Raw genomic sequence first — 71,136 nt, 5'->3', positions numbered from 1 at the left:
AGTTTGAGCACGAGATGCAGACTCGTTTTCTTTCTCCAGATCTCTGCGCTTGGAGCTCTGGAACTGGTTCCCGTAGAAAACACGCTTCTTGGCTCTGTAGTTAGCGGACTATCTCCTCTTATTGCCAATGACCAGAAGACAAAAGCTACAGAGAACAGCGGACACGCCAATTTCCAACTTTTTCTGTACTTCCTTTGACGCGGATTTGCATTTTTTGTTCGTGCTGACACCGTACCAGTACAGCAGTGCTGACCTGCTGACTGCAGAGCTGAGTAGATGTACGGGTCGGTACGGGGTACACCTACAAGCCAACACACACAACACACACAAAGAGCTGGCGCTCTTGGCACCCTCCGCGATCCACGCAGTGAACCGGAACGAAGATTGATCGCGCTTGCGAACTGCATTCAAAGTGGAGATCAGCTGATTTTTTACAAATTCGCAGTGGGAGTTGGTTTGAATTTTTAAAATTTCCCAACCGTCGTGTTGTTTACCGCATAAAAAATTACACCAGCGGAAAGTTCATCACTTCAGGAGGAAAATGAGCCGGATATGGCCTCATTCTGACAACTTTCGTTTTTTGCTCCTTTTTTTTGGACCCAAAAGGGGATCTGCTTAATAATGTAATGAATACCATCAATCTGCGGACAGAACTGTTTCGTCCTTTGTGGGCTCATCAGCGCAACACAGAGAAAATGAGGCCGAGCATAATAGCAATGAACGATACAATTCCAAAGCCAGATTTATACCCGGCCCGAACGTACCTTGCTAACTGTTAGAGCGCTCGAAATGCCACGGCTGTGAGCTCTGCATAACGTAAACAACAAAGGCATTACCCCACGCGAGATTGCTCAACTGCTACAAGAGCAGGAGCGAAATATTCAATCCGCAGACAGAACTGTTTCGTCCTTTGTAACGATGGTAAGGTTGGAGCTTGGAAGCTCAGGGCCCTACGCTATGTTTTTTTTGCCTAGCTCATCATGCATGTTAATATAACTGATAGAAATGGTTTTTCTCTCCATTAATTGGCTACATCATTGTATTGCAAAAATGTTTCAATCAGTTTGAATATGAGTTAGGCAAAGTAACTGCAGAATTTATTGGGGATTGTTATTTTCTCTCACTTCATCTACTTTTGGGTTGCTCCTTCTTTTCCTTTTTTATCTCCATATATTCGGATTTTCTGACCTTTTTGTAGTAATACATTGACCTGTTGAGCCTATGACATAAAATATATTCCATGCAATACGATATAATACAATAAGACAAATAATGTTCTTGTCTTTATAATATAGCTATGAATAGGATGAAGGCCGCAGACATCACGCAACTACGTTACTTGTTCGACATGTATTTATTGTTTTCTGTATTTACTTCATCCTATTCATAGCTGTATTAAAATTATTATCTCCACGTAGATTATTTGTCTTTATTATAATTATTATTATTGCATCATCATCTCGTGGCCAGCAATGCCAATATTGAATGAGAGAGGGGTGATAGCCAACCACGGCCAAAATCAACAAAAGAAAAGTACTAGATATACATGTATAAGGCCACACCAAGTTATTTCATTGTTTCTCGTCACCTGAAAATCTCAAAAGGAAGGCGGGCGGGCGGAAAAAAACAAAATAGGGTTTGAAAAACAAAAACTGAAGTCCAAAACGGTGCACTGTCATGCACTGTCTTGACTTGTACCGGAACTGTGTGTAGCAAAGAAGACGACCAGGTCGTGTGGTGGTGTGGTACTTGAGCTACCGGTATGCGTACATACACGGTGCAAAAGTCGTCCTTCGGTTCGTGCACTAGCACTGCACTCCAGATTTGACGCCGCGCGTACTTTTACAACGCCTTTTTATGCGTGTTCACCGGGACGCGAGATTTTTTTTTGGTCCAATCCTCAAGAAAGGTACGCGCGCGGTGACGAGAAACAATGAAAAAACTTGGTGTGGCCTAATACAGAAGAAAGAAAGAAGAAAACTCAAGAGATACGAATTACACAGTAGCCCAGAACAAGTGAATACCTAGCGAAGTAAAGTAGCAAAAGTGGAAAGTCTTTGGCAAGTCTTGAGGTCACGTGACAGCAACGACCTATATCTATATACCTAAAAATAGAGGGACTTCAGAAGAGTGGCTGTGCGAGAGATAGGGAAGCAGAGAGAGTTTCGGGTAGCTGAGGACTGATATTTATATATTTATATCGCAGATTGAGTATATTTATATTTATATTTATTGCAGCATCTCAAGACTCGGTGGAAACACCGGCCAATGCTAAGAGAGTGGGTGATTGCCAACCACGGATGAAACCAGTTTAAAGGGAAACTGAACGCCAAAAATAAGTATGGCTTATCCGAAGGAGAATGGGGCACTGATTCCGATGAGCTATGTCTCGAGCCGATCAGAGAAGAGGAACTGTGTCAAATTTCATAAATAACACCTCCCATATTTGGAAATTGGCCTTGATGACGTGCGTACTGCTTAGCTGTCACCATGCTGTGCATGTTCAGCAGCGTAATTGAATGGAAGAAAACATTTACTTTGGTGTTTTGCAGCTCTGTTTCGTTCCCTGACGGTAACCAAATCTAGATGTAGGAATCTGTTGAGCAGGAGAGGGACACATGTCTTCCCGAAGGCTGTCCAGGCTGCAGTGGTGATGAAGAAGACACGATCATCACCCCGAGATCGATCGTAGCGAATTGGAAAACTCATGGTGAATTTGCTTCCACTCCAAGGCAATGTCGAGGTATGAAGGGTGCTTGTACTGCCTTCCAAAGTGAAGAGGAGATGAACATGGCTTTGCATAGCTGTTGTTCTATGCCAACTTACCTACTCTTGCTGGTACCGTAGTGGCATATTGCAAATTTCGTGGACGAACAACTCTAGTCACTAGTGGCTAGTGAGCAACACTAACAGGTGAGATTTTTCAATTCGACAAAAATTGTTTTTGTTTGAGAACTGACAGTGGCAGTCATTAGACTCAGTAGGTGTCTTTGCTGCTTCTTTCCCTTCATTGGTAGGGTTGTGCTTGAATAGTACAAGTGCTTGAAGTAAAATAAAATAAATAGAACATGTGGAACATAAATCTAATCAAGCATCAGTACATGTATTGCGAATTTCAACTTCAAAGCACATGAAATCGCAATGATCACGAAGTTTTTGTAATCAGGAGTACACCCTGTGTTCAACGAACACATACACACATGCTGTATTGCGCACACACATGTACACATGTGCGTGCAGCCCCACCCCATCCCACAGACACACGCATGCAGCGCGCACATCCATACACATGTGCGTATACCCCCCCCCCCACACACACATTCCTACCCATACACATGTGCGTCCCCCCCACACACACGTGTGCACATACAGATACACAAACTCACACGCACGGACACACACACACAAGATACGTGTAAGCGTACATGGTCTTCCTGGTGCAGATGCTGAGCCAGCACAATGGAAAATACCTCCATCAAGATGCTTGATCAAGTGTTGTGATAATGGCACTGTTTGTTTGTTTTTACAAAGAAGTGTGGGAAAGATTACAATGCATTATAATTCATAATTGTTCTTTGCCTTGTACTGTGCAGACCAGAATGCTTCGCTATCAACTCCTGGCTTTCCATCGGCATGGTGTTCAGCTGCAGCGGCATCTGGTCCGGGGAGTTCAAGTTGCTGGATGGCTGCACTGACACAGGATGGGTTTGCTTTGGCAATGCGATACGGCAGTCATCCCACATCACGAGCTACATGTTTATGTAATTTATATTGTCGCTCGTCCAGCAACGTCAAGGCTCTGCATGTAAACACAGGAGAACACCATAATACTACTCAGGGGATAATCATTTTGGATATCAATTTCGTGACAATTATTAGATTCACACAATATTCACAACGTATGCAACACGATGCTGTCTATTGACACTACTTCAAACTGAAGTGCTCACTACTCCTCTCCCGTTTTCATCTCCCTCTACCTTATGAATACTCTGCATTACTGGTTTCGTCTCTACCCTTTCCATTGCTGCCAGCGCCCAGTTTTTTTCAATGCACAGCACCACCTTGACAGTCATTTTTGTGATTTGATGTACACATACTTTGAAGTTCAAATTCGAATTACATGATCAGATTTTTGTTCCACATTTTCTATTTATTTTTACTTCAAGCACAACCCTACCGATGAAGGGAAAGAAGCAGCAGAGAGACACCTACTGAGTCTAATGACTGCCACTGTCAGTTCTCAAACAAAAATTTTTTTTGTCGAATTGAAAAATCTCACCTGTTAGTGTTGCTCACTAGCCACTAGTGACTAGAGTTGTTCGTCCACGAAATTTGCAATATGCCACTACGGTACCAGCAAGAGTAGGTAAGTTGGCATAGAACAACAGCTATGCAAAGCCATGTTCATCTCCTCTTCACTTTGGAAGGCAGTACAAGCACCCTTCATACCTCGACATTGCCTTGGAGTGGAAGCAAATTCACCATGAGTTTTCCAATTCGCTACGATCGATCTCGGGCTGATGATCGTGTCTTCTTCATCACCACTGGAGCCTGGACAGCGTTCGGGAAGACATGTGTCCCTCTCCTGCTCAACAGATTCCTACATCTAGATTTGGTTACCGTCAGGGAACGAAACAGAGCTGCAAAACACCAAAGTAAATGTTTTCTTCCATTCAATTACACTGCTGAACATGCACAGCATGGTGACAGCTAAGCAGTACGCACGTCATCAAGGCCAATTTCCAAATATGGGAGGTGTTATTTATGAAATTTGACACAGTTCCTCTTCTCTGATCGGCTCGAGACATAACTCATCGGAATCAGTGCCCAATTCTCCTTCGGATAAGCCATACTTATTTGTGGCGTTCAGTTTCCCTTTAACTGGGATAAAACATGAGTTGGGGCAATACCAAGACGAATTTTATGAATTAGTTTACATGTCTTGATAGTGTGCTTGTGCTTAACTGTTGCTGACTTGCGAATGCATGGTTGACTGTGGAGCACACTACATAACTTTACCGTCTCCTGTAACACGCCTCCTGTCTGACGGCAAAAGAGGCTGCGGATTTAGTTTTTCGGCACGTTATCAGCAATGACTACTGATCTTCAGCAATGTAGGTCTCCTATAATATGCATTCCGTCTATGCTTTTGTAATGCTAACATAATGCTCGAGATAGCACTCGCTACAGAACTTCAGAAACTTGGCCTGACTATCACTCACAATAAGACTGATGTAATGTTCATCGTGCCCATGCGATCGCTGGTTTCTCCCACAATTTCATCGTACTGTAGTACGGCATGCTATACGACATCCTTCTTCCGTACAACACCGTATTGATGTCTGGCGCTGTCGCCTTCATCTCTGGTGCGGGTGTAATCTAGTGACTTCGTACATGAGTTATAATAGACCAATCCCTTTTGTCTGGGTTCGTGAAAAGGGCCAGGCGTGCAAGTCAGCTCGTGTGAAGTGCATGGTTTTGTATTTAGTTGGGAGGTGGCAGCTTATGGAACAGAGTGCACCACTGGAGCTGGGCAACTGAGAGCGTCTAGCACACTCTCACACCCACCTCAGCCGTAGTGCACACACCGCGTCTGAGACCGTGTTTGTTTTCGCTAGCTTTTAATACTCTACCTCTCTCTATGTTGCGGCACAGGAGCTCCCTTGTTCATGTGACGCCTATCAGGTTGATCTCCTATTTGAACATGCGCATATGTGTGTATGATGTGCCCTAGCTCATTTAGAATTATTATTATGTTATACACGTAGATCATGTCCATGATGCCTTTCCTCTGCGCAGGTCGACCGCACTATTGTTTTCAAGATTCACGTAATTATTACTTCTGCATAATGCATTACATACTATGATCATGCTGGCTCCATCCCTTATCTCCTAAGCTACCACCCCCGCCCCCCCCCCTCCCCCCCTCCCCGGTGCGTCTTCCCAGTGTTGACTCCAAGACCCACGGTCGGACGAGCTGCCCAGGCCTCACCACCACTGCCATTTCCGTGCTGCCTTCTCGATACATACGTATGTACACTGTATATCATGTGCACATTCACATGTCTGAAGGTTTGTGGTTTTTCAATAAAAAATAAATAAACAAATGTAATAGCTGGCCTACTGTAACAATTATGACTTTGCTGGCCAAATAGCTGAGCCTGCAGTCAACTCACCAATCATCTCGTGTCTTCAATGTTACTTTTATTTTACTTTAACAATTTCGCAACCTCTCTCTCCCTCCCCCACCTTTCTCTCTCTCTCTCTCTCTATCTCTTTCTCTCTCTCTCTCTCTCTCGCTCTCTCTCTCTCTCTCTCTCTCTTGCTTTCTTTCTCTAGCTCTCTCGCGCTCTCGGTCTCGCTCGCTCGCTCTCTCTCTCTCTCTCTCTCTCTCTCTCTCTCTCTCTCTCTCTCTCTCTCTCTCTCTCTCTCTCTCTCTCTCTCTCTCTCTCTCTCTCTCTCTCTCTCTCTCTCTCTCTCTCTCTCTCTCTCTCTCTCTCTCTCTCTCTCTCTCTCTCTCTCTCTCTCTCTCTCTCTCTCTCTCTCTCTCTCTCTCTCTCTCTCTCTCTCTCTCTCTCTCTCTCTCTCTCTCTCTCTCTCTCTCTCTCTCTCTCTCTCTCTATCTCTCTCTCTCTCTCTCTCTCTCTCTCTCTCTCTGTCTCTCTCTTTCTCTCTCTCTCTCTCTCTCTCTCTCTCTCTCTCTCTCTCTCTCTCTCTCTCTCTCTCTCTCTCTCTCTCTCTCTCTCTCTCTCGCTCTCTCTCTCGAGCTTGACTTCATCTCGTTTTGCAAGGCGGGAGAGAAGCCAGTTCGCGTTCAGCCCAGACGAAAGTTGGTTACGACTGATCTCCTGTCAGCGGCCTCAGACTGGAAACTTCTTGTCGACTCAGTTAGTGCAAAGATTTCTTTCCCTAGCTGTGTTGCACTTACCACCCTAAGACCAGATATAGTTCTGTACTCTACGAGTCGTAGGATTGTATTCTGGATGGAGTTGACAGTTTGTGCTGAGGACATATTCAGTGTCAGTAACTCGCGGAAGGACAGGCGGTATGCGGATCTGGCCGATCAATGCCGAACAAACGGGTGGCAGGTCGTTTCTTTTTCGGTTGAGGTAGGTGTGCGTGGTTTCATCCCGGACTCTCTTCGGAGGGCTCTGAAAGCGCTTGGATTTTCTAATCGAAGAATAAAATTTATTTGTAATTTGTGCAGTAAGACGTCTCTGCGAAGCAGCTACATCATCTGGTTGCGGCGTCAACAAAAACACTGGTCGGAAGATCCACTTTTCTGAGGTGCTGTATGTGGGGCTCCGTTTATTGAGGTGCGTTGAAATTTATTCTCTTTATCTTATTATTTCTTTTCTATAATTTCCCCATATGAGTTCCTATCAGTTGCTGTGAACACCTTGAGTGGAGAGCGCTTGCTCGAGCGTTGAACCGGGTTCTTAATCCACCATACCCAGTTCGCAAGGCAGGGCGGGGTTGTGAGCAGGCTTTCATTTCATCTTTTCTTATTATTTCTTATTATTTCTGCTTTTCATCTCATTACAAAAATTCTGCGCTTTTTCTCCATCTGCGCATAAAATCTAGACTGACAACCTGCTTGTTAAATCATGCACCTGCTTTCAGGCGTAAAAACCCTGTTGTAGAGGTCTCAGTCCTCATTTGTTAGACTTACCTGTCTTTATAAATGTAACTTACTCTCTCTCTCTCTCTCTCTCTCTCTCTCTCTCTCTCGTGCGCGCGCGCGCGCTCTCCCTCCCCCACCCACTCTTGGTGTGTCTAGGTGGCCATGAAGTCGAGACCCTAGGTCGGCGGAGCTCCCTAAACCTCACCACCAGTGCCACAATTCAGGTTGTGTGTATGCGTTTGTGTGTTTGTATTTGCGTTTCTGGCGTCTGGTATGCCTGGCGCCGTCCCGTATGCATATGTCACGCAGTGTAAAAAAAGAGTTTGCAGTGCGTAGCATAGATTTAGAACGAGCATATGGAGCACCGTACGAGATATGCTGAGAGTACGGGGACTAGGATAAAAGCACCGTTAGCATGCAGAGCAGTGTCATTATGGAGATTTAGTGGAGTAAGAAAAGGCCCCTGATTTGGCTGCTGGATGCTAGCCCAGTGGGTGCCAATCTCCTGCCTTCGCGGAGTGCTGGCGGAGCGGAGTAGAGTAATATTGCGTTCAAGAAAACAATTTCGGCAACGGATATACCGGTAAGTGACTAGATAACTAAAACTGCTGTTTTTTGCGTATTTGTTTTAAGAGACTCTGTCGCATTGTGCGTCGATTACTAGTTAGCGGTATGGTTTAGGTCGCTGTTTTACAATGGTCGCGTGTAGAGCTAAAAGGTCTAAGAAGGTATTGCATTATTGGTATCGTTCGAATGTTAAGAGCTGTGCTTGTAATGCTCCGGGAATGTAAGAATCAATTAGGTTGCAGTGTTTTAATGGGAGCGGCTGTTTCATAAATAGAATGAAATAATTAACAGAGGATTATGCAGAAGAGGGAAATGAAAATGGGTTAACCTCTGAGCAGACGGCGTCGGCAGTAGCACCTACACAGACATTGCAGTGCCGCCGAATACTGCTATAGGGCTTTCAACTCCTGCAAGCAACGCAGGGAGTTCTCCGAAGCCACTTCCATGCGAGAAAGCCCTCGAGATTCAAAGGTGTTTTTTGTCAACAGAGCGCTTGTCGCTTTGGAAAATCCTCGTCTGTAAAAGGTGCCAGAAGAAGATTGTCTAGGGTGAAGTGCGTCTTGTACGTCTTTCTTCGTTCTTGCAAGGCGGATTTTCGTAATACTCCCACTCCATTTACGCAGTTTCCTGCGAATTCAGTAGGCATCTGTTATTCTGAAGAATTACTCTTGCGGTTGAAATAGTACCGCATGACGGAGGTCGAAATATGTTTAGACCAGGCACATTGCAATGGAATTTCAGTCGACAATTTCTCGACCGCCTTTTGGATGGTGATTCTCCCCATAGCTTTGTTCAAGAAATTTAAGGAACTTTTGTCAAAATGTGTTCCTCTAGCACTTTCCTGCGAATTCAGTTGGCATCTGTTACTCCTAGGAACTACTCTTGCGGTTGAAATAGTACGGCATGACGGACGACAAAAGTATGTTAAAAATGCCCGTAGAACTCGAAACGGCTCGAAACGGCTCCACCCGGAGTTTCACAAGCTCCCCCGCGATATTCAAAGGTCTTTTTTGTCAACAGAGCACTTGTCACGTTGGAACATCCTCGTCTGTAAAACATGCCTGAAAAAGATGGTCTAGAGGAAAGTGCTGCTCGATAAGAACGGGCCAGAATCCACTTCCTGGCGAGGAAACAGACTCTTTCATGTTTGTCAACAGAGCACTTGTCGACTGGCAACACTAATGAAAACTCGATTCGCTGGAGAAACTATCCGCTGCCCGAATGTGACGAATCTTGGGTCTCATACACCTTGGAGTGCAAAGGCTGCCTGATGAAGATTGTCTAGGGGGAAGTGCTGCTAAGCTCTCTTCATGGGATCAAAACTCGAGGGTGAGGGGGCCGCCTCGGCCACACGCGATGAACATCTCCTTTTGCTTTTTCTCCTGTTGCTTCGACGGACCCTGTAAAGGCTGCCTGATGAAGATTGTCTAGGGGGAAGTGCTGCTTAGCTGCCGGCAGCTCTCTTCATGGGATCAAAACTCGAGGGTGAACTTGAGGGTGAGGGGGCCGCCCCGGCCACACGCGATGAACATCTCCTTTTGCTTTGACGGACCGGTTTTGTTGAAGTAAAAAAGTAGTATTCTCACGAGGACCTGGGAGTCGTAGCAGCTGCTTTGGCGTTGGAAGCAAAGAGGGAAAATAGGTGCCACGATGAAATCAAACCCAATAGACGTGACATTTGTTACAGCACAACTGGGGTTCGGGGCTGCGTGGAATGTCTTTCTTCGTTCTTGCAAGGCGGATTTCCGTAATAATCTCCATTAGATGTCCGTACGCAATTTTTTTGCGAATTCAGTAACCTAGCGTTTCCTTCTCTGGGCGGCTCTTCTTGCGCCCCCTGATGCAGCGCCTGCCGAGAAGGCAGCATTCGGTGTTGTGGGAGCTGCTTCTGCATAACCCACAGCCCTTGGTGAGACCTAGGCATCATTCCGAGGAATTACTGTTGCGGTTGAAATAGGGAAGCATCCCGGACGACGAAATAATAGTACGTTCGGATCTGTCACAGTCCAATGGAATTTCTGTCGACGATTTCTCAATCTTGGGTATTGAGGCAACCTTTTTGGGCACAGTGAACACTGAAAAGGCCTCCCACCGGTGTGGGTACGATTGTGCCTTTTTAGGTTATCTGACCCTGAAGCCATTAGAGGGTCACAAGGCTAGGGTCAAGAGAGCAGTGCGGACGAAATGCAGCTCTAGTTATCCCACTCGTTATGTACCTAAGACTTCAGTAGCAATCCTACGCAATCCAAGGTACCAATGCGTTTGCGTCGTCCCTTTTCCCGAATTTTCTCCTTGTGCTGTGCCCGGCACGGACACCACAGTTATCTAACCTTAAATTCGGCACCAGCTGAGGAAGCAGCGAAAATGGGTGCCACAATGAAATCAAACCCAATAGACACGGCATCTGCTCCGCATTTCTCAATCTTGGGTATTGAGGCAGCGGTACTTGCTGCCTGGTATTTCTGCTGCAAGGAAAATGGGTGTCAAAACGGTTCGTAGTGTCAGAGACCGGGAACGGTGGATTTACTTGATAATGAACAATATCCTGTAGTGCAGTGGTAGGCTTGCTGCTGGTTTGGGCTCCATCTGGCTTTAGCTGTTGTGATGATGCCGCCCGGGATGTACTGCCTTTCTTGTTCATTCCTTTAGGCATTGTTCCAGCCCACGATCAGGCAACTATCCACGCCAATGTTTGCACCAGGCGATGATGCCTAGATTTTACGAATACGTGATGTACGGTATGCACTCTTCGTCGTGGGTGGTGAGGAACAATTTATTGAAGTGGAATCTGCAACAACACGGGGAGAACTAACTCACCATTAAACAAGACGTGAACTTAGCATCTGCTCCGTATTCCTTCATATTGGGTATTTAGGAGATTCAAAGGTCTTTTTTGCCAACAGAGTGCTTGTCGCTTTGGATCACTGGCGGAAAAACAGCTCCTGCCATGCTGGAAACAAGGAAAATGGGTGTCACAACGGTTCGTAGTGCCCGGGGCCTGAAACGTTGGATTTACTTGATAATGAACAATATCCTGTATTACGACCCGACCGTACACAGCAACAATCACGTAGGCCCGAAAAAGACTACTGAGAGCAGGTCTCAGAGCACGATTGGGATGGCCCAACAATAGTCGGCGCAGCAGCTTCAAATAGCACGTGTCACGGGGGATGCCACACATAGTACCAGCACATGGCCACTAGCGAACTGGACTGACTGGTCTTTTCATATGCTATGTCTGCATCCTGCTCACCACATGATCGTCGTGTCCCTTGAGTACTTTTTTGGGTCGCAGGTCTGCACGCCGCCAATTGTACTCTATCCGGTACTTGATGAAGAAGGCCTGAGAGATGCTTTGCTTGCTATTAGAGGTGGTGACGTTGAGCCCATATGTGACGGTATGACTGACCGCGGAAGGTGAATACGTTCGTGCTTACGCAGATTTGCTTTACAAACCTTGCACGCGAAAGGCTTCTCCCCGGTGTGAATACGTTTGTGTACTAGCAGATCGCTTGAATGAGAGAAGTACTTGCTGCATACATCACACTTGAAGATAGAGAGGGGGGGGGGGAAAGAGAGAGAGAGAGAGAGAGAGAGAGAGAGAGAGAGAGAGAGAGAGCGCGAAAGGCAGAAAAAGCAAACAATAGCAGTAAATGAGGGTCCTGTCTGAAGGGAAACGACGGTTGTAAAACAAAATGATGAGAATTACTTGGAAAGTGAGGTGCATGTACATGTAATACCCAAGCATGTGCTCAGAAGTGAACAGTGACACTGAATCAATTTATTTATTTCACCTTCTCGTGGCCCAGGGAATACAGGCCAATATGAAGGAGGGAGGCGCGTGGAGCGGGCCAAAAAAGCATGCCCGTCACAGGGAGGAAAGGCAGAACGCCAGTGCGTCACACCAGGACAAGGAGAGGGGGTAAACCCAGAGTTTGATAGCGTAAAAACTACCGGTACTGCACCATCAGAAGGTGTGTTTGGGTGCATTCAGCACAGCTACTTATCTGAACAGAACTCAGCAATGACTCAGAAAGAAGTCGAAAGAACCATACTCCACAGACAATTAACGTAGGCATGCTGACGGCCCCTAGGAACATTACGCCAAAGTAGGAACTCACCGGGGGCTATCCTATTACACCAGACAAAGATCATGCGAGAAGAGGCCTTCTTCTAACGACAGATTGTATGCAGGTAGGCCACATCCAGCGCAGAGTCAGAATTGTGCAGGCTCTGGGAGTGTTTAAACGTCCTTGAATTGAGTGGCTGGACGCCCTGGAAACTCGGGGCAAGATTGCTTAAGTTGGTAAGTGCCCCCCTCACATGGAGCAAATCCCCCCCCCCCAGCAATCACACAGGCATTCACTGGGTCACAGGTGACCCTGCTTACTGCACCATTTTGCTGAGTGGCGACATTCCGTAAGGCTAGCAATAGCCTGAGCAGACCAGACGGGAGAGAGTCCGCTAGATGTTTGGGAAACGCCGCTATTACTGATACTTGAACTAACATCACTGCTTGGTGATGACATTGCACTCGTGGATTTGCTGATGCCAGAAGAAGCAGATGATACACTGGATATGGCAATAGACAGTTCACTTGGCTCACAGGAACCCGCAGCGGCTGGCTTGCTGCTGGCTGGTGCTTCTGCTGGACTACCACTGCACTGTGACTGCAGGGCGTTAGTTAGGAAAACGGGTGTCACAACGGTTCGTAGTGCCGGGGACCTGGAACGGTGGATTTACTTGATAATGAACAGTATCCTGTATTACGACCCGACTGTCCACGGCAACAAACAAGTAGGCCCGAAAAGGCCTACTGAGAGCAGGTCTCAGAGCACCATTCTGATGTCCCAACAGTAGTCGGCGCAGCAGCTTCAAGTAGCCTGAGTCACGGGGGATGCCACACATAGTACCAGCACGTGGCCACTAGGGAGGGCACCATTCTCCGAGTAGCCCACTCCACGGACATAACGTACAAAGAGACATGATTCCAGATACAAGTTCTGTGCGTTATAGTGAGTGGAAGGGCTTCACGACTCTCTGGTGAAAATAAAGTAAGTGGGTAGCCATCAGGGAGTCGAAAATATATTACTACTCCCTGTCTGACATAATTATTATATAATGACTCCCTGGCTGATATAATTATTATATAATGACTCCCTGGCTGCCATAATTATTCTATAATGACTCCCTGGATGACATAATTATTATAATTATAATGATAACAGTGTACAGCAGTGACAAGAGAAATTCAACCCAATGAGTATAGCAGAGCTGTCTGTATTCACTGTAGAGCCTAGTGTTGGTTGTGGTGAGTGAAGGAGGCGCCCAGCGCCCTGCACCCAGCTTCATCTCCTCCAGCTTGTCGAAATAGCCATTCGACACAGTCAAGTCGGTTGATGCACCCTGGTAGGATGCATGAGTGAGGCCCTGGAAGCCGACCGGATCTACTCGATTCTCACCATGCTCAGGCGTAGGAGTGAACAAGGGCTTCTTGTACGGCAAACACAGGAAGTCGATCAGAAATTCCAGCAGGAGACTGCCAACAGCTCGTCTTTTTTTGCCGCAGCATCAACCAGCTCGCTCGGTTCACCTGGGACTCTGGCAGCTCGACAGAGCCAAGGAGCGGGGTTATTACACGTAGTTGGGTGCTCTGCTTCGCCACGGGTCTGCCTTCGAGACAGCAGAGCAGGCGCGGCACTAGAGCAAGCTGCTCCGCGCGCGTGATGCGCACCAGAGCCATGACAATAGACTCGATGAGCTCCTTCATGGTTTCCATCAGCTTATAGTTGACTTGACTGGCGAAGACGGACACGTTATCCTTCTCAGCCATTTCCTTGCTGTTGCGATCGCAATCTGTGTGAAGGCAATACATTTTACCCTTTGTGAGTTTTGCCATTTGAATGTCGCCTGGCGTAACATTGCCAATTCCGGTGTGAACACTGAGCTTGGCACGCTCGTCCTGAAACTTGCCAATTGGCACTTGCATTGCATCGACAGAGCCTTGCACGTCACCTTTCAATATGACACAATGTTCAGGCGTTCCCGCACCGGGATGAGAAAGTCCGCAGTCGCACAGGCATTCACTGGGTCTCAGGTGACCCTGCTTACTGCACCACCATGCTGAGTGGCGACATTCCGCAAGGCTAGCAATAGCCTGAGCAGACCAGACGGGATAGTGTCCGCTAGAAGTACTGGACATTGCCTACAAACCCAATAGACGCGGCATCTGCTCCGCATTTCTCAATCTTGGGTATTGAGGATATTCAAAGGTCTTTTTTGCCAACAGAGTGTTTGTCGCTAACCTGTGCGGGGAAAGTTCCGAAGAATAGTCTATCACATGAGTACGGGTTGAGTAGCGCCGAGTATTTCCCTGAGTACCACAGGTACGGGTTGAGTAGCGCCGAGTATTTCCCTGAGTACCACAGGTACGGGTTGAGTAGCGCCGAGTATTTCCCTGAGTACCACAGGTACGGTTGAATAGATGAGAGATACGGTATACGCCGACTACGCATGGTAGAATGTATACCGTGAGTAAGAATAACATGAAAGATGAAAGAAGCTTCCAGTGTACCATAAGAAGGTCACCAAACTTGTGACTCGTAGCATGAGGAAGTAGCCTTTTGCTGTCTTGGGGAGTCTCTGTAGGCAAAAGCTTTAGGGTACGCGCTTGCTGCACATCACTCCTGCGTCCATCAGGCACTATTTCAGCCGATTGATCATTTTTTGTTGCTTGTGGTTAGTTTTATGTACGATCTTCATTTCTCGTCTTTACCCTCTTGTAGATCGTCGCTTGTGGAAACTGCCTGAATTTCGGAACCTCGGACCGGGAGCACGAAATTGTAAGTACAAGACTTACCATACAAAATACTGTATTTCAGTTGATAGAGCTGCATTTTCACTTCCATGCAGACAACCTACACTAGTAGGCTAATATTTCGAACAAAACGCCAGTGAGAGTCTGCCACCTCTACAAGCATGGCATCTATCAGTCGAGTTGAGCGATATATTCTTCCTTTTCAAAGGACTCTCCGCGCATAGTTGGGACAATACCTCATGATTGCGAACGTGGAAAAACCATTGGATATAACCTGTACGTTGATAACCGCTTGAAGGAAGCTCCACATACCTCGCTCTTGTAAGGCCTCTCCCCACAGCGAATGCGTTCATGCTTACGTATAATTTGATGTCCTGAACGTTGATTTACAAACTTTCCTGGCGAAAGGCTTCTCCCCGGTGTGAATACGTTTCTGTACTAGCAGATCGCTTGAATGAGAGAAGTATTTGCTGCATACATCACACTTGAACGGAGGTCGATGTGCAACTCTCTGATTTCTTCCGGACTCCAACGCATATCAGCATCATTAGAGTAACCTGATATAACTTCTGTCCAAAGTTCTTTCTGCTGATCGCTATTCTGAGTACCGCTGTTGAAGGAAACAATTGTGAAAAATCGTACTGCTGTTGTTCCTTTTTAAAGCGCTCTAAGCGCATAGTTGGGACAATACCTCATTCTTGCGCCCGTGGAAGAACAATTGAATATAACCTGTAGAGTTGATAACCGCTTTAAGGTGGCTCCACATACTTCGCACCTGTAAGGCCTCTCCCCAATGTGAATATGTTCTTGCTTACGCAGATTTGATGTTGTCCTGAACAAATCAGAGAGTTGCACATCGACCTCCGTTCAAGTGTGATGTATGCAGCAAATACTTCTCGCATTCAAGCGATCTGCTTCACAATCTCTCCAGAACGACTATGTGTATCTTGGTTCTGTTAACTACTGCATGTATAAGGTGCGATAGGTGCGTCTCCGTGGAGGTCGATATGAAACTCTCTGATTTGTTCTGGACTCCACCGCATGTCAGCATCATTAGAGTAACCTGATATAACCTCTGTCCAAAGTTCTTTCTGCTGATCGCTATTCTGAGTACCGCTGTTGAAGGAAATAATTATATGTAAACAAAAGTATAGCTTTTGTTCCTTTTCAAAGGACTCTAAGCGCATAGTTGGGACAATACCTCATTCTTGCGCACGTGAAAGAACCGTTGGATATTAGAGTTGATAACCGCTTTGAGGAGGATCCACATACCTTGCACTTGTAGGGCCTCTCCCCAGTGTGAATATGTTCATGCTTACGCAGATTTGTGAGACTTTGCTAGGCCTATAGGGATGACTACTAACACTAGTACATGTACTAACCTCACCATCCAACACAGGGAAACACCAGCTGAATATTGTTCATAATCAGGTACATCACCCGTTCCAGGTCCTTGGCATTACGAAACGCTGTGACACCTGTCTGCTGTAGTCGAATCGGTTTAGGAAAAGTGCTGTGAAAAATTGGAGAAAAATGAGCATGGGCAGATGAGCACCCTGGCTCATCGTCTCCAATCCCTTTTTTCCCATCCTGCAATCTGGCACCGGGCATACTTGATTGTTGCCGTGGACGGTCGTGTAATAAAACATGATAATTATTGTTCATAATCAGGTACATCCACCTTTCCAGATCCTTGGCACTACGAACCGCTGTGACACCTGTCTGCTGTAGTCGAATCGTGAGGAAAAGGCTGTGAAAATTCGGAAGAGTGAGCAAGGGCAGATGAGCACCCTTGCTCATCTTCTCCAATTCCCTTCTTTTCCCATCCTGCAATCTGCCACCTCTACAAGCATGGCATCTATCAGTCGAGTTCAGCGGTATATTCTTCCTTTTCAAAGGACTCTCCGCGCATAGTTGGGACAATACCTCATGATTGCGAACGTGGAAAAACCATTGGATATAACCTGTACGTTGATAACCGCTTGAAGGAAGCTCCACATACCTCGCTCTTGTAAGGCCTCTCCCCACAGCGAATGCGTTCATGCTTACGTATAATTTGATGTCCTGAACGTTGATTTACAAACTTTCCACGCGAAAGGCTTCTCCCCGGTGTGAATACGTTTCTATACTAGCAGATCGCTTGAATGAGAGAAGTATTTGCTGCATACATCACACTTGAACGGAGGTCGATGTGCAACTCTCTGATTTGTTCTGGACTCCAACGCATATCAGCATCATTAGAGTAACCTGATATAACTTCTGTCCAAAGTTCTTTCTGCTGATCGCTATTCTGAGTACCGCTGTTGAAGGAAACAATTGTGAAAAATCGTACTACTGTTGTTCCTTTTCAAAGCGCTCTAAGCGCATAGTTGGGACAATACCTCATTCTTGCGCCCGTGGAAGAACAATTGAATATAACCTGTAGAGTTGATAACCGCTTTAAGGTGGCTCCACATACTTCGCACCTGTAAGGCCTCTCCCCAGTGTGAATATGTTCATGCTTAGGCAGATTTGATGTTGTCCTGAACGTTGCTTTACAAACTTAAATAACATGGAAGATGAAAGAAGCTTGGGACAGGTCACCTTTGCCAAACACCTTGCGGTCATTCAGCAGCATCCCATTGACTTTGTCAATAGCTTGTTGGGCAGCTTCATCAGTCTTAAAATGACAAAGCAGTGTCCCTTGGACTGGCCCTTAACGTCAGTAGCTACCTTGCATGACATAATTACTCCAAAAACATTAAATGTGTCAAACAGAGCCTTGTTATCAATGCCCTTGTCCTAATTCTTGATGAAGATGTTACCAAATCGAGATCACACAGACCAGAGCACTTGAAAGCTATCACTCTTGTCCAAAATTCCTTCTGCTGATCGCTAATCTGAGTACCGCAGTGGAACAAAACAAATGTAAACAAAATAATGTCTTTTGTTCCTTTTCAATGGACTCTAAACGCATAGTTGGGAAAATACCTCATGCTTGCGCACGCTTTCGCACGTGGAAGAACCGTTGGATAAAACCTGTAGAGTTGATAACCGCTTGAAGGAGGCTCCACATACCTTGCACTTGTAAGGCTTCTCCCCATTGTGAATACGTTCATGCTTGCGAAGGTTTGATCATGTCCTGAACGTTGCTTTACAAACCGTGCACGCGGAAGGCTTCTCCCCGGTGTGAATACGTTTGTGTACTAGCAGATCGCTTGAATGAGAGAAGTATTTGCTGCATACATCACACTTGAACGGAGGTCGATGTGCAACTCTCTGATTTGTTCTGGACTCCAACGCATATCAGCATCATCAGAGTAACCTGGTATAACTTCTGTCCAAAGTTCTTTCTGCTGATCGCTATTCTGAGTACCGCTGCGGAAGGAAACAATTGTGAATAATCGTACTGCTGTTGTTCCTTTTTAAAGCGCTCTAAGCGCATAGTTGGGACAATACCTCATTCTTGCGCCCGTGGAAGAACAATTGAATATAACCTGTAGAGTTGATAACCGCTTTAAGGTGGCTCAACATACTTCGCACCTGTAAGGCCTCTCCCCAGTGTGAATATGTTCATGCTTACGCAGATTTGATGTTGTCCTGAACGTTGCTTTACAAACTTAAATAACATGGAAGATGAAAGAAGCTTGGGACAGGTCACCTTTGCCAAACACCTTGCGGTCATTCAGCAGCATCCCATTGACTTTGTCAATAGCTTGTTGGGCAGCTTCATCAGTCTTAAAATGACAAAGCAGTATCCCTTGGACTGGCCCGTATCGTCAGTAGCTACCTTGCATGACATAATTACTCCAAAAACATTAAATGTGTCAAACAGAGCCTTGTTATCAATGCCCTTGTCCTAATTCTTGATGAAGATGTTACCAAATCGAGATCACACAGACAAGAGCACTTGAAAGCTATCACTCTTGTCCAAAATTCCTTCTGCTGATCGCTAATCGGAGTACCGCAGTGGAACAAAACAAATGTAAACAAAATAATGTCTTTTGTTCCTTTTCAATGGACTCTAAGCGCATAGTTGGGAAAATACCTCATGCTTGCGCACGCTTGCGCACGTGGAAGAACCGTTGGATACAACCTGTAGAGTTGATAACCGCATGAAGGAGGCTCCACATACCTTGCACTTGCAAGGCTTCTCCCCATTGTGAATACGTTCATACTTGCGAAGGTTTGATGATGTCCTGACCGATGCTTTACAAACCGTGCACGCGAAAGGCTTCTCCCCGGTGTGAATACGTTTGTGTACTAGCAGATCGCTTGAATGAGAGAAGTATTTGCTGCATACATCACACTTGAACGGAGGTCGATGTGCAACTCTCTGATTTGTTCTGGACTCCAACGCATATCAGCATCATTAGAGTAACCTGATATAACTTCTGTCCAAAGTTCTTTCTGCTGATCGCTATTCTGAGTACCGCTGTTGAAGGAAACAATTGTGAAAAATCGTACTACTGTTGTTCCTTTTCAAAGCGCTCTAAGCGCATAGTTGGGACAATACCTCATTCTTGCGCCCGTGGAAGAACAATTGAATATAACCTGTAGAGTTGATAACCGCTTTAAGGTGGCTCACCATACTTCGCACCTGTAAGGCCTCTCCCCAGTGTGAATATGTTCATGCTTACGCAGATTTGATGTTGTCCTGAACGTTGCTTTACAAACTTAAATAACATGGAAGATGAAAGAAGCTTGGGACAGGTCACCTTTGCCAAACACCTTGCGGTCATTCAGCAGCATCCCATTGACTTTGTCAATAGCTTGTTGGGCAGCTTCATCAGTCTTAAAATGACAAAGCAGTATCCCTTGGACTGGCCCTTAACGTCAGTAGCTACCTTGCATGACATAATTACTCCAAAAACATTAAATGTGTCAAACAGAGCCTTGTTATCAATGCCCTTGTCCTAATTCTTGATGAAAATGTTACCAAATCGAGATCACACAGACCAGAGCACTTGAAAGCTATCACTCTTGTCCAAAATTCCTTCTGCTGATCGCTAATCTGAGTACCGCAGTGGAACAAAACAAATGTAAACAAAATTATGTCTTTTGTTCCTTTTCAATGGACTCTAAACGCATAGTTGGGAAAATACCTCATGCTTGCGCACGCTTGCGCACGTGGAAGAACCGTTGGATAAAACCTGTAGAGTTGATAACTGCTTGAAGGAGGCTCCACATACCTTGCACTTGTAAGGCTTCTCCCCATTGTGAATACGTTCATGCTTGCGAAGGTTTGATGATGTCCTGAACGTTGCTTTACAAACCGTGCACGCGGAAGGCTTCTCCCCGGTGTGAATACTTTTGTGTACTAGCAGATCGCTTGAATGAGAGAAGTATTTGCTGCATACATCACACTTGAACGGAGGTCGATGTGCAACTCTCTGATTTGTTCTGGACTCCAACGCATATCAGCATCATCAGAGTAACCTGATATAACTTCTGTCCAAAGTTCTTTCTGCTGATCGCTATTCTGAGTACCGCTGCGGAAGGAAACAATTGTGAATAATCGTGCTGCTGTTGTTCCTTTTTAAAGCGCTCTAAGCGCATAGTTGGGACAATACCTCATTCTTGCTCCCGTGGAAGAACAATTGAATATAACCTGTAGAGTTGATAACCGCTTTAAGGTGGCTCACCATACTTCGCAGCTGTAAGGCCTCTCCCCAGTGTGAATATGTTCATGCTTACGCAGATTTGATGTTGTCCTGAACGTTGCTTTACAAACTTAAATAACATGGAAGATGAAAGAAGCTTGGGACAGGTCACCTTTGCCAAACACCTTGCGGTCATTCAGCAGCATCCCATTGACTTTGTCAATAGCTTGTTGGGCAGCTTCATCAGTCTTAAAATGACAAAGCAGTATCCCTTGGACTGGCCCGTATCGTCAGTAGCTACCTTGCATGACATAATTGCTCCAAAAACATTAAATGTGTCAAACAGAGCCTTGTTATCAATGCCTTTGTCCTAATTCTTGAATATTGTTCATAATCAGGTACATCACCCGTTCCAGGTCCTTGGCATTACGAAACGCTGTGACACCTGTCTGCTGTAGTCGAATCGGTTTAGGAAAAGGGCTGTGAAAAATTGGAAAAAAATGAGCATGGGCAGATGAGCACCCTTGCTCATCGTCTCCAATCCCTTTTTTCCCATCCTGCAATCTGGCACCGGGCATACTTGATTGTTACCATGGACGGTCGTGTAATAAAACATGATAATTATTGTTCATAATCAGTTACATCCACCTTTCCAGGTCCTTGGCACTACGAACCGCTGTGACACCTGTCTGCTGAAGTCGAATCGGTTGAGGAAAAGGGCTGTGAAAATTCGGAAAAGTGAGCAAGGGCAGATGAGCACCCTTGCTCATCTTCTCCAATTCCCTTCTTTTTCCATCCTGCAATCTGCCACCTCTACAAGCATGGCATCTTTCAATCGAGTTAGGCGGTATATTCTTCTTTTTCAAAGGACTCTCCGCGCATAGTTGGGACAATACCTCATGATTGCGAACGTGGAAAAACCATTGGATATAACCTGTACGTTGATAACAGCTTGAAGGAAGCTCCATATACCTCGCTCTTGTAAGGCCTCTCCCCACAGCGAATGCGTTCATGCTTACGTATAATTTGATGTCCTGAACGTTGATTTACAAGCTTTCCACGCGAAAGGCTTCTCCCCGGTGAGAATACGTTTCTGTACTAGCAGATCGCTTGAATGAGAGAAGTATTTGCTGCATACATCACACTTGAACGGAGGTCGATGTGCAACTCTCTGATTTGTTCTGGACTCCAACGCATATCAGCATCATCAGAGTAACCTGATTTAACTTCTGTCCAAAGTTCTTTCTGCTGATCGCTATTTTGAGTACCGCTGCGGAAGGAAACAATTGTGAAAAATCGTACTGCTGTTGTTCCTTTTCAAAGCGCTCTAAGCGCATAGTTGGGACAATACCTCATTCTTGCGCCCGTGGAAGAACAATTGAATATAACCTGTAGAGTTGATAACCGCTTTAAGGTGGCTCCACATACTTCGCACCTGTAAGGCCTCTCCCCAGTGTGAATATGTTCATGCTTACGCAGATTTGATGTTGTCCTGAACGTTGCTTTACAAACTTAAATAACATGGAAGATGAAAGAAGCTTGGGACAGGTCACCTTTGCCAAACACCTTGCGGTCATTCAGCAGCATCCCATTGACTTTGTCAATAGCTTGTTGGGCAGCGTCATCAGTCTTAAAATGACAAAGCAGTATCCCTTGGACTGGCCCTTATCGTCAGTAGCTACCTTGCATGACATAATTACTCCAAAAACATTAAATGTGTCAAACAGAGCCTTGTTATCAATGCCCTTGTCCTAATTCTTGATGAAAATGTTACCAAATCGAGATCACACAGACCAGAGCACTTGAAAGCTATCATTCTTGTCCAAAAGTCCTTCTGCTGATCGCTAATCTGAGTACCGCAGTGGAACAAAACAAATGTAAACAAAATTATGTCTTTTGTTCCTTTTCAATGGACTCTAAACGCATAGTTGGGAAAATACCTCATGCTTGCGCACGCTTGCGCACGTGGAAGAACCGTTGGATAAAACCTGTAGAGTTGATAACCGCTTGAAGGAGGCTCCACATACCTTGCACTTGTAAGGCTTCTCCCCATTGTGAATACGTTCATGCTTGCGAAGGTTTGATGATGTCCTGAACGTTGCTTTACAAACCGTGCACGCGGAAGGCTTCTCCCCGGTGTGAATACGTTTGTGTACTAGCAGATCGCTTGAATGAGAGAAGTATTTGCTGCATACATCACACTTGAACGGAGGTCGATGTGCAACTCTCTGATTTGTTCTGGACTCCAACGCATATCAGCATCATCAGAGTAACCTGATATAACTTCTGTCCAAAGTTCTTTCTGCTGATCGCTATTCTGAGTACCGCTGCGGAAGGAAACAATTGTGAAAAATCGTACTGCTGTTCCTTTTTAAAGCGCTCTAAGCGCATAGTTGGGACAATACCTCATTCTTGCTCCCGTGGAAGAACAATTGAATATAACCTGTATAGTTGATAACCGCTTTAAGGTGGCTCACCATACTTCGCACCTGTAAGGCCTCTCCCCAGTGTGAATATGTTCATGCTTACGCAGATTTGATGTTGTCCTGAACGTTGCTTTACAAACTTAAATAACATGGAAGATGAAAGAAGCTTGGGACAGGTCACCTTTGCCAAACACCTTGCGGTCATTCAGCAGCATCCCATTGACTTTGTCAATAGCTTGTTGGGCAGCTTCATCAGTCTTAAAATGACAAAGCAGTATCCCTTGGACTGGCCCGTATCGTCAGTAGCTACCTTGCATGACATAATTACTCCAAAAACATTAAATGTGTCAAACAGAGCCTTGTTATCAATGCCCTTGTCCTAATTCTTGATGAAGATGTTACCAAATCGAGATCACACAGACAAGAGCACTTGAAAGCTATCACTCTTGTCCAAAATTCCTTCTGCCGATCGCTAATCGGAGTACCGCAGTGGAACAAAACAAATGTAAACAAAATTATGTCTTTTGTTCCTTTTCAATGGACTCTAAGCGCATAGTTGGGAAAATACCTCATGCTTGCGCACGCTTGCGCACGTGGAAGAACCGTTGGATAAAACCTGTAGAGTTGATAACCGCTTAAAGGAGGCTCCACATACCTTGCACTTGTAAGGCTTCTCCCCATTGTGAATACGTTCATACTTGCGAAGGTTTGATGATGTCCTGAACGATGCTTTACAAACCGTGCACGCGAAAGGCTTCTCCCCGGTGTGAATACGTTTGTGTACTAGCAGATCGCTTGAATGAGAGAAGTATTTGCTGCATACATCACACTTGAACGGAGGTCGATGTGCAACTCTCTGTTTTGTTCTGGACTCCAACTCATATCAGCATCATCAGAGTAACCTGATATAACTTCTGTCCAAAGTTCTTTCTGCTGATCGCTATTCTGAGTACAGCTGTTGAAGGAAACAATTGTGAAAAATCGTACTACTGTTGTTCCTTTTCAAAGCGCTCTAAGCGCATAGTTGGGACAATACCTCATTCTTGCGCCCGTGGAAGAACAATTGAATATAACCTGTAGAGTTGATAACCGCTTTAAGGTGGCTCCACATACTTCGCACCTGTAAGGCCTCTCCCCAGTGTGAATATGTTCATGCTTACGCAGATTTGATGTTGTCCTGAACGTTGCTTTACAAACTTAAATAACATGGAAGATGAAAGAAGCTTGGGACAGGTCACCTTTGCCAAACACCTTGCGGTCATTCAGCAGCATCCCATTGACTTTGTCAATAGCTTGTTGGGCAGCTTCATCAGTCCTAAAATGACAAAGCAGTATCCCTTGGACTGGCCCTTAACGTCAGTAGCTACCTTGCATGACATAATTACTCCAAAAACATTAAATGTGTCAAACAGAGCCTTGTTATCAATGCCCTTGTCCTAATTCTTGATGAAAATGTTACCAAATCGAGATCACACAGACCAGAGCACTTGAAAGCTATCACTCTTGTCCAAAATTCCTTCTGCTGATCGCTAATCTGAGTACCGCAGTGGAACAAAACAAATGTAAACAAAATTATGTCTTTTGTTCCTTTTCAATGGACTCTAAACGCATAGTTGGGAAAATACCTCATGCTTGCGCACGCTTGCGCACGTGGAAGAACCGTTGGATAAAACCTGTAGAGTTGATAACCGCTTGAAGGAGGCTCCACATACCTTGCACTTGTAAGGCTTCTCCCCATTGTGAATACGTTCATGCTTGCGAAGGTTTGATGATGTCCTGAACGTTGCTTTACAAACCGTGCACGCGGAAGGCTTCTCCCCGGTGTGAATACGTTTGTGTACTAGCAGATCGCTTGAATGAGAGAAGTATTTGCTGCATACATCACACTTGAACGGAGGTCGATGTGCAACTCTCTGATTTGTTCTGGACTCCAACGCATATCAGCATCATCAGAGTAACCTGATATAACTTCTGTCCAAAGTTCTTTCTGCTGATCGCTATTCTGAGTACCGCTGCGGAAGGAAACAATTGTGAAAAATCGTACTGCTGTTCCTTTTTAAATCGCTCTAAGCGCATAGTTGGGACAATACCTCATTCTTGCTCCCGTGGAAGAACAATTGAATATAACCTGTAGAGTTGATAACCGCTTTATGGTGGCTCACCATACTTCGCACCTGTAAGGCCTCTCCCCAGTGTGAATATGTTCATGCTTACGCAGATTTGATGTTGTCCTGAACGTTGCTTTACAAACTTAAATAACATGGAAGATGAAAGAAGCTTGGGACAGGTCACCTTTGCCAAACACCTTGCGGTCATTCAGCAGCATCCCATTGACTTTGTCAATAGCTTGTTGGGCAGCTTCATCAGTCTTAAAATGACAAAGCAGTATCCCTTGGACTGGCCCTTATCGTCAGTAGCTACCTTGCATGACATAATTACTCCAAAAACATTAAATGTGTCAAACAGAGCCTTGTTATCAATGCCCTTGTCCTAATTCTTGATGAAAATGTTACCAAATCGAGATCACACAGACCAGAGCACTTGAAAGCTATCACTCTTGTCCAAAATTCCTTCTGCTGATCGCTAATCTGAGTACCGCAGTGGAACAAAACAAATGTAAACAAAATTATGTCTTTTGTTCCTTTTCAATGGACTCTAAACGCATAGTTGGGAAAATACCTCATGCTTGCGCACGCTTGCGCACGTGGAAGAACCGTTGGATAAAACCTGTAGAGTTGATAACCGCTTGAAGGAGGCTCCACATACCTTGCACTTGTAAGGCTTCTCCCCATTGTGAATACGTTCATGCTTGCGAAGGTTTGATGATGTCCTGAACGTTGCTTTACAAACCGTGCACGCGGAAGGCTTCTCCCCGGTGTGAATACGTTTGTGTACTAGCAGATCGCTTGAATGAGAGAAGTATTTGCTGCATACATCACACTTGAACGGAGGTCGATGTGCAACTCTCTGATTTGTTCTGGACTCCAACGCATATCAGCATCATCAGAGTAACCTGATATAACTTCTGTCCAAAGTTCTTTCTGCTGATCGCTATTCTGAGTACCGCTGCGGAAGGAAACAATTGTGAAAAATCGTACTGCTGTTCCTTTTTAAAGCGCTCTAAGCGCATAGTTGGGACAATACCTCATTCTTGCTCCCGTGGAAGAACAATTGAATATAACCTGTATAGTTGATAACCGCTTTAAGGTGGCTCACCATACTTCGCACCTGTAAGGCCTCTCCCCAGTGTGAATATGTTCATGCTTACGCAGATTTGATGTTGTCCTGAACGTTGCTTTACAAACTTAAATAACATGGAAGATGAAAGAAGCTTGGGACAGGTCACCTTTGCCAAACACCTTGCGGTCATTCAGCAGCATCCCATTGACTTGGTCAATAGCTTGTTGGGCAGCTTCATCAGTCTTAAAATGACAAAGCAGTATCCCTTGGACTGGCCCGTATCGTCAGTAGCTACCTTGCATGACATAATTACTCCAAAAACATTAAATGTGTCAAACAGAGCCTTGTTATCAATGTCCTTGTCCTAATTCTTGATGAAGATGTTACCAAATCGAGATCACACAGACCAGAGCACTTGAAAGCTATCACTCTTGTCCAAAATTCCTTCTGCTGATCGCTAATCGGAGTACCGCAGTGGAACAAAACAAATGTAAACAAAATTATGTCTTTTGTTCCTTTTCAATGGACTCTAAGCGCATAGTTTGGAAAATACCTCATGCTTGCGCACGCTTGCGCACGTGGAAGAACCGTTGGATAAAATCTGTAGAGTTGATAACCGCTTAAAGGAGGCTCCACATAACTTGCACTTGTAAGGCTTCTCCCCATTGTGAATACGTTCATACTTGCGAAGGTTTGATGATGTCCTGAACGATGCTTTACAAACCGTGCACGCGAAAGGCTTCTCCCCGGTGTGAATACGTTTGTGTACTAGCAGATCGCTTGAATGAGAGAAGTATTTGCTGCATACATCACACTTGAACGGAGGTCGATGTGCAACTCTCTGTTTTGTTCTGGACTCCAACTCATATCTGCATCATCAGAGTAACCTGATATAACTTCTGTCCAAAGTTCTTTCTGCTGATCGCTATTCTGAGTACCGCTGCGGAAGGAAACAATTGTGAAAAATCGTACTGCTGTTGTTCCTTTTTAAAGCGCTCTAAGCGCATAGTTGGGACAATACCCCATTCTTGCGCCCGTGGAAGAACACTTGAATATAACCTGTAGAGTTGATAACCGCTTTAAGGTGGCTCCACATACTTCGCACCTGTAAGGCCTCTCCCCAGTGTGAATATGTTCATGCTTACGCAGATTTGATGTTGTCCTGAACGTTGCTTTACAAACTTAAATAACATGGAAGGTGAAAGAAGCTTGGGACAGGTCACCTTTGCCAAACACCTTGCGGTCATTCAGCAGCATCCCATTGACTTTGTCAATAGCTTGTTGGGCAGCTTCATCAGTCTTAAAATGACAAAGCAGTATCCCTTGGACTGGCCCGTATCGTCAGTAGCTACCTTGCATGACATAATTACTCCAAAAACATTAAATGTGTCAAACAGAGCCTTGTTATCAATGCCTTTGTCCTAATTCTTGAATATTGTTCATAATCAGGTACATCACCCGTTCCAGGTCCTTGGCATTACGAAACGCTGTGACACCTGTCTGCTGTAGTCGAATCGGTTTAGGAAAAGGGCTGTGAAAAATTGGAAAAAATGAGCATGGGCAGATGAGCACCCTTGCTCATCGTCTCCAATCCCTTTTTTCCCATCTTGCAATCTGGCACCAGGCATACTTGATTGTTACCGCGGACGGTCGTGTAATAAAACATGATAATTATTGTTCATAATCAGTTACATCCACCTTTCCAGGTCCTTGGCACTACGAACCGCTGTGACACCTGTCTGCTGAAGTCGAATCGGTTGAGGAAAAGGGCTGTGAAAATTCGGAAAAGTGAGCAAGGGCAGATGAGCACCCTTGCTCATCTTCTCCAATTCCCTTCTTTTCCTATCCTGCAATCTGCCACCTCTACAAGCATGGCATCTATCAGTCGAGTTCAGCGGTATATTCTTCCTTTTCAAAGGACTCTCCGCGCCTAGTTGGGACAATACCTCATGATTGCGAACGTGGAAAAACCATTGGATATAACCTGTACGTTGATAACCGCTTGAAGGAAGCTCCACATACCTCGCTCTTGTAAGGCCTCTCCCCACAGCGAATGCGTTCATGCTTACGTATAATTTGATGTCCTGAACGTTGATTTACAAACTTTCCACGCGAAAGGCTTCTCCCCGGTGTGAATACGTTTCTGTACTAGCAGATCGCTTGAATGAGAGAAGTATTTGCTGCATACATCACACTTGAACGGAGGTCGATGTGCAACTCTCTGATTTATTCTGGACTCCAACGCATATCAGCATCATCAGAGTAACCTGATATAACTTCTGTCCAAAGTTCTTTCTGCTGATCGCTATTCTGAGTACCGCTGTTGAAGGAAACAATTGTGAAAAATCGTACTGCTGTTGTTCCTTTTCAAAGCGCTCTAAGCGCATAGTTGGGACAATACCTCATTCTTGCGCCCGTGGAAGAACAATTGAATATAACCTGTAGAGTTGATAACCGCTTTAAGGTGGCTCCACATACTTCGCACCTGTAAGGCCTCTCCCCAGTGTGAATATGTTCATTCTTACGCAGATTTGATGTTGTCCTGAACGTTGCTTTACAAACTTAAATAACATGAAAGATGAAAGAAGCTTGGGACAGATCACCTTTGCCAAACACCTTGCGGTCATTCAGCAGCATCCCATTGACTTTGTCAATAGCTTGTTGGGCAGCTTCATCAGTCTTAAAATGACAAAGCAGTATCCCTTGGACTGGCCCTTATCGTCAGTAGCTACCTTGCATGACATAATTACTCCAAAAACATTAAATGTGTCAAACAGAGCCTTGTTATCAATGCCCTTGTCCATATTCTTGATGAAGATGTTACCAAATCGAGATCACACAGACCGAAGCACTTGAAAGCTATCACTCTTGTCCAAAATTCCTTCTGCTGATCGCTAATCTGAGTACCGCAGTGGAACAAAACAAATGTAAACAAAATTATATCTTTTGTTCCTTTTCAAAGGACTCTCCGCGCGTAGTTGGGACAATACCTCATGATTGCGAACGTGGAAAAACCATTGGATATAACCTGTACGTTGGTAACCGCTTGAAGGAAGCTCCACATACCTCGCTCTTGTAAGGCCTCTCCCCACAGCGAATGCGTTCATGCTTACGTATAATTTGATGTCCTGAACGTTGATTTACAAACTTTCCTGGCGAAAGGCTTCTCCCCGGTGTGAATACGTTTCTGTACTAGCAGATCGCTTGAATGAGAGAAGTATTTGCTGCATACATCACACTTGAACGGAAGTCGATGTGCAACTCTCTGATTTGTTCTGGACTCCAACGCATATCAGCATCATTAGAGTAACCTGATATAACTTCTGTCCAAAGTTCTTTCTGCTGATCGCTATTCTGAGTACTGCTGTTGAAGGAAACAATTGTGAAAAATCGTACTGCTGTTGTTCCTTTTTAGAGCGCTCTAAGCGCATAGTTGGGACAATACCTCATTCTTGCGCCCGTGGAAGAACAATTGAATATAACCTGTAGAGTTGATAACCGCTTTAAGGTGGCGCCACATACTTCGCACCTGTAAGGCCTCTCCCCAGTGTGAATATGTTCATGCTTACGCAGATTTGATGTTGTCCTGAACGTTGCTTTACAAACTTAAATAACATGAAAGATGAAAGAAGCTTGGGACAGTTCACCTTTGCCAAACACCTTGCGGTCATTCAGCAGCATCCCATTGACTTTGTCAATAGCTTGTTGGGCAGCTTCATCAGTCTTAAAATGACAAAGCAGTATCCCTTGGACTGGCCCGTATCGTCAGTAGCTACCTTGCATGACATAATTACTCCAAAAACATTAAATGTGTCAAACAGAGCCTTGTTATCAATGCCCTTGTCCTAATTCTTGATAAAGATGTTACCAAATCGAGATCACACAGACCAGAGCACTTGAAAGCTATCACTCTTGTCCAAAATTCCTTCTGCTGATCGCTAATCTGAGTACCGCAGTGGAACAAAACAAATGTAAACAAAATTATATCTTTAGTTCCTTTTCAAAGGACTCTCCGCGTAGAGTTGGGACAATACCTCATGATTGCGAACGTGGAAAAACCATTGGATATAACCTGTACGTTGGGAACCGCTTGAAGGAAGCTCCACATACCTCGCTCTTGTAAGGCCTCTCCCCACAGCGTCCAAAATTCCTTCTGCTGATCGCTAATCTGAGTACCGCAGTGGCGCAAAACAAATGTAAACAAAATTATATCTTTTGTTACTTTTCAAAGGACTCTCCGCGCATAGTTGGGACAATACCTCATGATTGCGAACGTGGAAAAACCATTGGATATAACCTGTACGTTGGTAACCGCTTGAAGGAAGCTCCACATACCTCGCTCTTGTAAGGCCTCTCCCCACAGCGAATGCGTTCATGCTTACGTATAATTTGATGTCCTGAACGTTGATTTACAAACTTTCCTGGCGAAAGGCTTCTCCCCGGTGTGAATACGTTTCTGTACTAGCAGATCGCTTGAATGAGAGAAGTATTTGCTGCATACATCACACTTGAACGGAGGTCGATGTGCAACTCTCTGATTTGTTCTGGACTCCAACGCATATCAGCATCATTAGAGTAACCTGATATAACTTCTGTCCAAAGTTCTTTCTGCTGATCGCTATTCTGAGTACCGCTGTTGAAGGAAACAATTGTGAAAAATCGTACTACTGTTGTTCCTTTTCAAAGCGCTCTAAGCGCATAGTTGGGACAATACCTCATTGTTGCGCCCGTGGAAGAACAATTGAATATAACCTGTAGAGTTGATAACCGCTTTAAGGTGGCTCCACATACTTCGCACCTGTAAGGCCTCTCCCCAATGTGAATATGTTCATGCTTACGCAGATTTGATGTTGTCCTGAACAAATCAGAGAATTGCACATCGACCTCCGTTCAAGTGTGATGTATGCAGCAAATACTCCTCTCATTCAAGCGATCTGCTTCACAATCTCTCCAGAACGACGATGTGTATCTTGGTTCTGTTAACTACTGCATGTATAAGGTGCGATAGGTGCGTCTCCGTGGAGGTCGATGTGAAACTCTCTGATTTGTTCTGGACTCCAACGCATGTCAGCATCATTAGAGTAACCTGATATAACCTCTGTCCAAAGTTCTTTCTGCTGATCGCTATTCTGAGTACCGCTGTTGAAGGAAATAATTATATGTAAACAAAAGTATAGCTTTTGTTCCTTTTCAAAGGACTCTAAGCGCATAGTTGGGACAATACCTCATTCTTGCGCACGTGAAAGAACCGTTGGATATAACCTGTAGAGTTGATAACCGCTTTGAGGAGGATCCACATACCTTGCACTTGTAGGGCCTCTCCCCAGTGTGAATACGTTCATGCTTACGCAGATTTGTGAGACTTTGCTAGGCCTATAGGGATGACTACTAACACTAGTACATGTACTAACCTCACCATCCAACACAGGGAAACACCAGCTGAATATTGTTCATAATCAGGTACATTACCCGTTCCAGGTCCTTGGCATTACGAAACGCTGTGACACCTGCCTGCTGTAGTCGAATCGGTTTAGGAAAAGTGCTGTGAAAAATTGGAGAAAAATGAGCATGGGCAGATGAGCACCCTGGCTCATCGTCTCCAATCCCTTTTTTCCCATCCTGCAATCTGGCACCGGGCATACTTGATTGTTGCCGTGGACGGTCGTGTAATAAAACATGATAATTATTGTTCATAATCAGGTACATCCACCTTTTCAGGTCCTTGGCACTACGAACCGCTGTGACACCTGTCTGCTGTAGTCGAATCGTGAGGAAAAGGGCTGTGAAAATTCGGAAGAGTGAGCAAGGGCAGATGAGCACCCTTGCTCATCTTCTCCAATTCCCTTCTTTTCCCATCCTGCAATCTGCCACCTCTACAAGCATGGCATCTATCAGTCGAGTTCAGCGGTATATTCTTCCTTTTCAAAGGACTCTCCGCGCATAGTTGGGACAATACCTCATGATTGCGAACGTGGAAAAACCATTGGATATAACCTGTACGTTGATAACCGCTTGAAGGAAGCTCCACATACCTCGCTCTTGTAAGGCCTCTCCCCACAGCGAATGCGTTCATGCTTACGTATAATTTGATGTCCTGAACGTTGATTTACAAACTTTCCACGCGAAAGGCTTCTCCCCGGTGTGAATACGTTTCTATACCAGCAGATCGCTTGAATGAGAGAAGTATTTGCTGCATACATCACACTTGAACGGAGGTCGATGTGCAACTCTCTGATTTGTTCTGGACTCCAACGCATATCAGCATCACTAGAGTAACCTGATATAACTTCTGTCCAAAGTTCTTTCTGCTGATCGCTATTCTGAGTACCGCTGTTGAAGGAAACAATCGTGAAAAATCGTACTACTGTTGTTCCTTTTCAAAGCGCTCTAAGCGCATAGTTGGGACAATACCTCATTCTTGCGCCCGTGGAAGAACAATTGAATATAACCTGTAGAGTTGATAACCGCTTTAAGGTGGCTCCACATACTTCGCACCTGTAAGGCCTCTCCCCAGTGTGAATATGTTCATGCTTACGCAGATTTGATGTTGTCCTGAACGTTGCTTTACAAACTTAAATAACATGGAAGATGAAAGAAGCTTGGGACAGGTCACCTTTGCCAAACACCTTGCGGTCATTCAGCAGCATCCCATTGACTTTGTCAATAGCTTGTTGGGCAGCTTCATCAGTCTTAAAATGACAAAGCAGTATCCCTTGGACTGGCCCTTAACGTCAGTAGCTACCTTGCATGACATAATTACTCCAAAAACATTAAATGTGTCAAACAGAGCCTTGTTATCATTGCCCTTGTCCTAATTCTTGATGAAGATGTTACCAAATCGAGATCACACAGACCAGAGCACTTGAAAGCTATCACTCTTGTCCAAAATTCCTTCTGCTGAGCGCTAATCTGAGTACCGCAGTGGAACAAAACAAATGTAATCAAAAAATTATGTCTTTTGTTCCTTTTCAATGGACTCTAAACGCATAGTTGGGAAAAAACCTCATGCTTGCGCACGCTTGCGCACGTGGAAGAACCGTTGGATAAAACCTGTAGAGTTGATAACCGCTTGAAGGAGGCTCCACATACCTTGCACTTGTAAGGCTTCTCCCCATTGTTAATATGTTCATGCTTGCGAAGGTTTGATGATGTCCTGAACGTTGCTTTACAAACCGTGCACGCGGAAGGCTTCTCCCCGGTGTGAAAACGTTTGTGTACTAGCAGATCGCTTGAATGAGAGAAGTATTTGCTGCATACATCACACTTGAACGGAGGTCGATGTGCAACTCTCTGATTTGTTCTGGACTCCAACGCATATCAGCATCATCAGAGTAACCTGATATAACTTCTGTCCAAAGTTCTTTCTGCTGATCGCTATTCTGAGTACCGCTGCGGAAGGAAACAATTGTGAATAATCGTACTGCTCTTGTTCCTTTTTAAAGCGCTCTAAGCGCATAGTTGGGACAATACCTCATTCTTGCTCCCGTGGAAGAACAATTGAATATAACCTGTCGAGTTGATAACCGCTTTAAGGTGGCTCAACATACTTCGCACCTGTAAGGCCTCTCCCCAGTGTGAATATGTTCATGCTTACGCAGATTTCATGTTGTCCTGAACGTTGCTTTACAAACTTAAATAACATGGAAGATGAAAGAAGCTTGGGACAGGTCAGCTTTGCCAAACACCTTGCGGTCATTCAGCAGCATCCCATTGACTTTGTCAATAGCTTGTTGGGCAGCTTCATCAGTCTTAAAATGACAAAGCAGTATCCCTTGGACTGGCCCGTATCGTCAGTAGCTACCTTGCATGACATAATTACTCCAAAAACATTAAATGTGTCAAACAGAGCCTTGTTATCAATGCCCTTGTCCTAATTCTTGATGAATATGTTACCAAATCGAGATCACACAGACCAGAGCACTTGAAAGCTATCAGTCTGGTCCAAAATTCCTTCTGCTGATCGCTAATCGGAGTACCGCAGTGGAACAAAACAAATGTAAACAAAATTATGTCTTTTGTTCCTTTTCAATGGACTCTAAGCGCATAGTTGGGAAAATACCTCATGCTTGCGCACGCTTGCGCACCTGGAAGAACCGTTGGATAAAACCTGTAGAGTTGATAACCGCTTGAAGGAGGCTCCACACACCTTGCACTTGTAAGGCTTCTCCCCATTGTGAATATGTTCATACTTGCGAAGGTTTGATGATGTCCTGAACGATGCTTTACAAACCGTGCACGCGAAAGGCTTCTCCCCGGTGTGAATACGTTTGTGTACTAGCAGATTGCTTGAATGAGAGAAGTATTTGCTGCATACATCACACTTGAACGGAGGTCGATGTGCAACTCTCTGATTTGTTCTGGACTCCAACGCATATCAGCATCATTAGAGTAACCTGATATAACTTCTGTCCAAAGTTCTTTCTGCTGATCGCTATTCTGAGTACCGCTGTTGAAGGAAACAATTGTGAAAAATCGTACTACTGTTGTTCCTTTTCAAAGCGCTCTAAGCGCATAGTTGGGACAATACCTCATTCTTGCGCCCGTGGAAGAACAATTGAATATAACCTGTAGAGTTGATAACCGCTTTAAGGTGGCTCCACATACTTCGCACCTGTAAGGCCTCTCCCCAGTGTGAATATGTTCATGCTTACGCAGATTTGATGTTGTCCTGAACGTTGCTTTACAAACTTAAATAACATGGAAGATGAAAGAAGCTTGGGACAGGTCACCTTTGCCAAACACCTTGCGGTCATTCAGCAGCATCCCTTTGACTTTGTCAATAGCTTGTTGGGCAGCTTCATCAGTCTTAAAATGACAAAGCAGTATCCCTTGGACTGGCCCTTAACGTCAGTAGCTACCTTGCATGACATAATTACTCCAAAAACATTAAATGTGTCAAACAGAGCCTTGTTATCAATGCCCTTGTCCTAATTCTTGATGAAAATGTTACCAAATCGAGATCACACAGACCAGAGCACTTGAAAGCTATCACTCTTGTCCAAAATTCCTTCTGCTGATCGCTAATCTGAGTACCGCAGTGGAACAAAACAAATGTAAACAAAATTATGTCTTTTGTTCCTTTTCAATGGACTCTAAACGCATAGTTGGGAAAATACCTCATGCTTGCGCACGCTTGCGCACGTGGAAGAACCGTTGGATAAAACCTGTAGAGTTGATAACCGCTTGAAGGAGGCTCCACATACCTTGCACTTGTAAGGCTTCTCCCCATTGTGAATACGTTCATGCTTGCGAAGGTTTGATGATGTCCTGAACGTTGCTTTACAAACCGTGCACGCGGAAGGCTTCTCCCCGGTGTGAATACGTTTGTGTACTAGCAGATCGCTTGAATGAGAGAAGTATTTGCTGCATACATCACACTTGAACGGAGGTCGATGTGCAACTCTCTGATTTGTTCTGGACTCCAACGCATATCAGCATCATCAGAGTAACCTGATATAACTTCTGTCCAAAGTTCTTTCTGCTGATCGCTATTCTGAGTACCGCTGCGGAAGGAAACAATTGTGAAAAATCGTACTGCTGTTCCTTTTTAAAGCGCTCTAAGCGCATAGTTGGGACAATACCTCATTCTTGCTCCCGTGGAAGAACAATTGAATATAACCTGTAGAGTTGATAACCGCTTTAAGGTGGCTCACCATACGTCGCACCTGTAAGGCCTCTCCCCAGTGTGAATATGTTCATGCTTACGCAGATTTGATGTTGTCCTGAACGTTGCTTTACAAACTTAAATAACATGGAAGATGAAAGAAGCTTGGGACAGGTCACCTTTGCCAAACACCTTGCGGTCATTCAGCAGCATCCCATTGACTTTGTCAATAGCTTGTTGGGCAGCTTCATCAGTCTTAAAATGACAAAGCAGTATCCCTTGGACTGGCCCGTATCGTCAGTAGCTACCTTGCATGACATAATTACTCCAAAAACATTAAATGTGTCAAACAGAGCCTTGTTATCAATGCCCTTGTCCTAATTCTTTATGAAGATGTTACCAAATCGAGATCACACAGACCAGAGCACTTGAAAGCTATCACTCTTGTCCAAAATTCCTTCTGCTGATCGCTAATCGGAGTACCGCTGTGGAACAAAACAAATGTAAACAAAATTATGTCTTTTGTTCCTTTTCAATGGACTCTAAGCGCATAGTTGGGAAAATACCTCATGCTTGCGCACGCTTGCGCACGTGGAAGAACCATTGGATAAAACCTGTAGAGTTGATAACCGCTTGAAGGAGGCTCCAAATACCTTGCACTTGTAAGGCTTCTCCCCATTGTGAATACGTTCATACTTGCGAAGGTTTGATGATGTCCTGAACGATGCTTTACAAACCGTGCACGCGAAAGGCTTTAGTTCCTTTTCAAAGGACTCTCCGCGTAGAGTTGGGACAATACCTCATGATTGCGAACGTGGAAAAACCATTGGATATAACCTGTACGTTGGGAACCGCTTGAAGGAAGCTCCACATACCTCGCTCTTGTAAGGCCTCTCCCCACAGCGTCCAAAATTCCTTCTGCTGATCGCTAATCTGAGTACCGCAGTGGCGCAAAACAAATGTAAACAAAATTATATCTTTTGTTACTTTTCAAAGGACTCTCCGCGCATAGTTGGGACAATACTTCATGATTGCGAACGTGGAAAAACCATTGGATATAACCTGTACGTTGGTAACCGCTTGAAGGAAGCTCCACATACCTCGCTCTTGTAAGGCCTCTCCCCACAGCGAATGCGTTCATGCTTACGTATAATTTGATGTCCTGAACGTTGATTTACAAACTTTCCTGGCGAAAGGCTTCTCCCCGGTGTGAATACGTTTCTGTACTAGCAGATCGCTTGAATGAGAGAAGTATTTGCTGCATACATCACACTTGAACGGAGGTCGATGTGCAACTCTCTGATTTGTTCTGGACTCCAACGCATATCAGCATCATTAGAGTAACCTGATATAACTTCTGTCCAAAGTTCTTTCTGCTGATCGCTATTCTGAGTACCGCTGTTGAAGGAAACAATTGTGAAAAATCGTACTGCTGTTGTTCTTTTTTAAAGCGCTCTAAGCGCATAGTTGGGACAATACCTCATTGTTGCGCCCGTGGAAGAACAATTGAATATAACCTGTAGAGTTGATAACCGCTTTAAGGTGGCTCCACATACTTCGCACCTGTAAGGCCTCTCCCCAATGTGAATATGTTCATGCTTACGCAGATTTGATGTTGTCCTGAACAAATCAGAGAATTGCACATCGACCTCCGTTCAAGTGTGATGTATGCAGCAAATACTTCTCTCATTCAAGCGATCTGCTTCACAATCTCTCCAGAACGACGATGTGTATCTTGGTTCTGTTAACTACTGCATGTATAAGGTGCGATAGGTGCGTCTCCGTGGAGGTCGATGTGAAACTCTCTGATTTGTTCTGGACTCCAACGCATGTCAGCATCATTAGAGTAACCTGATATAACCTCTGTCCAAAGTTCTTTCTGCTGATCGCTATTCTGAGTACCGCTGTTGAAGGAAATAATTATATGTAAACAAAAGTATAGCTTTTGTTCCTTTTCAAAGGACTCTAAGCGCATAGTTGGGACAATACCTCATTCTTGCGCACGTGAAAGAACCGTTGGATATAACCTGTAGAGTTGATAACCGCTTTGAGGAGGATCCACATACCTTGCACTTGTAGGGCCTCTCCCCAGTGTGAATACGTTCATGCTTACGCAGATTTGTGAGACTTTGCTAGGCCTATAGGGATGACTACTAACACTAGTACATGTACTAACCTCACCATCCAACACAGGGAAACACCAGCTGAATATTGTTCATAATCAGGTACATCACCCGTTCCAGGTCCTTGGCATTACGAAACGCTGTGACACCTGCCTGCTGTAGTCGAATCGGTTTAGGAAAAGTGCTGTGAAAAATTGGAGAAAAATGAGCATGGGCAGATGAGCACCCTGGCTCATCGTCTCCAATCCCTTTTTTCCCATCCTGCAATCTGGCACCGGGCATACTTGATTGTTGCCGTGGACGGTCGTGTAATAAAACATGATAATTATTGTTCATAATCAGGTACATCCACCTTTTCAGGTCCTTGGCACTACGAACCGCTGTGACACCTGTCTGCTGTAGTCGAATCGTGAGGAAAAGGGCTGTGAAAATTCGGAAGAGTGAGCAAGGGCAGATGAGCACCCTTGCTCATCTTCTCCAATTCCCTTCTTTTCCCATCCTGCAATCTGCCACCTCTACAAGCATGGCATCTATCAGTCGAGTTCAGCGGTATATTCTTCCTTTTCAAAGGACTCTCCGCGCATAGTTGGGACAATACCTCATGATTGCGAACGTGGAAAAACCATTGGATATAACCTGTACGTTGATAACCGCTTGAAGGAAGCTCCACATACCTCGCTCTTGTAAGGCCTCTCCCCACAGCGAATGCGTTCATGCTTACGTATAATTTGATGTCCTGAACGTTGATTTACAAACTTTCCACGCGAAAGGCTTCTCCCCGGTGTGAATACGTTTCTATACCAGCAGATCGCTTGAATGAGAGAAGTATTTGCTGCATACATCACACTTGAACGGAGGTCGATGTGCAACTCTCTGATTTGTTCTGGACTCCAACGCATATCAGCATCACTAGAGTAACCTGATATAACTTCTGTCCAAAGTTCTTTCTGCTGATCGCTATTCTGAGTACCGCTGTTGAAGGAAACAATCGTGAAAAATCGTACTACTGTTGTTCCTTTTCAAAGCGCTCTAGGCGCATAGTTGGGACAATACCTCATTCTTGCGCCCGTGGAAGAACAATTGAATATAACCTGTAGAGTTGATAACCGCTTTAAGGTGGCTCCACATACTTCGCACCTGTAAGGCCTCTCCCCAGTGTGAATATGTTCATGCTTACGCAGATTTGATGTTGTCCTGAACGTTGCTTTACAAACTTAAATAACATGGAAGATGAAAGAAGCTTGGGACAGGTCACCTTTGCCAAACACCTTGCGGTCATTCAGCAGCATCCCATTGACTTTGTCAATAGCTTGTTGGGCAGCTTCATCAGTCTTAAAATGACAAAGCAGTATCCCTTGGACTGGCCCTTAACGTCAGTAGCTACCTTGCATGACATAATTACTCCAAAAACATTAAATGTGTCAAACAGAGCCTTGTTATCATTGCCCTTGTCCTAATTCTTGATGAAGATGTTACCAAATCGAGATCACACAGACCAGAGCACTTGAAAGCTATCACTCTTGTCCAAAATTCCTTCTGCTGAGCGCTAATCTGAGTACCGCAGTGGAACAAAACAAATGTAATCAAAAAATTATGTCTTTTGTTCCTTTTCAATGGACTCTAAACGCATAGTTGGGAAAATACCTCATGCTTGCGCACGCTTGCGCACGTGGAAGAACCGTTGGATAAAACCTGTAGAGTTGATAACCGCTTGAAGGAGGCTCCACATACCTTGCACTTGTAAGGCTTCTCCCCATTGTTAATATGTTCATGCTTGCGAAGGTTTGATGATGTCCTGAACGTTGCTTTACAAACCGTGCACGCGGAAGGCTTCTCCCCGGTGTGAAAACGTTTGTGTACTAGCAGATCGCTTGAATGAGAGAAGTATTTGCTGCATACATCACACTTGAACGGAGGTCGATGTGCAACTCTCTGATTTGTTCTGGACTCCAACGCATATCAGCATCATCAGAGTAACCTGATATAACTTCTGTCCAAAGTTCTTTCTGCTGATCGCTATTCTGAGTACCGCTGCGGAAGGAAACAATTGTGAATAATCGTACTGCTCTTGTTCCTTTTTAAAGCGCTCTAAGCGCATAGTTGGGACAATACCTCATTCTTGCTCCCGTGGAAGAACAATTGAATATAACCTGTCGAGTTGATAACCGCTTTAAGGTGGCTCAACATACTTCGCACCTGTAAGGCCTCTCCCCAGTGTGAATATGTTCATGCTTACGCAGATTTCATGTTGTCCTGAACGTTGCTTTACAAACTTAAATAACATGGAAGATGAAAGAAGCTTGGGACAGGTCACCTTTGCCAAACACCTTGCGGTCATTCAGCAGCATCCCATTGACTTTGTCAATAGCTTGTTGGGCAGCTTCATCAGTCTTAAAATGACAAAGCAGTATCCCTTGGACTGGCCCGTATCGTCAGTAGCTACCTTGCATGACATAATTACTCCAAAAACATTAAATGTGTCAAACAGAGCCTTGTTATCAATGCCCTTGTCCTAATTCTTGATGAATATGTTACCAAATCGAGATCACACAGACCAGAGCACTTGAAAGCTATCAGTCTGGTCCAAAATTCCTTCTGCTGATCGCTAATCGGAGTACCGCAGTGGAACAAAACAAATGTAAACAAAATTATGTCTTTTGTTCCTTTTCAATGGACTCTAAGCGCATAGTTGGGAAAATACCTCATGCTTGCGCACGCTTGCGCACCTGGAAGAACCGTTGGATAAAACCTGTAGAGTTGATAACCGCTTGAAGGAGGCTCCACACACCTTGCACTTGTAAGGCTTCTCCCCATTGTGAATATGTTCATACTTGCGAAGGTTTGATGATGTCCTGAACGATGCTTTACAAACCGTGCACGCGAAAGGCTTCTCCCCGGTGTGAATACGTTTGTGTACTAGCAGATTGCTTGAATGAGAGAAGTATATGCTGCATACATCACACTTGAACGGAGGTCGATGTGCAACTCTCTGATTTGTTCTGGACTCCAACGCATATCAGCATCATTAGAGTAACCTGATATAACTTCTGTCCAAAGTTCTTTCTGCTGATCGCTATTCTGAGTACCGCTGTTGAAGGAAACAATTGTGAAAAATCGTACTGCTCTTGTTCCTTTTTAAAGCGCTCTAAGCGCATAGTTGGGACAATACCTCATTCTTGCTCCCGTGGAAGAACAATTGAATATAACCTGTCGAGTTGATAACCGCTTTAAGGTGGCTCAACATACTTCGCACCTGTAAGGCCTCTCCCCAGTGTGAATATGTTCATGCTTACGCAGATTTCATGTTGTCCTGAACGTTGCTTTACAAACTTAAATAACATGGAAGATGAAAGAAGCTTGGGACAGGTCACCTTTGCCAAACACCTTGCGGTCATTCAGCAGCATCCCATTGACTTTGTCAATAGCTTGTTGGGCAGCTTCATCAGTCTTAAAATGACAAAGCAGTATCCCTTGGACTGGCCCGTATCGTCAGTAGCTACCTTGCATGACATAATTACTCCAAAAACATTAAATGTGTCAAACAGAGCCTTGTTATCAATGCCCTTGTCCTAATTCTTGATGAATATGTTACCAAATCGAGATCACACAGACCAGAGCACTTGAAAGCTATCAGTCTGGTCCAAAATTCCTTCTGCTGATCGCTAATCGGAGTACCGCAGTGGAACAAAACAAATGTAAACAAAATTATGTCTTTTGTTCCTTTTCAATGGACTCTAAGCGCATAGTTGGGAAAATACCTCATGCTTGCGCACGCTTGCGCACCTGGAAGAACCGTTGGATAAAACCTGTAGAGTTGATAACCGCTTGAAGGAGGCTCCACACACCTTGCACTTGTAAGGCTTCTCCCCATTGTGAATATGTTCATACTTGCGAAGGTTTGATGATGTCCTGAACGATGCTTTACAAACCGTGCACGCGAAAGGCTTCTCCCCGGTGTGAATACGTTTGTGTACTAGCAGATTGCTTGAATGAGAGAAGTATATGCTGCATACATCACACTTGAACGGAGGTCGATGTGCAACTCTCTGATTTGTTCTGGACTCCAACGCATATCAGCATCATTAGAGTAACCTGATATAACTTCTGTCCAAAGTTCTTTCTGCTGATCGCTATTCTGAGTACCGCTGTTGAAGGAAACAATTGTGAAAAATCGTACTACTGTTGTTCCTTTTCAAAGCGCTCTAAGCGCATAGTTGGGACAATACCTCATTCTTGCGCCCGTGGAAGAACAATTGAATATAACCTGTAGAGTTGATAACCGCTTTAAGGTGGCTCCACATACTTCGCACCTGTAAGGCCTCTCCCCAGTGTGAATATGTTCATGCTTACGCAGATTTGATGTTGTCCTGAACGTTGCTTTACAAACTTAAATAACATGGAAGATGAAAGAAGCTTGGGACAGGTCACCTTTGCCAAACACCTTGCGGTCATTCAGCAGCATCCCTTTGACTTTGTCAATAGCTTGTTGGGCAGCTTCATCAGTCTTAAAATGACAAAGCAGTATCCCTTGGACTGGCCCTTAACGTCAGTAGCTACCTTGCATGACATAATTACTCCAAAAACATTAAATGTGTCAAACAGAGCCTTGTTATCAATGCCCTTGTCCTAATTCTTGATGAAAATGTTACCAAATCGAGATCACACAGACCAGAGCACTTGAAAGCTATCACTCTTGTCCAAAATTCCTTCTGCTGATCGCTAATCTGAGTACCGCAGTGGAACAAAACAAATGTAAACAAAATTATGTCTTTTGTTCCTTTTCAATGGACTCTAAACGCATAGTTGGGAAAATACCTCATGCTTGCGCACGCTTGCGCACGTGGAAGAACCGTTGGATAAAACCTGTAGAGTTGATAACCGCTTGAAGGAGGCTCCACATACCTTGCACTTGTAAGGCTTCTCCCCATTGTGAATACGTTCATGCTTGCGAAGGTTTGATGATGTCCTGAACGTTGCTTTACAAACCGTGCACGCGGAAGGCTTCTCCCCGGTGTGAATACGTTTGTGTACTAGCAGATCGCTTGAATGAGAGAAGTATTTGCTGCATACATCACACTTGAACGGAGGTCGATGTGCAACTCTCTGATTTGTTCTGGACTCCAACGCATATCAGCATCATCAGAGTAACCTGATATAACTTCTGTCCAAAGTTCTTTCTGCTGATCGCTATTCTGAGTACCGCTGCGGAAGGAAACAATTGTGAAAAATCGTACTGCTGTTCCTTTTTAAAGCGCTCTAAGCGCATAGTTGGGACAATACCTCATTCTTGCTCCCGTGGAAGAACAATTGAATATAACCTGTAGAGTTGATAACCGCTTTAAGGTGGCTCACCATACTTCGCACCTGTAAGGCCTCTCCCCAGTGTGAATATGTTCATGCTTACGCAGATTTGATGTTGTCCTGAACGTTGCTTTACAAACTTAAATAACATGGAAGATGAAAGAAGCTTGGGACAGGTCACCTTTGCCAAACACCTTGCGGTCATTCAGCAGCATCCCATTGACTTTGTCAATAGCTTGTTGGGCAGCTTCATCAGTCTTAAAATGACAAAGCAGTATCCCTTGGACTGGCCCGTATCGTCAGTAGCTACCTTGCATGACATAATTACTCCAAAAACATTAAATGTGTCAAACAGAGCCTTGTTATCAATGCCCTTGTCCTAATTCTTTATGAAGATGTTACCAAATCGAGATCACACAGACCAGAGCACTTGAAAGCTATCACTCTTGTCCAAAATTCCTTCTGCTGATCGCTAATCGGAGTACCGCTGTGGAACAAAACAAATGTAAACAAAATTATGTCTTTTGTTCCTTTTCAATGGACTCTAAGCGCATAGTTGGGAAAATACCTCATGCTTGCGCACGCTTGCGCACGTGGAAGAACCATTGGATAAAACCTGTAGAGTTGATAACCGCTTGAAGGAGGCTCCAAATACCTTGCACTTGTAAGGCTTCTCCCCATTGTGAATACGTTCATACTTGCGAAGGTTTGATGATGTCCTGAACGATGCTTTACAAACCGTGCACGCGAAAGGCTTCTCCCCGGTGTGAATACGTTTGTGTACTAGCAGATCGCTTGAATGAGAGAAGTATTTGCTGCATACATCACACTTGAACGGAGGTCGATGTGCAACTCTCTGTTTTGTTCTGGACTCCAACGCATATCAGCATCATCAGAGTAACCTGATATAACTTCTGTCCAAAGTTCTTTCTGCTGATCGCTATTCTGAGTACCGCTGCGGAAGGAAACAATTGTGAAAAATCGTACTGCTGTTGTTCCTTTTCAAAGCGCTCTAAGCGCATAGTTGGGACAATACCTCATTCTTGCGCCCGTGGAAGAACCATTGAATATAACCTGTAGAGTTGATAACCGCTTTAAGGTGGCTCCACATACTTCGCACCTGTAAGGCCTCTCCCCAGTGTGAATATGTTCATGCTTACGCAGATTTGATGTTGTCCTGAACGTTGCTTTACAAACTTAAATAACATGGAAGATGAAAGAAGCTTGGGACAGGTCAGCTTTGCCAAACACCTTGCGGTCATTCAGCAGCATCCCATTGACTTTGTCAATAGCTTGTTGGGCAGCTTCATCAGTCTTAAAATGACAAAGCAGTATCCCTTGGACTGGCCCGTATCGTCAGTAGCTACCTTGCATGACATAATTACTCCAAAAACATTAAATGTGTCAAACAGAGCCTTGTTATCAATGCCTTTGTCCTAATTCTTGAATATTGTTCATAATCAGGTACATCACCCGTTCCAGGTCCTTGGCATTACGAAACGCTGTGACACCTGTCTGCTGTAGTCGAATCGGTTTAGGAAAAGGGCTGTGAAAAATTGGAAAAAAATGAGCATGGGCAGATGAGCACCCTTGCTCATCGTCTCCAATCCCTTTTTTCCCATCCTGCAATCTGGCACCGGGCATACTTGATTGTTACCATGGACGGTCGTGTAATAAAACATGATAATTATTGTTCATAATCAGTTACATCCACCTTTCCAGGTCCTTGGCACTACGAACCGCTGTGACACCTGTCTGCTGAAGTCGAATCGGTTGAGGAAAAGGGCTGTGAAAATTCGGAAATGTGAGCAAGGGCAGATGAGCACCCTTGCTCATCTTCTCCAATTCCCTTCTTTTTCCATCCTGCAATCTGCCACCTCTACAAGCATGGCATCTTTCAATCGAGTTAGGCGGTATATTATTCTTTTTCAAAGGACTCTCCGCGCATAGTTGGGACAATACCTCATGATTGCGAACGTGGAAAAACCATTGGATATAACCTGTACGTTGATAACAGCTTGAAGGAAGCTCCACATACCTCGCTCTTGTAAGGCCTCACCCCACAGCGAATGCGTTCATGCTGACGTATAATTTGATGTCCTGAACGTTGATTTACAAGCTTTCCACGCGAAAGGCTTCTCCCCGGTGGGAATACGTTTCTGTACTAGCAGATCGCTTGAATGAGAGAAGTATTTGCTGCATACATCACACTTGAACGGAGGTCGATGTGCAACTCTCTGATTTGTTCTGGACTCCAACGCATATCAGCATCATCAGAGTAACCTGATATAACTTCTGTCCAAAGTTCTTTCTGCTGATCGCTATTCTGAGTACCGCTGCGGAAGGAAACAATTGTGAAAAATCGTACTGCTCTTGTTCCTTTTTAAAGCGCTCTAAGCGCATAGTTGTGACAATACCTCATTCTTGCGCCCGTGGAAGAACAATTGAATATAACCTGTAGAGTTGATAACCGCTTTAAGGTGGCTCCACATACTTCGCACCTGTAAGGCCTCTCCCCAGTGTGAATATGTTCATGCTTACGCAGATTTGATGTTGTCCTGAACGTTGTTTTACAAACTTAAATAACATGGAAGATGAAAGAAGCTTGGGACAGGGCACCTTTGCCAAACACCTTGCGGTCATTCAGCAGCATCCCATTGACTTTGTCAATAGCTTGTTGGGCAGCTTCATCAGTCTTAAAATGACAAAGCAGTATCCCTTGGACTGGCCCTTATCGTCAGTAGCTACCTTGCATGACATAATTACTCCAAAAACATTAAATGTGTCGAACAGAGCCTTGTTATCAATGCCCTTGTCCTAATTCTTGATGAAGATGTTACCAAATCGAGATCACACAGACCAGAGCACTTGAAAGCTATCACTCTTGTCCAAAATTCCTTCTGCTGATCGTTAATCTGAGTACCGCAGTGGAACAAAACAAATGTAAACAAAATTATATCTTTTGTTCCTTTTCAATGGACTCTAAACGCATAGTTGGGAAAATACCTCATGCTTGCGCACGCTTGCGCACGTGGAAGAACCGTTGGATAAAACCTGTAGAGTTGATAACCGCTTGAAGGAGGCTCCACATACCTTGCACTTGTAAGGCTTCTCCCCATTGTGAATACGTTCATGCTTGCGAAGGTTTGATGATGTCCTGAACGTTGCTTTACAACCCGTGCACGCAGAAGGCTTCTCCCTGGTGTGAATACGTTTGTGTACTAGCAGATCGCTTGAATGAGAGAAGTATTTGCTGCATACATCACACTTGAACGGAGGTCGATGTGCAACTCTCTGATTTGTTCTGGACTCCAACGCATATCAGCATCATCAGAGTAACCTGATATAACTTCTGTCCAAAGTTCTTTCTGCTGATCGCTATTCTGAGTACCGCTGCGGAAGGAAACAATTGTGAAAAATCGTACTGCTCTTGTTCCTTTTTAAAGCGCTCTAAGCGCATAGTTGGGACAATACCTCATTCTTGCTCCCGTGGAAGAACAATTGAATATAACCTGTAGAGTTGATAACCGCTTTAAGGTGGCTCCACATACTTCGCACCTGTAAGGCCTCTCCCCAGTGTGAATATGTTCATGCTTACGCAGATTTGATGTTGTCCTGAACGTTGCTTTACAAACTTAAATAACATGGAAGATGAAAGAAGCTTGGGACAGGTCACCTTTGCCAAACACCTTGCGGTCATTCAGCAGCATCCCATTGACTTTGTCAATAGCTTGTTGGGCAGCTTCATCAGTCTTAAAATGACAAAGCAGTATCCCTTGGACTGGCCGGGTATCGTCAGTAGCTACCTTGCATGACATAATTACTCCAAAAACATTAAATGTGTCAAACAGAGCCTTGTTATCAATGCCCTTGTCCTAATTCTTGATGAAGATGTTACCAAATCGAGATCACACAGACCAGAGCACTTGAAAGCTATCACTCTTGTCCAAAATTCCTTCTGCTGATCGCTAATCTGAGTACCGCAGTGGAACAAAACAAATGTAAACAAAATTATGTCTTTTGTTCCTTTTCAATGGACTCTAAGGGCATAGTTGGGAAAATACCTCATGCTTGCGCACGCTTGCGCACGTGGAAGAACCGTTGGATAAAACCTGTAGAGTTGATAACCGCTTGAAGGAGGCTCCACATACCTTGCACTTGTAAGGCTTCTCCCCACTGTGAATATGTTCATACTTGCGAAGGTTTGATGATGTCCTGAACGATGCTTTACAAACCGTGCACGCGAAAGGCTTCTCCCCGGTGTGAATTCGTTTGTGTACTAGCAGATCGCTTGAATGAGAGAAGTATTTGCTGCATACATCACACTTGAACGGAGGTCGATGTGCAACTCTCTGATTTGTTCTGGACTCCAACGCATATCAGCATCATCAGAGTAACCTGATATAACTTCTGTCCAAAGTTCTTTCTGCTGATCGCTATTCTGAGTACCGCTGCGGAAGGAAACAATTGTGAAAAATCGTACTGCTGTTGTTCCTTTTTAAAGCGCTCTAAGCGCATAGTTGGGACAATACCTCATTCTTGCGCCCGTGGAAGAACAATTGAATATAACCTGTAGAGTTGATAACCGCTTTAAGGTGGCTCCACATACTTCGCACCTGTAAGGCCTCTCCCCAGTGTGAATATGTTCATGCTTACGCAGATTTGATGTTGTCCTGAACGTTGCTTTACAAACTTAAATAACATGGAAGATGAAAGAAGCTTGGGACAGGTCACCTTTGCCAAACACCTTGCGGTCATTCAGCAGCATCCCATTGACTTTGTCAATAGCTTGTTGGGCAGCTTCATCAGTCTTAAAATGACAAAGCAGTATCCCTTGGACTGGCCCGTATCGTCAGTAGCTACCTTGCATGACATAATTACTCCAAAAACATTAAATGTGTCAAACAGAGCCTTGTTATCAATGCCTTTGTCCTAATTCTTGAATATTGTTCATAATCAGGTACATCACCCGTTCCAGGTCCTTGGCATTACGAAACGCTGTGACACCTGTCTGCTGTAGTCGAATCGGTTTAGGAAAAGGGCTGTGAAAAGTTGGAAAAAAATGAGCATGGGCAGATGAGCACCCTTGCTCATCGTCTCCAATCCCTTTTTTCCCATCCTGCAATCTGGCACCGGGCATACTTGATTGTTACCGTGGACGGTCGTGTAATAAAACATGATAATTATTGTTCATAATCAGTTACATCCACCTTTCCAGGTCCTTGGCACTACGAACCGCTGTGACACCTGTCTGCTGAAGTCGAATCGGTTGAGGAAAAGGGCTGTGAAAATTCGGAAAAGTGAGCAAGGGCAGATGAGCACCCTTGCTCATCTTCTCCAATTCCCTTCTTTTCCTATCCTGCAATCTGCCACCTTTACAAGCATGGCATCTATCAGTCGAGTTCAGCGGTATATTCTTCCTTTTCAAAGGACTCTCCGCGCCTAGTTGGGACAATACCTCATGATTGCGAACGTGGAAAAACCATTGGATATAACCTGTACGTTGATAACCGCTTGAAGGAAGCTCCACATACCTCGCTCTTGTAAGGCCTCTCCCCACAGCGAATGCGTTCATGCTTACGTATAATTTGATGTCCTGAACGTTGATTTACAAACTTTCCACGCGAAAGGCTTCTCCCCGGTGTGAATCCGTTTCTGTACTAGCAGATCGCTTGAATGAGAGAAGTATTTGCTCCATACATCACACTTGAACGGAGTTCGATGTGCAACTCTCTCATTTGTTCTGGACTCCAACGCATATCAGCATCATCAGAGTAACCTGATATAACTTCTGTCCAAAGTTCTTTCTGCTGATCGCTATTCTGAGTACCGCTGTTGAAGGAAACAATTGTGAAAAATCGTACTGCTGTTGTTCCTTTTCAAAGCGCTCTAAGCGCATAGTTGGGACAATACCTCATTCTTGCGCCCGTGGAAGAACCATTGAATATAACCTGTAGAGTTGATAACCGCTTTAAGGTGGCTCCACATACTTCGCACCTGTAAGGCCTCTCCCCAATGTGAATATGTTCATTCTTACGCAGATTTGATGTTGTCCTGAACGTTGCTTTACAAACTTAAATAACATGAAAGATGAAAGAAGCTTGGGACAGGTCACCTTTGCCAAACACCTTGCGGTCATTCAGCAGCATCCCATTGACTTTGTCAATAGCTTGTTGGGCAGCTTCATCAGTCTTAAAATGACAAAGCAGTATCCCTTGGACTGGCCCTTATCGTCAGTAGCTACCTTGCATGACATAATTACTCCAAAAACATTAAATGTGTCAAACAGAGCCTTGTTATCAAAGCCCTTGTCCTAATTCTTGATGAAGATGTTACCAAATCGAGATCACACAGACCGGAGCACTTGAAAGCTATCACTCTTGTCCAAAATTCCTTCTGCTGATCGCTAATCTGAGTACCGCAGTGGAACAAAACAAATGTAAACAAAATTATATCTTTTGTTCCTTTTCAAAGGACTCTCCGCGCATAGTTGGGACAATACCTCATGATTGCGAACGTGGAAAAACCATTGGATATAACCTGTACGTTGGTAACCGCTTGAAGGAAGCTCCACATACCTCGCTCTTGTAAGGCCTCTCCCCACAGCGAATGCGTTCATGCTTACGTATAATTTGATGTCCTGAACGTTGATTTACAAACTTTCCTGGCGAAAGGCTTCTCCCCGGTGTGAATACGTTTCTGTACTAGCAGATCGCTTGAATGAGAGAAGTATTTGCTGCATACATCACACTTGAACGGAGGTCGATGTGCAACTCTCTGATTTCTTCCGGACTCCAACGCATATCAGCATCATTAGAGTAACCTGATATAACTTCTGTCCAAAGTTCTTTCTGCTGATCGCTATTCTGAGTACCGCTGTTGAAGGAAACAATTGTGAAAAATCGTACTGCTGTTGTTCCTTTTTAAAGCGCTCTAAGCGCATAGTTGGGACAATACCTCATTCTTGCGCCCGTGGAAGAACAATTGAATATAACCTGTAGAGTTGATAACCGCTTTAAGGTGGCTCCACATACTTCGCACCTGTAAGGCCTCTCCCCAATGTGAATATGTTCTTGCTTACGCAGATTTGATGTTGTCCTGAACAAATCAGAGAGTTGCACATCGACCTCCGTTCAAGTGTGATGTATGCAGCAAATACTTCTCGCATTCAAGCGATCTGCTTCACAATCTCTCCAGAACGACTATGTGTATCTTGGTTCTGTTAACTACTGCATGTATAAGGTGCGATAGGTGCGTCTCCGTGGAGGTCGATGTGAAACTCTCTGATTTGTTCTGGACTCCAACGCATGTCAGCATCATTAGAGTAACCTGATATAACCTCTGTCCAAAGTTCTTTCTGCTGATCGCTATTCTGAGTACCGCTGTTGAAGGAAATAATTATATGTAAACAAAAGTATAGCTTTTGTTCCTTTTCAAAGGACTCTAAGCGCATAGTTGGGACAATACCTCATTCTTGCGCACGTGAAAGAACCGTTGGATATAACCTGTAGAGTTGATAACCGCTTTGAGGAGGATCCACATACCTTGCACTTGTAGGGCCTCTCCCCAGTGTGAATACGTTCATGCTTACGCAGATTTGTGAGACTTTGCTAGGCCTATAGGGATGACTACTAACACTAGTACATGTACTAACCTCACCATCCAACACAGGGAAACACCAGCTGAATATTGTTCATAATCAGGTACATCACCCGTTCCGGGTCCTTGGCATCACGAAACGCTGTGACACCTGTCTGCTGTAGTCGAATCGGTTTAGGAAAAGTGCTGTGAAAAATTGGAGAAAAATGAGCATGGGCAGATGAGCACCCTGGCTCATCGTCTCCAATCCCTTTTTTCCCATCCTGCAATCTGGCACCGGGCATACTTGATTGTTGCCGTGGACGGTCGTGTAATAAAACATGATAATTATTGTTCATAATCAGGTACATCCACCTTTTCAGGTCCTTGGCACTACGAACCGCTGTGACACCTGTCTGCTGTAGTCGAATCGTGAGGAAAAGGGCTGTGAAAATTCGGAAGAGTGAGCAAGGGCAGATGAGCACCCTTGCTCATCTTCTCCAATTCCCTTCTTTTCCCATCCTGCAATCTGCCACCTCTACAAGCATGGCATCTATCAGTCGAGTTCAGCGGTATATTCTTCCTTTTCAAAGGACTCTCCGCGCATAGTTGGGACAATACCTCATGATTGCGAACGTGGAAAAACCATTGGATATAACCTGTACGTTGATAACCGCTTGAAGGAAGCTCCACATACCTCGCTCTTGTAAGGCCTCTCCCCACAGCGAATGCGTTCATGCTTACGTATAATTTGATGTCCTGAACGTTGATTTACAAACTTTCCACGCGAAAGGCTTCTCCCCGGTGTGAATACGTTTCTATACTAGCAGATCGCTTGAATGAGAGAAGTATTTGCTGAATACATCACACTTGAACGGAGGTCGATGTGCAACTCTCTGATTTGTTCTGGACTCCAACGCATATCAGCATCATTAGAGTAACCTGATATAACTTCTGTCCAAAGTTCTTTCTGCTGATCGCTATTCTGAGTACCGCTGTTGAAGGAAACAATTGTGAAAAATCGTACTACTGTTGTTCCTTTTCAAAGCGCTCTAAGCGCATAGTTGGGACAATACCTCATTCTTGCGCCCGTGGAAGAACAATTGAATATAACCTGTAGAGTTGATAACCGCTTTAAGGTGGCTCCACATACTTCGCACCTGTAAGGCCTCTCCCCAGTGTGAATATGTTCATGCTTACGCAGATTTGATGTTGTCCTGAACGGTGCTTTAGAAACTTAAATAACATGGAAGATGAAAGAAGCTTGGGACAGGTCACCTTTGCCAAACACCTTGCGGTCATTCAGCAGCATCCCATTGACTTTGTCAATAGCTTGTTGGGCAGCTTCATCAGTCTTAAAATGACAAAGCAGTATCCCTTGGACTGGCCCTTAACGTCAGTAGCTACCTTGCATGACATAATTACTCCAAAAACATTAAATGTGTCAAACAGAGCCTTGTTATCAATGCCCTTGTCCTAATTCTTGATGAAGATGTTACCAAATCGAGATCACACAGACCAGAGCACTTGAAAGCTATCACTCTTGTCCAAAATTCCTTCTGCTGATCGCTAATCTGAGTACCGCAGTGGAACAAAACAAATGTAAACAAAATTATGTCTTTTGTTCCTTTTCAATGGACTCTAAACGCATAGTTGGGAAAATACCTCATGCTTGCGCACGCTTGCGCACGTGGAAGAACCGTTGGATAAAACCTGTAGAGTTGATAACCGCTTGAAGGAGGCTCCACATACCTTGCCCTTGTAAGGCTTCTCCCCATTGTGAATACGTTCATGCTTGCGAAGGTTTGATGATGTCCTGAACGTTGCTTTACAAACCGTGCACGCGGAAGGCTTCTCCCCGGTGTGAATACGTTTGTGTACTAGCAGATCGCTTGAATGAGAGAAGTATTTGCTGCATACATCACACTTGAACGGAGGTCGATGTGCAACTCTCTGATTTGTTCTGGACTCCAACGCATATCAGCATCATCAGAGTAACCTGATATAACTTCTGTCCAAAGTTCTTTCTGCTGATCGCTATTCTGAGTACCGCTGCGGAAGGAAACAAATGTGAATAATCGTACTGCTGTTGTTCCTTTTTAAAGCGCTCTAAGCGCATAGTTGGGACAATACCTCATTCTTGCTCCCGTGGAAGAACAATTGAATATAACCTGTCGAGTTGATAACCGCTTTAAGGTGGCTCAACATACTTCGCACGTGTAAGGCCTCTCCCCAGTGTGAATATGTTCATGCTTACGCAGATTTCATGTTGTCCTGAACGTTGCTTTACAAACTTAAATAACATGGAAGATGAAAGAAGCTTGGGACAGGTCACCTTTGCCAAACACCTTGCGGTCATTCAGCAGCACCCCATTGACTTTGTCAATAGCTTGTTGGGCAGCTTCATCAGTCTTAAAATGACAAAGCAGTATCCCTTGGACTGGCCCGTATCGTCAGTAGCTACCTTGCATGACATAATTACTCCAAAAACATTAAATGTGTCAAACAGAGCCTTGTTATCAATGCCCTTGTCCTAATTCTTGATGAAGATGTTACCAAATCGAGATCACACAGACCAGAGCACTTGAAAGCTATCAGTCTTGTCCAAAATTCCTTCTGCTGATCGCTAATCTGAGTATCGCAGTGGAACAAAACAAATGTAAACAAAATTATGTCTTTTGTTCCTTTTCAATGGACTCTAAGCGCATAGTTGGGAAAATACCTCATGCTTGCGCACGCTTGCGCACGTGGAAGAACCGTTGGATAAAACCTGTAGAGTTGATAACCGCTTGAAGGAGGCTCCACATACCTTGCACTTGTAAGGCTTCTCCCCATTGTGAATACGTTCATACTTGCGAAGGTTTGATGATGTCCTGAACGATGCTTTACAAACCGTGCACGCGAAAGGCTTCTCCCCGGTGTGAATACGTTTGTGTACTAGCAGATCGCTTGAATGAGAGAAGTATTTGCTGCATACATCACACTTGAACGGAGGTCGATGTGCAACTCTCTGATTTGTTCTGGACTCCAACGCATATCAGCATCATCAGAGTAACCTGATATAACTTCTGTCCAAAGTTCTTTCTGCTGATCGCTATTCTGAGTACCGCTGCGGAAGGAAACAAATGTGAATAATCGTACTGCTGTTGTTCCTTTTTAAAGCGCTCTAAGCGCATAGTTGGGACAATACCTCATTCTTGCTCCCGTGGAAGAACAATTGAATATAACCTGTCGAGTTGATAACCGCTTTAAGGTGGCTCAACATACTTCGCACGTGTAAGGCCTCTCCCCAGTGTGAATATGTTCATGCTTACGCAGATTTCATGTTGTCCTGAACGTTGCTTTACAAACATAAATAACATGGAAGATGAAAGAAGCTTGGGACAGGTCACCTTTGCCAAACACCTTGCGGTCATTCAGCAGCACCCCATTGACTTTGTCAATAGCTTGTTGGGCAGCTTCATCAGTCTTAAAATGACAAAGCAGTATCCCTTGGACTGGCCCGTATCGTCAGTAGCTACCTTGCATGACATAATTACTCCAAAAACATTAAATGTGTCAAACAGAGCCTTGTTATCAATGCCCTTGTCCTAATTCTTGATGAAGATGTTACCAAATCGAGATCACACAGACCAGAGCACTTGAAAGCTATCAGTCTTGTCCAAAATTCCTTCTGCTGATCGCTAATCTGAGTATCGCAGTGGAACAAAACAAATGTAAACAAAATTATGTCTTTTGTTCCTTTTCAATGGACTCTAAGCGCATAGTTGGGAAAATACCTCATGCTTGCGCACGCTTGCGCACGTGGAAGAACCGTTGGATAAAACCTGTAGAGTTGATAACCGCTTGAAGGAGGCTCCACATACCTTGCACTTGTAAGGCTTCTCCCCATTGTGAATACGTTCATACTTGCGAAGGTTTGATGATGTCCTGAACGATGCTTTACAAACCGTGCACGCGAAAGGCTTCTCCCCGGTGTGAATACGTTTGTGTACTAGCAGATCGCTTGAATGAGAGAAGTATTTGCTGCATACATCACACTTGAACGGAGGTCGATGTGCAACTCTCTGATTTGTTCTGGACTCCAACGCATATCAGCATCATTAGAGTAACCTGATATAACTTCTGTCCAAAGTTCTTTCTGCTGATCGCTATTCTGAGTACCGCTGTTGAAGGAAACAATTGTGAAAAATCGTACTACTGTTTTTCCTTTTCAAAGCGCTCTAAGCGCATAGTTGGGACAATACCTCATTCTTGCGCCCGTGGAAGAACAATTGAATATAACCTGTAGAGTTGATAACCGCTTTAAGGTGGCTCCACATACTTCGCACCTGTAAGGCCTCTCCCCAGTGTGAATATGTTCATGCTTACGCAGATTTGATGTTGTCCTGAACGTTGCTTTACAAACTTAAATAACATGGAAGATGAAAGAAGCTTGGGACAGGTCACCTTTGCCAAACACCTTGCGGTCATTCAGCAGCATCCCATTGACTTTGTCAAAAGCTTGTTGGGCAGCTTCATCAGTCTTAAAATGACAAAGCAGTATCCCTTGGACTGGCCCTTAACGTCAGTAGCTACCTTGCATGACATAATTACTCCAAAAACATTAAATGTGTCAAACAGAGCCTTGTTATCAATGCCCTTGTCCTAATTCTTGATGAAAATGTTACCAAATCGAGATCACACAGACCAGAGCACTTGAAAGCTATCACTCTTGTCCAAAATTCCTTCTGCTGATCGCTAATCTGAGTACCGCAGTGGAACAAAACAAATGTAAACAAAATTATGTCTTTTGTTCCTTTTCAATGGACTCTAAACGCATAGTTGGGAAAATACCTCATGCTTGCGCACGCTTGCGCACGTGGAAGAACCGTTGGATAAAACCTGTAGAGTTGATAACCGCTTGAAGGAGGCTCCACATACCTTGCACTTGTAAGGCTTCTCCCCATTGTGAATACGTTCATGCTTGCGAAGGTTTGATGATGTCCTGAACGTTGCTTTACAAACCGTGCACGCGGAAGGCTTCTCCCCGGTGTGAATACGTTTGTGTACTAGCAGATCGCTTGAATGAGAGAAGTATTTGCTGCATACATCACACTTGAACGGAGGTCGATGTGCAACTCTCTGATTTGTTCTGGACTCCAACGCATATCAGCATCATCAGAGTAACCTGATATAACTTCTGTCCAAAGTTCTTTCTGCTGATCGCTATTCTGAGTACCGCTGCGGAAGGAAACAAATGTGAATAATCGTACTGCTGTTGTTCCTTTTTAAAGCGCTCTAAGCGCATAGTTGGGACAATACCTCATTCTTGCTCCCGTGGAAGAACAATTGAATATAACCTGTCGAGTTGATAACCGCTTTAAGGTGGCTCCACATACTTCGCACCTGTAAGGCCTCTCCCCAGTGTGAATATGTTCATGCTTACGCAGATTTGATGTTGTCCTGAACGTTGCTTTAGAAACTTAATCAACATGGAAGATGAAAGAAGCTTGGGACAGGTCACCTTTGCCAAACACCTTGCGGTCATTCAGCAGCATCCCATTGACTTTGTCAATAGCTTGTTGGGCAGCTTCATCAGTCTTAAAATGACAAAGCAGTATCCCTTGGACTGGCCCTTAACGTCAGTAGCTACCTTGCATGACATAATTACTCCAAAAACATTAAATGTGTCAAACAGAGCCTTGTTATCAATGCCCTTGTCCTAATTCTTGATGAAAATGTTACCAAATCGAGATCACACAGACCAGAGCACTTGAAAGCTATCACTCTTGTCCAAAATTCCTTCTGCTGATCGCTAATCTGAGTACCGCAGTGGAACAAAACAAATGTAAACAAAATTATGTCTTTTGTTCCTTTTCAATGGACTCTAAACGCATAGTTGGGAAAATACCTCATGCTTGCGCACGCTTGCGCACGTGGAAGAACCGTTGGATAAAACCTGTAGAGTTGATAACCGCTTGAAGGAGGCTCCACATACCTTGCACTTGTAAGGCTTCTCCCCATTGTGAATACGTTCATGCTTGCGAAGGTTTGATGATGTCCTGAACGTTGCTTTACAAACCGTGCACGCGGAAGGCTTCTCCCCGGTGTGAATACGTTTGTGTACTAGCAGATCGCTTGAATGAGAGAAGTATTTGCTGCATACATCACACTTGAACGGAGGTCGATGTGCAACTCTCTGATTTGTTCTGGACTCCAACGCATATCAGCATCATTAGAGTAACCTGATATAACTTCTGTCCAAAGTTCTTTCTGCTGATCGCTATTCTGAGTACCGCTGTTGAAGGAAACAATTGTGAAAAATCGTACTACTGTTGTTCCTTTTCAAAGCGCTCTAAGCGCATAGTTGGGACAATACCTCATTCTTGCGCCCGTGGAAGAACAATTGAATATAACCTGTAGAGTTGATAACCGCTTTAAGGTGGCTCCACATACTTCGCACCTGTAAGGCCTCTCCCCAGTGTGAATATGTTCATGCTTACGCAGATTTGATGTTGTCCTGAACGTTGCTTTAGAAACTTAAATAACATGGAAGATGAAAGAAGCTTGGGACAGGTCACCTTTGCCAAACACCTTGCGGTCATTCAGCAGCATCCCATTGACTTTGTCAATAGCTTGTTGGGCAGCTTCATCAGTCTTAAAATGACAAAGCAGTATCCCTTGGACTGGCCCTTAACGTCAGTAGCTACCTTGCATGACATAATTACTCCAAAAACATTAAATGTGTCAAACAGAGCCTTGTTATCAATGCCCTTGTCCTAATTCTTGATGAAAATGTTACCAAATCGAGATCACACAGACCAGAGCACTTGAAAGCTATCACTCTTGTCCAAAATTCCTTCTGCTGATCGCTAATCTGAGTACCGCAGTGGAACAAAACAAATGTAAACAAAATTATGTCTTTTGTTCCTTTTCAATGGACTCTAAACGCATAGTTGGGAAAATACCTCATGCTTGCGCACGCTTGCGCACGTGGAAGAACCGTTGGATAAAACCTGTAGAGTTGATAACCGCTTGAAGGAGGCTCCACATACCTTGCACTTGTAAGGCTTCTCCCCATTGTGAATACGTTCATGCTTGCGAAGGTTTGATGATGTCCTGAACGTTGCTTTACAAACCGTGCACGCGGAAGGCTTCTCCCCGGTGTGAATACGTTTGTGTACTAGCAGATCGCTTGAATGAGAGAAGTATTTGCTGCATACATCACACTTGAACGGAGGTCGATGTGCAACTCTCTGATTTGTTCTGGACTCCAACGCATATCAGCATCATCAGAGTAACCTGATATAACTTCTGTCCAAAGTTCTTTCTGCTGATCGCTATTCTGAGTACCGCTGCGGAAGGAAACAAATGTGAATAATCGTACTGCTGTTGTTCCTTTTTAAAGCGCTCTAAGCGCATAGTTGGGACAATACCTCATTCTTGCTCCCGTGGAAGAACAATTGAATATAACCTGTCGAGTTGATAACCGCTTTAAGGTGGCTCAACATACTTCGCACCTGTAAGGCCTCTCCCCAGTGTGAATATGTTCATGCTTACGCAGATTTCATGTTGTCCTGAACGTTGCTTTACAAACTTAAATAACATGGAAGATGAAAGAAGCTTGGGACAGGTCACCTTTGCCAAACACCTTGCGGTCATTCAGCAGCATCCCATTGACTTTGTCAATAGCTTGTTGGGCAGCTTCATCAGTCTTAAAATGACAAAGCAGTATCCCTTGGACTGGCCCGTATCGTCAGTAGCTACCTTGCATGACATAATTACTCCAAAAACATTAAATGTGTCAAACAGAGCCTTGTTATCAATGCCCTTGTCCTAATTCTTGATGAAGATGTTACCAAATCGAGATCACACAGACCAGAGCACTTGAAAGCTATCAGTCTTGTCCAAAATTCCTTCTGTTGATCGCTAATCTCAGTATCGCAGTGGAACAAAACAAATGTAAACAAAATTATGTCTTTTGTTCCTTTTCAATGGACTCTAAGCGCATAGTTGGGAAAATACCTCATGCTTGCGCACGCTTGCGCACGTGGAAGAACCTTTGGATAAAACCTGTAGAGTTGATAACCGCTTGAAGGAGGCTCCACATACCTTGCACTTGTAAGGCTTCTCCCCATTGTGAATACGTTCATACTTGCGAAGGTTTGATGATGTCCTGAACAATGCTTTACAAACCGTGCACGCGAAAGGCTTCTCCCCGGTGTGAATACGTTTGTGTACTAGCAGATCGCTTGAATGAGAGAAGTATTTGCTGCATACATCACACTTGAACGGAGGTCGATGTGCAACTCTCTGATTTGTTCTGGACTCCAACGCATATCAGCATCATTAGAGTAACCTGATATAACTTCTGTCCAAAGTTCTTTCTGCTGATCGCTATTCTGAGTACCGCTGCGGAAGGAAACAATTGTGAAAAATCGTACTGCTGTTGTTCCTTTTTAAAGCGCTCTAAGCGCATAGTTGGGACAATACCTCATTCTTGCGCCCGTGGAAGAACACTTGAATATAACCTGTAGAGTTGATAACCGCTTTTAGGTGGCTCCACATACTTCGCACCCGTAAGGCCTCTCCCCAGTGTGAATATGTTCATGCTTACGCAGATTTGATGTTGTCCTGAACGTTGCTTTACAAACTTAAATAACATGGAAGATGAAAGAAGCTTGGGACAGGTCACCTTTGCCAAACACCTTGCGGTCATTCAGCAGCATCCCATTGACTTTGTCAATAGCTTGTTGGGCAGCTTCATCAGTCTTAAAATGACAAAGCAGTATCCCTTGGACTGGCCCGTATCGTCAGTAGCTACCTTGCATGACATAATTACTCCAAAAACATTAAATGTGTCAAACAGAGCCTTGTTATCAATGCCTTTGTCCTAATTCTTGAATATTGTTCATAATCAGGTACATCACCCGTTCCAGGTCCTTGGCATTACGAAACGCTGTGACACCTGTCTGCTGTAGTCGAATCGGTTTAGGAAAAGGGCTGTGAAAAATTGGAAAAAAATGAGCATGGGCAGATGAGCACCCTTGCTCATCGTCTCCAATCCCTTTTTTCCCATCCTGCAATCTGGCACCGGGCATACTTGATTGTTACCATGGACGGTCGTGTAATAAAACATGATAATTATTGTTCATAATCAGTTACATCCACTTTTCCAGGTCCTTGGCACTACGAACCGCTGTGACACCTGTCTGCTGAAGTCGAATCGGTTGAGGAAAAGGGCTGTGAAAATTCGGAAAAGTGAGCAAGGGCAGATGAGCACCCTTGCTCATCTTCTCCAATTCCCTTCTTTTTCCATCCTGCAATCTGCCACCTCTACAAGCATGGCATCTTTCAATCGAGTTAGGCGGTATATTCTTCTTTTTCAAAGGACTCTCCGCGCATAGTTGGGACAATACCTCATGATTGCGAACGTGGAAAAACCATTGGATATAATCTGTACGTTGATAACAGCTTGAAGGAAGCTCCACATACCTCGCTCTTGTAAGGCCTCTCCCCACAGCGAATGCGTTCATGCTTACGTATAATTTGATGTCCTGAACGTTGATTTACAAGCTTTCCACGCGAAAGGCTTCTCCCCGGTGGGAATACGTTTCTGTACTAGCAGATCGCTTGAATGAGAGAAGTATTTGCTGCATACATCACACTTGAACGGAGGTCGATGTGCAACTATCTGATTTGTTCTGGACTCCAACGCATATCAGCATCATCAGAGTAACCTGATTTAACTTCTGTCCAAAGTTCTTTCTGCTGATCGCTATTCTGAGTACCGCTGTTGAAGGAAACAATTGTGAAAAATCGTACTGCTGTTGTTCCTTTTCAAAGCGCTCTAAGCGCATAGTTGGGACAATACCTCATTCTTGCGCCCGTGGAAGAACAATTGAATATAACCTGTAGAGTTGATAACCGCTTTAAGGTGGCTCCACATACTTCGCACCTGTAAGGCCTCTCCCCAGTGTGAATATGTTCATGCTTACGCAGATTTGATGTTGTCCTGAACGTTGCTTTACAAACTTAAATAACATGAAAGATGAAAGAAGCTTGGGACAGGTCACCTTTGCCAAACACCTTGCGGTAATTCAGCAGCATCCCATTGACTTTTTAAATAACTTGTTTGGCAGCTTCATCAGTCTTAAAATGACAAAGCAGTATCCCTTGGACTGGCCCTTATCGTCAGTAGCTACCTTGCATGACATAATTACTCCAAAAACATTAAATGTGTCACACAGAGCCTTGTTATCAATGCCCTTGTCCTAATTCTTGATGAAGTTGTTACCACATCGAGATCACACAGACCAGAGCACTTGAAAGCTATCACTCTTGTCCAAAATTCCTTCTGCTGATCGCTAATCTGAGTACCGCAGTGGAACAAAACAAATGTAAACAAAATTATATCTTTTGTTCCTTTTCAAAGGACTCTCCGCGCAGAGTTGGGACAATACCTCATGATTGCGAACGTGGAAAAACCATTGGATATAACCTGTACGTTGATAACCGCTTGAAGGAAGCTCCACATACCTCGCTCTTGTAAGGCCTCTCCCCAGAGCGAATGCGTTCATGCTGACGTATAATTTGATGTCTTGAACGTTGATTTACAAGCTTTCCACGCGAAAGGCTTCTCCCCGGTGGGAATACGTTTCTGTACTAGCAGATCGCTTGAATGAGAGAAGTATTTGCTGCATACATCACACTTGAACGGAGGTCGATGTGCAACTCTCTGATTTGTTCTGGACTCCAACGCATATCAGCATCATTAGAGTAACCTGATATAACTTCTGTCCAAAGTTCTTTCTGCTGATCGCTATTCTGAGTACCGCTGTTGAAGGAAACAATTGTGAAAAATCGTACTACTGTTGTTCCTTTTCAAAGCGCTCTAAGCGCATAGTTGGGACAATACCTCATTCTTGCGCCCGTGGAAGAACAATTGAATATAACCTGTAGAGTTGATAACCGCTTTAAGGTGGCTCCACATACTTCGCACCTGTAAGGCCTCTCCCCAGTGTGAATATGTTCATGCTTACGCAGATTTGATGTTGTCCTGAACGTTGCTTTACAAACTTAAATAACATGGAAGATGAAAGAAGCTTGGGACAGGTCACCTTTGCCAAACACCTTGCGGTCATTCAGCAGCATCCCATTGACTTTGTCAATAGCTTGTTGGGCAGCTTCATCAGTCTTAAAATGACAAAGCAGTATCCCTTGGACTGGCCCTTAACGTCAGTAGCTACCTTGCATCACATAATTACTCCAAAAACATTAAATGTGTCAAACAGAGCCTTGTTATCAATGCCCTTGTCCTAATTCTTGATGAAGATGTTACCAAATCGAGATCACACAGACCAGAGCACTTGAAAGCTATCACTCTTGTCCAAAATTCCTTCTGCTGATCGCTAATCTGAGTACCGCAGTGGAACAAAACAAATGTAAACAAAATTATGTCTTTTGTTCCTTTTCAATGGACTCTAAACGCATAGTTGGGAAAATATCTCATGCTTGCGCACGCTTGCGCACGTGGAAGAACCGTTGGATAAAACCTGTAGAGTTGATAACCGCTTGAAGGAGGCTCCACATACCTTGCACTTGTAAGGCTTCTCCCCATTGTGAATACGTTCATGCTTGCGAAGGTTTGATGATGTCCTGAACGTTGCTTTACAAACCGTGCACGCGGAAGGCTTCTCCCCGGTGTGAATACGTTTGTGTACTAGCAGATCGCTTGAATGAGAGAAGTATTTGCTGCATACATCACACTTGAACGGAGGTCGATGTGCAACTCTCTGATTTGTTCTGGACTCCAACGCATATCAGCATCATCAGAGTATACTGATATAACTTCGGTCCAAAGTTCTTTCTGCTGATCGCTATTCTGAGTACCGCTGCGGAAGGAAACAATTGTGAATAATCGTACTGCTGTTGTTCCTTTTTAAAGCGCTCTAAGCGCATAGTTGGGACAATACCTCATTCTTGCTCCCGTGGAAGAACAATTGAATATAACCTGTCGAGTTGATAACCGCTTTAAGGTGGCTCAACATACTTCGCACCTGTAAGGCCTCTCCCCAGTGTGAATATGTTCATGCTTACGCAGATTTCATGTTGTCCTGAACGTTGCTTTACAAACATAAATAACATGGAAGATGAAAGAAGCTTGGCACAGGTCACCTTTGCCAAACACCTTGCGGTCATTCAGCAGCATCCCATTGACTTTGTCAATAGATTGAGCTTGTTGGGCAGCTTCATCAGTCTTAAAATGACAAAGCAGTATCCCTTGGACTGGCCCGTATCGTCAGTAGCTACCTTGCATGACATAATTACTCCAAAAACATTAAATGTGTCAAACAGAGCCTTGTTATCAATGCCCTTGTCCTAATTCTTGATGAAGATGTTACCAAATCGAGATCACACAGACCAGAGCACTTGAAAGCTATCAGTCTTGTCCAAAATTCCTTCTGCTGATCGCTAATCTGAGTACCGCAGTGGAACAAAACAAATGTAAACAAAATTATGTCTTTTGTTCCTTTTCAATGGACTCTAAGCGCATAGTTGGGAAAATACCTCATGCTTGCGCACGCTTGCGCAAGTGGAAGAACCGTTGGATAAAACCTGTAGAGTTGATAACCGCTTGAAGGAGGCTCCACATACCTTGCACTTGTAAGGCTTCTCCCCATTGTGAATACGTTCATACTTGCGAAGGTTTGATGATGTCCTGAACGATGCTTTACAAACCGTGCACGCGAAAGGCTTCTCCCCGGTGTGAATTCGTTTGTGTACTAGCAGATCGCTTGAATGAGAGAAGTATTTGCTGCATACATCACACTTGAACGGAGGTCAATGTGCAACTCTCTGATTTGTTCTGGACTCCAACGCATATCAGCATCATCAGAGTAACCTGATATAACTTCTGTCCAAAGTTCTTTCTGCTGATCGCTATTCTGAGTACCGCTGCGGAAGGAAACAATTGTGAAAAATCGTACTGCTGTTGTTCCTTTTTAAAGCGCTCTAAGCGCATAGTTGGGACAATACCTCATTCTTGCGCCCGTGGAAGAACAATTGAATATAACCTGTAGAGTTGATAACCGCTTTAAGGTGGCTCCACATACTTCGCACCTGTAAGGCCTCTCCCCAGTGTGAATATGTTCATGCTTACGCAGATATGATGTTGTCCTGAACGTTGCTTTACAAACTTAAATAACATGGAAGATGAAAGAAGCTTGGGACAGGTCACCTTTGCCAAACACCTTGCGGTCATTCAGCAGCATCCCATTGACTTTTTCAATAGCTTGTTGGGCAGCTTCATCAGTCTTAAAATGACAAAGCAGTATCCCTTGGACTGGCCCTTAACGTCAGTAGCTACCTTGCATGACATAATTACTCCAAAAACATTAAATGTGTCAAACAGAGCCTTGTTATCAATGCCCTTGTCCTAATTCTTGATGAAAATGTTACCAAATCGAGATCACACAGACCAGAGCACTTGAAAGCTATCACTCTTGTCCAAAATTCAGCAGTGGAACAGTGGAACAAAACAAATGTAAACAAAATTATGTCTTTTGTTCCTTTTCAATGGACTCTAAACGCATAGTTGGGAAAATACCTCATGCTTGCGCACGCTTGCGCACGTGGAAGAACCGTTGGATAAAACCTGTAGAGTTGATAACCGCTTGAAGGAGGCTCCACATACCTTGCACTTGTAAGGCTTCTCCCCATTGTGAATACGTTCATGCTTGCGAAGGTTTGATGATGTCCTGAACGTTGCTTTACAAACCGTGCACGCGGAAGGCTTCTCCCCGGTGTGAATACGTTTGTGTACTAGCAGATCGCTTGAATGAGAGAAGTATTTGCTGCATACATCACACTTGAACGGAGGTCGATGTGCAACTCTCTGATTTGTTCTGGACTCCAACGCATATCAGCATCATCAGAGTAACCTGATATAACTTCTGTCCAAAGTTCTTTCTGCTGATCGCTATTCTGAGTACCGCTGCGGAAGGAAACAATTGTGAAAAATCGTACTGCTGTTCCTTTTTAAAGCGCTCTAAGCGCATAGTTGGGACAATACCTCATTCTTGCTCCCGTGGAAGAACAATTGAATATAACCTGTAGAGTTGATAACCGCTTTAAGGTGGCTCACCATACTTCGCACCTGTAAGGCCTCTCCCCAGTGTGAATATGTTCATGCTTACGCAGATTTGATGTTGTCCTGAACGTTGCTTTACAAACTTAAATAACATGGAAGATGAAAGAAGCTTGGGACAGGTCACCTTTGCCAAACACCTTGCGGTCATTCAGCAGCATCCCATTGACTTTGTCAATAGCTTGTTGGGCAGCTTCATCAGTCTTAAAATGACAAAGCAGTATCCCTTGGACTGGCCCGTATCGTCAGTAGCTACCTTGCATGACATAATTACTCCAAAAACATTAAATGTGTCAAACAGAGCCTTGTTATCAATGCCCTTGTCCTAATTCTTGATGAAGATGTTACCAAATCGAGATCACACAGACCAGAGCACTTGAAAGCTATCACTCTTGTCCAAAATTCCTTCTGCTGATCGCTAATCGGAGTACCGCAGTGGAACAAAACAAATGTAAACAAAATTATGTCTTTTGTTCCTTTTCAATGGACTCTAAGCGCATAGTTGGGAAAATACCTCATGCTTGCGCACGCTTGCGCACGTGGAAGAACCGTTGGATAAAACCTGTAGAGTTGATAACCGCTTGAAGAAGGCTCCAAATACCTTGCACTTGTAAGGCTTCTCCCCATTGTGAATACGTTCATACTTGCGAAGGTTTGATGATGTCCTGAACGATGCTTTACAAACCGTGCACGCGAAAGGCTTCTCCCAGGTGTGAATACGTTTGTGTACTAGCAGATCGCTTGAATGAGAGAAGTATTTGCTGCATACATCACACTTGAACGGAGGTCGATGTGCAACTCTCTGTTTTGTTCTGGACTCCAACGCATATCAGCATCATCAGAGTAACCTGATATAACTTCTGTCCAAAGTTCTTTCTGCTGATCGCTATTCTGAGTACCGCTGCGGAAGGAAACAATTGTGAAAAATCGTACTGCTGTTGTTCCTTTTTAAAGCGCTCTAAGCGCATAGTTGGGACAATACCTCATTCTTGCGCCCATGGAAGAAAACTTGAATATAACCTGTAGAGTTGATAACCGCTTTAAGGTGGCTCCACATACTTCGCACCTGTAAGGCCTCTCCCCAGTGTGAATATGTTCATGCTTACGCAGATTTGATGTTGTCCTGAACGTTGCTTTACAAACTTAAATAACATGGAAGATGAAAGAAGCTTGGGACAGGTCACCTTTGCCAAACACCTTGCGGTCATTCAGCAGCATCCCATTGACTTTGTCAATAGCTTGTTGGGCAGCTTCATCAGTCTTAAAATGACAAAGCAGTATCCCTTGGACTGGCCCGTATCGTCAGTAGCTACCTTGCATGACATAATTACTCCAAAAACATTAAATGTGTCAAACAGAGCCTTGTTATCAATGCCTTTGTCCTAATTCTTGAATATTGTTCATAATCAGGTACATCACCCGTTCCAGGTCCTTGGCATTACGAAACGCTGTGACACCTGTCTGCTGTAGTCGAATCGGTTTAGGAAAAGGGCTGTGAAAAATTGGAAAAAAATGAGCATGGGCAGATGAGCACCCTTGCTCATCGTCTCCAATCCCTTTTTTCCCATCCTGCAATCTGGCACCGGGCATACTTGATTGTTACCATGGACGGTCGTGTAATAAAACATGATAATTATTGTTCATAATCAGTTACATCCACCTTTCCAGGTCCTTGGCACTACGAACCGCTGTGACACCTGTCTGCTGAAGTCGAATCGGTTGAGGAAAAGGGCTGTGAAAATTCGGAAAAGTGAGCAAGGGCAGATGAGCACCCTTGCTCATCTTCTCCAATTCCCTTCTTTTTCCATCCTGCAATCTGCCACCTCTACAAGCATGGCATCTTTCAATCGAGTTAGGCGGTATATTCTTCTTTTTCAAAGGACTCTCCGCGCATAGTTGGGACAATACCTCATGATTGCGAACGTGGAAAAACCATTGGATATAACCTGTACGTTGATAACAGCTTGAAGGAAGCTCCACATACCTCGCTCTTGTAAGGCCTCTCCCCACAGCGAATGCGTTCATGCTTACGTATAATTTGATGTCCTGAACGTTGATTTACAAGCTTTCCACGCGAAAGGCTTCTCCCCGGTGGGAATACGTTTCTGTACTAGCAGATCGCTTGAATGAGAGAAGTATTTGCTGCATACATCACACTTGAACGGAGGTCGATGTGCAACTCTCTGATTTGTTCTGGACTCCAACGCATATCAGCATCGGAGTACCGCAGTGGAACAAAACAAATGTAAACAAAATTATATCTTTTGTTCCTTTTCAATGGACTCTAAACGCATAGTTGGGAAAATACCTCATGCTTGCGCACGCTTGCGCACGTGGAAGAACCGTTGGATAAAACCTGTAGAGTTGATAACCGCTTGAAGGAGGCTCCACATACCTTGCACTTGTAAGGCTTCTCCCCATTGTGAATACGTTCATGCTTGCGAAGGTTTGATGATGTCCTGAACGTTGCTTTACAAACCGTGCACGCGGAAGGCTTCTCCCCGGTGTGAATACGTTTGTGTACTAGCAGATCGCTTGAATGAGAGAAGTATTTGCTGCATACATCACACTTGAACGGAGGTCGATGTGCAACTCTCTGATTTGTTCTGGACTCCAACGCATATCAGCATCATCAGAGTAACCTGATATAACTTCTGTCCAAAGTTCTTTCTGCTGATCGCTATTCTGAGTACCGCTGCGGAAGGAAACAATTGTGAAAAATCGTACTGCTCTTGTTCCTTTTTAAAGCGCTCTAAGCGCATAGTTGGGACAATACCTCATTCTTGCTCCCGTGGAAGAACAATTGAATATAACTTGTAGAGTTGATAACCGCTTTAAGGTGGCTCCACATACTTCGCACCTGTAAGGCCTCTCCCCAGTGTGAATATGTTCATGCTTACGCAGATTTGATGTTGTCCTGAACGTTGCTTTACAAACTTAAATAACATGGAAGATGAAAGAAGCTTGGGACAGGTCACCTTTGCCAAACACCTTGCGGTCATTCGGCAGCATCCCATTGACTTTGTCAATAGCTTGTTGGGCAGCTTCATCAGTCTTAAAATGACAAAGCAGTATCCCTTGTACTGGCCCGTATCGTCAGTAGCTACCTTGCATGACATAATTACTCCAAAAACATTAAATGTGTCAAACAGAGCCTTGTTATCAATGCCCTTGTCCTAATTCTTGATGAAGATGTTACCAAATCGAGATCACACAGACCAGAGCACTTGAAAGCTATCACTCTTGTCCAAAATTCCTTCTGCTGATCGCTAATCTGAGTACCGCAGTGGAACAAAACAAATGTAAACAAAATTATGTCTTTTGTTCCTTTTCAATGGACTCTAAGCGCATAGTTGGGAAAATACCTCATGCTTGCGCACGCTTGCGCACGTGGAAGAACCGTTGGATAAAACCTGTAGAGTTGATAACCGCTTGAAGGAGGCTCCACATACCTTGCACTTGTAAGGCTTCTCCCCATTGTGAATACGTTCATACTTGCGAAGGTTTGATGATGTCCTGAACGATGCTTTACAAACCGTGCACGCGAAAGGCTTCTCCCCGGTGTGAATTCGTTTGTGTACTAGCAGATCGCTTGAATGAGAGAAGTATTTGCTGCATACATCACACTTGAACGGAAGTCGATGTGCAAATCTCTGATTTGTTCTGGACTCCAACGCATATCAGCATCATCAGAGTAACCTGATATAACTTCTGTCCAAAGTTCTTTCTGCTGATCGCTATTCTGAGTACCGCTGCGGAAGGAAACAATTGTGAAAAATCGTACTGCTGTTGTTCCTTTTTAAAGCGCTCTAAGCGCATAGTTGGGACAATACCTCATTCTTGCGCCCGTGGAAGAACAATTGAATATAACCTGTAGAGTTGATAACCGCTTTAAGGTGGCTCCACATACTTCGCACCTGTAAGGCCTCTCCCCAGTGTGAATATGTTCATGCTTACGCAGATTTGATGTTGTCCTGAACGTTGCTTTACAAACTTAAATAACATGGAAGATGAAAGAAGCTTGGGACAGGTCACCTTTGCCAAACACCTTGCGGTCATTCAGCAGCATCCCATTGACTTTGTCAATAGCTTGTTGGGCAGCTTCATCAGTCTTAAAATGACAAAGCAGTATCCCTTGGACTGGCCCGTATCGTCAGTAGCTACCTTGCATGACATAATTACTCCAAAAACATTAAATGTGTCAAACAGAGCCTTGTTATCAATGCCTTTGTCCTAATTCTTGAATATTGTTCATAATCAGGTACATCACCCGTTCCAGGTCCTTGGCATTACGAAACGCTGTGACACCTGTCTGCTGTAGTCGAATCGGTTTAGGAAAAGGGCTGTGAAAAATTGGAAAAAAATGAGCATGGGCAGATGAGCACCCTTGCTCATCGTCTCCAATCCCTTTTTTCCCATCCTGCAATCTGGCACCGGGCATACTTGATTGTTACCGTGGACGGTCGTGTAATAAAACATGATAATTATTGTTCATAATCAGTTACATCCACCTTTCCAGGTCCTTGGCACTATGAACCGCTGTGACACCTGTCTGCTGAAGTCGAATCGGTTGAGGAAAAGGGCTGTGAAAATTCGGAAAAGTGAGCAAGGGCAGATGAGCACCCTTGCTCATCTTCTCCAATTCCCTTCTTTTCCTATCCTGCAATCTGCCACCGTTACAAGCATGGCATCTATCAGTCGAGTTCAGCGGTATATTCTTCCTTTTCAAAGGACTCTCCGCGCCTAGTTGGGACAATACCTCATGATTGCGAACGTGGAAAAACCATTGGATATAACCTGTACGTTGATAACCGCTTGAAGGAAGCTCCACATACCTCGCTCTTGTAAGGCCTCTCGCCACAGCGAATGCGTTCATGCTTACGTATAATTTGATGTCCTGAACGTTGATTTACAAACTTTCCACGCGAAAGGCTTCTCCCCGGTGTGAATACGTTTCTGTACTAGCAGATCGCTTGAATGAGAGAAGTATTTGCTGCATACATCACACTTGAACGGAGGTCGATGTGCAACTCTCTGATTTGTTCTGGACTCCAACGCATATCAGCATCATCAGAGTAACCTGATATAACTTCTGTCCAAAGTTCTTTCTGCTGATCGCTATTCTGAGTACCGCTGCGGAAGGAAACAATTGTGAAAAATCGTACTGCTGTTGTTCCTTTTCAAAGCGCTCTAAGCGCATAGTTGGGACAATACCTCATTCTTGCGCCCGTGGAAGAACAATTGAATATAACCTGTAGAGTTGATAACCGCTTTAAGGTGGCTCCACATACTTCGCACCTGTAAGGCCTCTCCCTAGTGTGAATATGTTCATTCTTACGCAGATTTGATGTTGTCCTGAACGTTGCTTTACAAACTTAAATAACATGAAAGATGAAAGAAGCTTGGGACAGGTCACCTTTGCCAAACACCTTGCGGTCATTCAGCAGCATCCCATTGACTTTGTCAATAGCTTGTTGGGCAGCTTCATCAGTCTTAAAATGACAAAGCAGTATCCCTTGGACTGGCCATTATCGTCAGTAGCTACCTTGCATGACATAATTACTCCAAAAACATTAAATGTGTCAAACAGAGCCTTGTTATCAATGCCCTCGTCCTAATTCTTGATGAAGATGTTACCAAATCGAGATCACACAGACCGGAGCACTTGAAAGCTATCACTCTTGTCCAAAATTCCTTCTGCTGATCGCTAATCTGAGTACCGCAGTGGAACAAAACAAATGTAAACAAAATTATGTCTTTTGTTCCTTTTCAATGGACTCTAAGCGCATAGTTGGGAAAATACCTCATGCTTGCGCACGCTTTCGCACGTGGAAGAACCGTTGGATAAAACCTGTAGAGTTGATAACCGCTTGAAGGAGGCTCCACATACCTTGCACTTGTAAGGCTTCTTCCCATTGTTAATACGTTCATGCTTGCGAAGGTTTGATGATGTCCTGAACGTTGCTTTACAAACCGTGCACGCGAAAGGCTTCTCCCCGGTGTGAATACGTTTGTGTACTAGCAGATAGCTTGATTGAGAGAGGTACTGGCTGCAGAAATCACGCTTGAACGATCGCTCTGAAGAATGAAAACGTTCATGCTCACGTAGTCAAGATGCACTACAAACCTTTTTCGGGCAACGCCGACACTTGCGTAGCGTTTCATACATTAGAACGCTTTTCTTGATCGGAAACCGTAGC

At 44.3% G+C, this 71,136-nt stretch overlaps 4 protein-coding genes and 1 long non-coding RNA gene across 5 annotated transcripts; 1 reads left to right on the top strand and 4 right to left on the bottom strand.

Annotated features, from left to right (window-relative positions):
* The first annotated feature begins 2,314 nt into the window (after positions 1-2,314).
* On the top strand, positions 2,315-4,196 carry LOC135821516 (uncharacterized). The gene is made up of 2 exons (XR_010554385.1): positions 2,315-2,913; positions 3,594-4,196. It is a non-coding gene; the product is annotated as an uncharacterized LOC135821516 (long non-coding RNA).
* Positions 4,197-15,822: 11,626 nt separating this feature from the next.
* Positions 15,823-23,116, bottom strand: LOC135821580 (zinc finger protein 724-like). The gene is made up of 9 exons (XM_065334577.1): positions 23,076-23,116; positions 22,621-22,831; positions 22,388-22,442; positions 21,945-22,104; positions 20,183-20,393; positions 19,930-20,004; positions 17,816-17,890; positions 16,284-16,349; positions 15,823-15,843 (listed from the first exon to the last, which is right to left on the bottom strand). Exons 1-9 carry the CDS (start codon positions 23,114-23,116, stop codon positions 15,823-15,825), a joined length of 915 nt encoding a protein of 304 aa, XP_065190649.1.
* Positions 23,117-23,431: 315 nt separating this feature from the next.
* Positions 23,432-39,683, bottom strand: LOC135821578 (zinc finger protein 271-like). Its single transcript, XM_065334576.1, has 15 exons — positions 39,658-39,683; positions 37,985-38,110; positions 37,360-37,423; positions 36,603-36,736; positions 35,403-35,613; positions 35,150-35,224; positions 33,034-33,108; positions 30,310-30,367; positions 26,817-26,967; positions 25,699-25,996; positions 25,549-25,607; positions 24,645-24,942; positions 24,499-24,553; positions 23,675-23,802; positions 23,432-23,491 (listed from the first exon to the last, which is right to left on the bottom strand). Exons 1-15 carry the CDS (start codon positions 39,681-39,683, stop codon positions 23,432-23,434), a joined length of 1,818 nt encoding a protein of 605 aa, XP_065190648.1.
* Positions 39,684-41,528: 1,845 nt separating this feature from the next.
* On the bottom strand, positions 41,529-45,762 carry LOC135821577 (zinc finger protein 271-like). Its single transcript, XM_065334575.1, has 6 exons — positions 45,729-45,762; positions 44,341-44,423; positions 43,926-44,056; positions 42,829-43,039; positions 42,576-42,650; positions 41,529-41,588 (listed from the first exon to the last, which is right to left on the bottom strand). Exons 1-6 carry the CDS (start codon positions 45,760-45,762, stop codon positions 41,529-41,531), a joined length of 594 nt encoding a protein of 197 aa, XP_065190647.1.
* A 447-nt stretch (positions 45,763-46,209) lies between these two features.
* Positions 46,210-55,754, bottom strand: LOC135821576 (zinc finger protein 271-like). Its single transcript, XM_065334574.1, has 11 exons — positions 55,729-55,754; positions 54,672-54,882; positions 54,419-54,493; positions 54,073-54,146; positions 53,615-53,825; positions 53,362-53,436; positions 52,305-52,379; positions 50,749-50,837; positions 47,379-47,538; positions 47,142-47,200; positions 46,210-46,531 (listed from the first exon to the last, which is right to left on the bottom strand). Exons 1-11 carry the CDS (start codon positions 55,752-55,754, stop codon positions 46,210-46,212), a joined length of 1,377 nt encoding a protein of 458 aa, XP_065190646.1.
* Positions 55,755-71,136: the final 15,382 nt, after the last annotated feature.

This window comes from Sycon ciliatum, chromosome 7, assembly GCF_964019385.1.
Source record: "Sycon ciliatum chromosome 7, ocSycCili1.1, whole genome shotgun sequence".
Classification (NCBI taxonomy): Eukaryota; Metazoa; Porifera; class Calcarea; order Leucosolenida; family Sycettidae; genus Sycon; species Sycon ciliatum.
The sequence above is the reverse complement of the archived record's forward strand: the minus strand, read 5'-3'. Positions and strand labels throughout refer to the sequence as shown.

Bases quoted from the DNA above. Each gene is read 5' to 3' on its own strand.
- LOC135821580 (XM_065334577.1), bottom strand. From the start codon at position 23,116: ATGAACATATTCACACTGGGGAGAGGCCTTACAGGTGCGAA. The intron at 17,891-19,929 runs GTAACATTTTCA...TGCGGTACTCAG, and splicing joins GTCTGTGTGATCTCGATTTG to ATTAGCGATCAGCAGAAGGA. The intron at 16,350-17,815 runs GTAACATCTTCA...CTATAGGCCTAG, and splicing joins GTCTGTGTGATCTCGATTTG to CAAAGTCTCACAAATCTGCG.
- LOC135821576 (XM_065334574.1), bottom strand. From the start codon at position 55,754: ATGGGGAGAAGCCTTACAAGTGCAAG. The intron at 54,883-55,728 runs GTATGTGGAGCC...GTTGGAGTCCAG, and splicing joins AGAAGCCTTACAAGTGCAAG to AACAAATCAGAGAGTTGCAC. The intron at 54,147-54,418 runs GTAACATCTTCA...ATGTTTGTAAAG, and splicing joins GTCTGTGTGATCTCGATTTG to CAACGTTCAGGACAACATGA.
- LOC135821577 (XM_065334575.1), bottom strand. From the start codon at position 45,762: ATGAACATATTCACACTGGGGAGAGGCCTTACAG. The intron at 44,424-45,728 runs GTGCGAAGTATG...ATGTTATTTAAG, and splicing joins ACTGGGGAGAGGCCTTACAG to TTTGTAAAGCAACGTTCAGG. The intron at 44,057-44,340 runs GTATGTGGAGCC...CCTCCGTTCAAG, and splicing joins AGAGGCCTTACAGGTGCGAA to TGTGATGTATGCAGCAAATA.
- LOC135821578 (XM_065334576.1), bottom strand. From the start codon at position 39,683: ATGGGGAGAAGCCTTACAAGTGCAAG. The intron at 30,368-33,033 runs GTAACATCTTCA...TGCGGTACTCAG, and splicing joins GTCTGTGTGATCTCGATTTG to ATTAGCGATCAGCAGAAGGA. The intron at 24,554-24,644 runs GTATTTTCCCAA...TGCGGTACTCAG, and splicing joins CAAGCGTGCGCAAGCATGAG to ATTAGCGATCAGCAGAAGGA.